The 70,002-nt window shown below is 55.7% G+C and overlaps 4 protein-coding genes across 11 annotated transcripts; 2 read left to right on the plus strand and 2 right to left on the minus strand.

The window, feature by feature from the left end:
- Positions 1-842: 842 nt before the first annotated feature.
- Positions 843-17,860, minus strand: TSPAN33 (tetraspanin 33). 2 transcript variants are annotated; one of them, XM_078609469.1, is made up of 8 exons: positions 17,469-17,860; positions 14,986-15,043; positions 12,395-12,522; positions 11,424-11,498; positions 10,644-10,739; positions 8,142-8,270; positions 2,565-2,726; positions 843-1,043 (listed from the first exon to the last, which is right to left on the minus strand). In XM_078609469.1, the coding sequence occupies exons 1-8, from the start codon at positions 17,553-17,555 to the stop codon at positions 939-941; spliced, it is 840 nt and encodes a 279-aa protein (XP_078465595.1). In that variant the 5' UTR covers positions 17,556-17,860; the 3' UTR covers positions 843-938. The 2 variants fall into 2 exon arrangements, with proteins under 2 accessions (XP_078465595.1, XP_078465596.1); XM_078609470.1 differs by lacking the exons at positions 14,986-15,043; positions 17,469-17,860 and adding an exon at positions 14,876-14,979.
- A 3,264-nt stretch (positions 17,861-21,124) lies between these two features.
- On the plus strand, positions 21,125-35,343 carry QRICH1 (glutamine rich 1). Of its 4 annotated transcripts, none has more exons than XM_078609463.1 (9): positions 21,125-21,297; positions 22,189-23,468; positions 24,517-24,703; positions 25,256-25,410; positions 25,704-25,818; positions 27,310-27,418; positions 28,096-28,247; positions 30,524-30,614; positions 33,244-35,343. In XM_078609463.1, exons 2-9 carry the CDS (start codon positions 22,203-22,205, stop codon positions 33,425-33,427), a joined length of 2,259 nt encoding a protein of 752 aa, XP_078465589.1. In that variant the 5' UTR covers positions 21,125-21,297; positions 22,189-22,202; the 3' UTR covers positions 33,428-35,343. The 4 variants fall into 4 exon arrangements, with proteins under 4 accessions (XP_078465589.1, XP_078465586.1, XP_078465587.1 ...); XM_078609460.1 differs by having other exon boundaries at positions 21,125-21,293; XM_078609461.1 differs by having other exon boundaries at positions 21,125-21,286.
- A 2,683-nt stretch (positions 35,344-38,026) lies between these two features.
- LOC144729306 (CXXC-type zinc finger protein 1-like) lies at positions 38,027-60,435 on the minus strand. 4 transcript variants are annotated; one of them, XM_078609468.1, is made up of 15 exons: positions 60,315-60,435; positions 59,082-59,191; positions 58,417-58,634; positions 57,674-57,774; positions 57,446-57,564; positions 56,585-56,734; positions 54,100-54,234; positions 53,343-53,450; positions 52,855-53,039; positions 51,911-52,118; positions 46,206-46,316; positions 45,197-45,246; positions 44,517-44,613; positions 42,712-42,864; positions 38,027-38,623 (listed from the first exon to the last, which is right to left on the minus strand). In XM_078609468.1, the coding sequence occupies exons 2-15, from the start codon at positions 59,136-59,138 to the stop codon at positions 38,474-38,476; spliced, it is 1,842 nt and encodes a 613-aa protein (XP_078465594.1). In that variant the 5' UTR covers positions 59,139-59,191; positions 60,315-60,435; the 3' UTR covers positions 38,027-38,473. The 4 variants fall into 4 exon arrangements, with proteins under 4 accessions (XP_078465594.1, XP_078465591.1, XP_078465592.1 ...); XM_078609465.1 differs by having other exon boundaries at positions 56,585-56,743; XM_078609466.1 differs by having other exon boundaries at positions 56,585-56,743; positions 60,306-60,400.
- Positions 60,436-65,360: 4,925 nt separating this feature from the next.
- On the plus strand, positions 65,361-66,166 carry LOC144729247 (tetraspanin-7-like). Its single transcript, XM_078609360.1, has one exon. The coding sequence runs from the start codon at positions 65,361-65,363 to the stop codon at positions 66,099-66,101; it is 741 nt and encodes a 246-aa protein (XP_078465486.1). The 3' UTR covers positions 66,102-66,166.
- The last annotated feature ends 3,836 nt before the right edge of the window (positions 66,167-70,002 follow it).

Raw genomic sequence — 70,002 nt, forward strand, 5'->3', positions numbered from 1 at the left:
TGGGTGAGTGTGGTGGGGGTGAGTGTAGAGTGGGTGAGTGTAGAGTGGGTGAGTGTAGAGTGGGTAAGTGTGGTGGGGGTGAGTGTGGTGGGGGTGAGTGTAGAGTGGGTGAGTGTGGTGGGGTGAGTGTAGAGTGGGTGAGTGTAGTGGGGTGAGTGTAGAGTGGGTGAGTGTAGAGTGGCTAAGTGTGGTGGGGGTGAGTGTGGTGGGGGTGAGTGTAGAGTGGGTGAGTGTAGAGTGGGTGAGTGTAGAGTGGATGAGTGTAGAGTGGGTGAGTGTGGTGGGGTGAGTGTAGAGTGGGTGAGTGTAGAGTGGATGAGTGTAGAGTGGGTGAGTGTGGTGGGGTGAGTGTAGAGTGGGTGAGTGTGGTGGGGTGAGTGTAGAGTGGGTGAGTGTAGAGTGGGTGAGTGTAGAGTGGGTGAGTGTAGAGTGGGTGAGTGTAGAGTGGGTGAGTGTAGAGTGGGTGAGTGTAAAGTGGGTGAGTGTAGAGTGGGTGAGTGTGGTGGGGGTGAGTGTAGAGTGGGTGAGTGTAGAGTGGGTGAGTGTAGAGTGGGTGAGTGTAGAGTGGGTGAGTGTAGTGGGGTGAGTGTGGTGGGGGTGAGTGTAGTGGGGTGAGTGTAGAGTGGGTGAGTGTAGAGTGGGTGAGTGTGGTGGGGGTGAGTGTGGTGAGGGTGAGTGTAGAGTGGGTGAGTGTAGAGTGGATGAGTGTAGAGTGGGTGAGTGTGGTGGGGGTGAGTGTAGTGGGGTGAGTGTAGAGTGGGTGAGTGTAGAGTGGGTGAGTGTGGTGGGGGTGAGTGTGGTGAGGGTGAGTGTAGAGTGGGCGAGTGTAGAGTGGATGAGTGTAGAGTGGGTGAGTGTGGTGTGGGTGAGTGTGGTGGGGGTGAGTGTGCTGGGGGTGACTGCGGTGTGCGAGGAGCCGTGTGGTGGCGCTGTGGCCGCTAAGAGCGCCACTGGTCGGCGCGGTGCAGCTGGTTGTAGCGCTGCAGCTCGATCTGGTCCTTGATCTGGTTGATCAGGAGCTGCGCCAGCATGATCCCCACCAGCTGGCACGGGAGGGAGACACAGGGGGAGAGACGCACAGGGGAGGGAGACACGCACGGGTGTCGTGACCTGCGGTACGGTGGTGGACGAACGTGGTACGGAATAGCTGATAAGGTCAGTCAGAGAGCCTGGGTGCTTCTCGCGGGTGGAGTAATCTAAAATTAAAATATATATCTTTTACCAGGTAAGGCCCACTGAGCTACATCTTTTTTTCAGAAGCGACCTGGCCACAAATGATAGCTCAACGAAGTGGCTTATCACGTGGAAATTTAAATCGGCCAAATACTCGAAGCGCATGTTTCTAAATGTGGAGGGAAAAAACGGAGGACCCGGAGGAAAATCCACACGACCACGGGGAGAACATGCAAAATCCAAATATGCAAGCATCAGGGTTTGGATCGAACCCACGACCTCCTGCAAACCAGGCAAAAGAGTTAACATCTCGCCACTGTTACGCCCCAAATCAATGAGCGAAGTTCACGGGGACGGTGACGCAATCAGAGTTCTGAACGACGTAGGAGTCTGCACGACTGGGAATTGAGCCAGGCTCTGGATGACGAAGAGCTGGGGTCAGAGGAGAGACGGTGGTGATGGGAGGGAGGGAATTCCCCAGCGGAGCGGTGGCTGACCCTTGACGACGGCTCGTCGTGAAGCGGCCCAGCGGTCGCGCGCTCCCCCAGCTTGTTGCTGAGGTCCACGGTCCGAATTGGACAGGCCGCCCCAGTTATTACCGCGGCGAGTATTGACCGTAAACTGATGTAGTGACTGTGAATGTCACTGTGTGCTGCCGGGCCTGCGAGGCCACGGCGGATAGTGTGTTGTCATTATGTGCAGCCCGCTTACTGGGCGGAGTACCACCAGCCCTAGCGGGGCTTGGGTGAACGCTGGTCTGCGCGGAGGCACCACATATAGTGTGCAGTGCGGGCTCCCGGTGAGGGAGCGAGAGGGAGTGTCGACCAGCCAGGGTTACGTTGGGGCATGATACGCCGGTTGACCTGGCAACACGTGACCGGACGATATTGGAGGGGGGCCACCAGTGGACGGGGGCCGCTGGGTGGTCACGTGGTATAGAAGAGTTTTCGGGAGCCTTTGGGAAAGAGCTCGAGAGATCTAGAAGGTGGGCAGGGCGAGAGGCAGAGCCAGCCCCAGCCGGGGCCGATATAACGGGGCCCAGTGAGGGGCTCGGGGTTCTTCTGGTTCTTGGTGAAGAAGATCCACGTCGGGTGGAAGAAGCCTCGAGCCACGAGGTACAGGACCCAGCTCATGGTCCGTAACGGGATAGCGGGACCGTGTCTCGTTCTGCCATCGCGTGGTTAGACGGGCGTTCAACATCCGTATATACATTACATTATGTTGTGTGAATAAAAGTGTTGCTCCCAAGATAACGTCTGCGACTCAGTTGGACTCACGACACTACTAGTCGGGCGGGGAGGCGAGGGGGGGCTCTGGGGGGAGGGGTGGGCGGCGGGGGGAGGGGTAGTCGGGAGCGAGTGGTGGTGGGGGGTCGGGGGGGGGGGGGTCACCTGCGGCACGGCGAGGCCCAGGGCGACGCCGCCCAGCAGGTAGAGGTGGCCGTGGGCCCAGGCCACCAGCTTGTCGATGCAGCCGCTCGTGTGGACCCAGCGCGCCGCCTCCAGCTGCTCCTGCTGCTGGACCCCGTAGCCGCACATGGAGTTGAGCACGGCCTGCGGCGCGCGGGCGGGTGGCAGCGTGGCACACGTCAACCTCACCGGCCTCGCCGGCCACACCAGTCTCAACATCATTAGCCACCTAACCATCATCAACATCATTAGCCACCTCACCAGCCTCAACATCACCAGCCTCAACATCATTAGCCACCTCACCAGCCTCAACATCATTAGCCACCTCACCGGCCTCAACATCACCAGCCTCAACATCATTAGCCACCTCACCAGCCTCAACATCACCAGTCTCACCAGTCTCAACATCACCAGCCTCACCGGCCTCAACATCATTAGCCATCTCACCAGCCTCAACATCACCAGCCTCACCGTCCTCAACTTCATTAGCCACCTCACCAGCCTCAACATCACCAGCCTCAACATCATTAGCCATCTCACCAGCCTCAACATCATTAGCCATCTCACCAGCCTCAACATCACCAGCCTCACCGTCCTCAACATCATTAGCCACCTCACCAGCCTCAACATCACCAGCCTCAACATCATTAGCCACCTCACCAGCCTCAACATCATTAGCCATCTCACCAGCCTCAACATCACCAGCCTCACCGTCCTCAACTTCATTAGCCACCTCACCAGCCTCAACATCACCAGCCTCACCGTCCTCAACTTCATTAGCCACCTCACCAGCCTCAACATCATTAGCCATCTCACCAGCCTCAACATCATTAGCCATCTCACCAGCCTCAACATCACCAGCCTCACCGTCCTCAACTTCATTAGCCACCTCACCAGCCTCAACATCACCAGCCTCAACATCATTAGCCATCTCACCAGCCTCAACATCATTAGCCATCTCACCAGCCTCAACATCACCAGCCTCACCGTCCTCAACATCACCAGCCTCAACATCATTAGCCACCTCACCAGCCTCAACATCACCAGCCTCACCGTCCTCAACATCACCAGCCTCAACTTCATTAGCCACCTCACCAGCCTCAACATCACCAGCCTCAACATCATTAGCCACCTCACCAGCCTCAACATCACCAGCCTCACCGTCCTCAACTTCATTAGCCACCTCACCAGCCTCAACATCACCAGCCTCACCGTCCTCAACATCATTAGCCACCTCACCAGCCTCAACATCACCAGCCTCACCGTCCTCAACATCATTAGCCACCTCACCAGCCTCAACATCACCAGCCTCACCGTCCTCAACATCATTAGCCACCTCACCAGCCTCAACATCACCAGCCTCACCGGCCTCAACATCATTAGCCACCTCACCAGCCTCAACATCACCAGCCTCACCGTCCTCAACATCATTAGCCACCTCACCGTCCTCAACATCACCAGCCTCACCGTCCTCAACTTCATTAGCCACCTCACCGTCCTCAACATCACCAGCCTCACCGTCCTCAACATCATTAGCCACCTCACCAGCCTCATCATCACCAGCCTCACCGGCCTCAACTTCATTAGCCACCTCACCAGCCTCAACATCACCAGCCTCACCGGCCTCAACTTCATTAGCCCCCTCACCAGCCTCAACATCACCAGCCTCACCGGCCTCAACTTCATTAGCCACCTCACCAGCCTCAACATCACCAGCCTCACCGGCCTCAACATCATTAGCCACCTCACCGTCCTCAACATCACCAGCCTCACCGTCCTCAACATCATTAGCCACCTCACCAGTCTCAACATCACCAGCCTCATCGTCCTCAACATCATTAGCCACCTCACCAGTCTCAACATCACCAGCCTCATCGTCCTCAACATCGTTAGCCACCTCACCAGCCTCAACATCACCAGCCTCACCGTCCTCAACATCATTAGCCACCTCACCAGTCTCAACATCACCAGCCTCACCGTCCTCAACATCATTAGCCACCTCACCAGCCTCAACATCACCAGCCTCACCGTCCTCAACATCATTAGCCACCTCACCAGCCTCAACATCACCAGCCTCACCGTCCTCAACATCATTAGCCACCTCACCAGTCTCAACATCACCAGCCTCACCGTCCTCAACATCATTAGCCACCTCACCAGCCTCAACATCACCAGCCTCACCGTCCTCAACATCATTAGCCACCTCACCAGTCTCAACATGACCAGCCTCATCGTCCTCAACATCATTAGCCACCTCACCAGTCTCAACATCACCAGCCTCACCGTCCTCAACATCATTAGCCACCTCACCAGCCTCAACATCACCAGCCTCACCGGCCTCAACATCATTAGCCACCTCACCAGCCTCAACATCACCAGCCTCACCGGCCTCAACTTCATTAGCCACCTCACCAGGCTCAACATCACCAGCCTCACCGTCCTCAACATCATTAGCCACCTCACCAGTCTCAACATCACCAGCCTCACCGGCCTCAACTTCATTAGCCCCCTCACCAGTCTCAACATCACCAGCCTCACCGTCCTCAACTTCATTAGCCACCTCACCAGCCTCAACATCACCAGCCTCACCGGCCTCAACATCATTAGCCACCTCACCAGCCTCAACATCACCAGCCTCACCGGCCTCAACATCATTAGCCCCCTCACCAGTCTCAACATCACCAGCCTCACCGTCCTCAACTTCATTAGCCACCTCACCAGCCTCAACATCACCAGCCTCACCGGCCTCAACATCATTAGCCACCTCACCAGCCTCAACATCACCAGCCTCACCGGCCTCAACATCATTAGCCACCTCACCAGCCTCAACATCACCAGCCTCACCGTCCTCAACATCATTAGCCACCTCACCAGCCTCAACATCACCAGCCTCACCGTCCTCAACATCATTAGCCACCTCACCAGCCTCAACATCACCAGCCTCACCGTCCTCAACATCACCAGCCTCACCGTCCTCAACATCATTAGCCACCTCACCAGCCTCAACATCACCAGCCTCACCGTCCTCAACATCACCAGCCTCACCGTCCTCAACATCACCAGCCTCACCGTCCTCAACATCACCAGCCTCACCGTCCTCAACATCACCAGCCTCACCGTCCTCAACATCATTAGCCACCTCACCAGCCTCAACATCACCAGCCTCACCGGCCTCAACATCATTAGCCACCTCACCGTCCTCAACATCATTAGCCACCTCACCAGCCTCAACATCACCAGCCTCACCGTCCTCAACATCATTAGCCACCTCACCAGCCTCAACATCACCAGCCTCACCGTCCTCAACATCACCAGCCTCACCAGCCTCAACATCACCAGCCTCACCGTCCTCAACATCACCAGCCTCACCGTCCTCAACATCATTAGCCACCTCACCAGCCTCAACATCACCAGCCTCACCGTCCTCAACATCATTAGCCACCTCACCAGCCTCAACATCACCAGCCTCACCGTCCTCAACATCACCAGCCTCACCGTCCTCAACTTCATTAGCCACCTCACCAGCCTCAACATCACCAGCCTCACCGTCCTCAACATCACCAGCCTCACCGTCCTCAACTTCATTAGCCACCTCACCAGCCTCAACATCACCAGCCTCACCGTCCTCAACATCACCAGCCTCACCGTCCTCAACTTCATTAGCCACCTCACCAGCCTCAACATCACCAGCCTCACCGTCCTCAACATCACCAGCCTCACCGTCCTCAACTTCATTAGCCACCTCACCAGCCTCAACATCACCAGCCTCACCGTCCTCAACATCACCAGCCTCACCGTCCCCAACTTCATTAGCCACCTCACCAGCCTCAACATCACCAGCCTCACCGTCCTCAACTTCATTAGCCACCTCACCAGCCTCAACATCACCAGCCTCACCGTCCTCAACTTCATTAGCCACCTCACCGTCCTCAACATCACCAGCCTCACCGTCCTCAACATCACCAGCCTCACCGTCCTCAACTTCATTAGCCACCTCACCGTCCTCAACATCACCAGCCTCACCGGCCTCAACATCACCAGCCTCACCGTCCTCAACATCACCAGCCTCACCGTCCTCAACTTCATTAGCCACCTCACCGTCCTCAACATCACCAGCCTCACCGTCCTCAACTTCATTAGCCACCTCACCAGCCTCAACATCACCAGCCTCACCGTCCTCAACTTCATTAGCCACCTCACCAGTCTCAACATCACCAGCCTCACCGTCCTCAACTTCATTAGCCACCTCACCAGCCTCACGAGCAACATTAGCCTCACCAGCATTTCCAGCCTCAACCTCACCAACCCCCCCCACCCACTGACTCACCCAGTGACTCACCCAGTGACTCACCCAGTGACTCACCCAGTGACTCACCCAGTGACTCACCCAGTGACCCACCCACCCACCAACTTGTCCAGAATAATCAGGAAAAGACCCAAGCAATTATTGTCTTTTGGCTGGACCACAGTCTGAAGTGAAGCGTCACGTATCCGCTCTTTAAGTCGCCGGGTGGGCGAGCTGAGACAATTGTGATTGCCACCTTAAGCGCGCGCAATAATAACGATCTAAACCTATACCCCACGCAGGATCAGCTCGCTCTCAAAGAGAGAGGACGACTCGAGGCGCGAGGAGAAACCACAGACGGAGGGAAGGCAGCAAGCTCAGCAGTGAGCCGGCCCTACCAACAATTGTCCAGGCTCTGCGGTCCTCTACATATGGAGGTGTTATCGGGCAATTAGTGTTCATTTATGTGGGAGAATACTGGAGCGCAAAGAGAAAGCCCACACTCAATCCTACACAGACGGAACATTCTTGATTTGAAGCTTTCGTGACTGCAGGACTCCATACTCTCGGCTCTTTCGGTAAAGTCAGCTGTAGTTGTCCCACCTGATGACGATTGCTCGTGTTGCGATCGAAACGTCGCGATCTATTATTTTTCTACCTACGAACCAACGAGACGGAACAAGTCGAATCCATCTTCTTGGTTCTTTCGGTAAAGTCACGTAGAAGGGAAGTAATAAAATAATAAAAATAAAACATAATAAAATAATTCTCACGACGTTTCGGCCACAACGCAAGCAGCCGTCCTCAGGTGAAGACCAGGTCTGTCGGGGAGACAGCGTCTGACAGTGAATGATTATTTAATTATGTTTTATTTTTATTATTTTATTACTTCCCTTCTACGTGACTTTACCGAAAGAACCAAGAAGATGAATCCCTGCAGTCACGAAAGCTTTAAATCGAAAGTCGAATCCACATTTTCGGTTTACCGCCTTCTCCTCTGCGAGCCAGGGTTACGGCTCCTCCCTGGGGCCCAAGAGAAGGGGAGTTTCACAGCGACACGTGTGTGTCATCCACCAGCCCTCGCTGCCGCCTCCACAGCGCGGGATCACAGGCAACCACGTGCAGCAGCGTGGCCGCCACCGCCCGCGACGGCAACCCGAGCTGTGTCACCGCCACCACGGCTAGACAATTGCCCCCCACTCCCCCCGTGCGCCTCTCCTATTGCTACCACGGTCGACCGCGGCGTAGCGGCCGTGGGAGTGGGCGGCAGGCACCTCGTCGCGCTGGGCGAGGCAGCAGGAGAAGGGCACCCCGCAGCGCTCGGGGCTCGGGTTCTCCAGCGAGCAGTTGAAGTACATGTTCCGGCTCCAGTCCTTGTACGTCGCACCGCCGCAACACTCGAACTGCAACGGCAGGCACAGCCGCCCGGCGGCGGAGTGACCACCACGGCTTGCCGTTATTGTGAGTATTGGTGGGTTGTCAGAATACTGCGCCCGGTTACCCGGGAAAGCCTCCCTGAATCTCGAGGCTCTAATCGAGGGGGGGTCCAGTTATGTTTGTCGCAGTAGGGGGTGATGTTGCTACTTTCTGCTGCTGTGTGTGATCCCAAATGAGTGTTTGGTAGGTGATTCGAGTGGGTGAGTGGGTGGGTGAGTGAGTGAGCAAGTGGGTGGGTGGGCGAGTGAATAGTGGTGTGAGTGAGTGATTGGGTGAGTGGGCGAGTGTGTGGGTGATTTGGTGAGTGAATGAGTGAGTGGGTGAGTGAGTGAGTAAGTAAATGAGTGAGTGGGTGAGTGCTTTGGTGAGTGAATGAGTAAGTGTGAGTGAGTGAGTGAGTGAGTGAGTGAATGAGTAAGTGGGTGAGTGAGTGAGTAAGTAAATGAGTGAGTGGGTGAGTGCTTTGGTGAGTGAATGAGTGGGTGAGTGCTTTGGTGAGTGAATGAGTGAGTGGATGGGTGGGTGAGTGAGTGAATGAGTGAGTGGGTGAGTGCTTTGGTGAGTGAATGAGTAAGTGGGTGGGTGAGTGAGTGAATGAGTGAGTGGGTGAGTGCTTTGGTGAGTGAATGAGTGAGTGGGTGAGTGAGTGAGTGAGTGGGTGAGTGAGTGAATGAGTGGGTGAGTGAATGAGTGGGTGAGTGCTTTGGTGAGTGAATGAGTAAGTGGGTGAGTGAGTGAGTGAGTAAATGAGTGGGTGAGTGCTTTGGTGAGTGAGTGGGTGGGTGAGTGAGTGAATAGTGGTGTGAGTGAGTGATTGGGTGAGTGGGCGAGTGTGTGGGTGATTTGGTGAGTGAATGAGTGGGTGAGTGCTTTGCTGAGTGAATGAGCATGTGGGTGGGTGAGTGAGTGAATGAGTGAGTGGGTGAGTGCTTTGGTGAGTGAATGAGTGGGTGAGTGCTTTGGTGAGTGAATGAGTGGGTGGGTGGGTGAGTGAATGAGTGAGTGGGTGGGTGAGTGCTTTGGTGAGTGAATGAGTGATTGGGTGGGTGAGTGAGTGAATGAGTGAGTGGGTGGGTGAATGAGTGAGTGGGTGGGTGAGTGAGTGAATGAGTGAGTGGGTGGGTGAATGAGTGAGTGGGTGGGTGGGTGAGTGAGTGAATGAGTGAGTAGGTGGGTGAGTGAATGAGTGAGTGGGTGGGTGAGTGAATGAGTGAGTGGGTGAGTGAGTGAGTGCTTTGGTGAGTGAATGAGTGAGTGGGTGGGTGAGTGAGTGAATGAGTGAGTGGGTGGGTGAGTGAATGAGTGGGTGGGTGAGTGAATGAGTGAGTGAGTGGGTGAGTGGGTGAGTGCTTTGGTGAGTGAATGAGTGAGTGGGTGGGTGAGTGAATGAGTGGGTGGGTGAGTGAATGAGTGAGTGAGTGGGTGAGTGGGTGAGTGCTTTGGTGAGTGAATGAGTGAGTGGGTGGGTGAGTAAATGAGTGAGTGGGTGAGTGAGTGAGTGCTTTGGTGAGTGAATGAGTGAGTGAGTGGGTGAGTGGGTGAGTGCTTTGGTGAGTGAATGAGTGAGTGGGTGAGTGAGTGAGTGAGTGAATGAGTGAGTGGGTGAGTGAGTGCATGAGTGGGTGAGTGCTTTGGTGAGTGAATGAGTGAGTGGGTGGGTGAGTGAATGAGTGAGTGGGTGGGTGAGTGGGTGAGTGAGTGAGTGCTTTGGTGAGTGAATGAGTGAGTGAGTGGGTGAGTGGGTGAGTGCTTTGGTGAGTAAATGAGTGAGTGGGTGAGTGAGTGAGTGAGTGAGTGAATGAGTGAGTGGGTGAGTGAGTGCATGAGTGAGTGCATGAGTGGGTGAGTGCTTTGGTGAGTGAATGAGTGAGTGGGTGGGTGAGTGAATGAGTGAGTGGGTGGGTGAGTGAATGAGTGAGTGGGTGAGTGAGTGAGTGAGTGAATGAGTGAGTGGGTGGGTGAGTGAATGAGTGGGTGGGTGAGTGAATGAGTGAGTGGGTGAGTGGGTGAGTGCTTTGGTGAGTGAATGAGTGAGTGGGTGAGTGAGTGAGTGAGTGAGTGAATGAGTGAGTGGGTGAGTGAGTGAATGAGTGGGTGAGTGCTTTGGTGAGTGAATGAGTGAGTGGGTGGGTGAGTGAATGAGTGAGTGAGTGGGTGGGTGAGTGAATGAGTGAGTGGGTGAGTGAGTGAGTGCTTTGGTGAGTGAATGAGTGAGTGGGTGAGTGAGTGAATGAGTGAGTGGGTGAGTGAGTGAATGAGTGGGTGAGTGCTTTGGTGAGTGAATGAGTGAGTGGGTGAGTGAGTGAATGAGTGAGTGGGTGGGTGAGTGAATGTGCAACCTCCTGCTGGCCGTAGTCGATGGCGTTCTGCAGGTCGATGTCTTCACGGTAATAGACGATGCCTTTGTTGATCAGTTTACTAATCCGGACACGTGCCTACAAAGACAAAGATCACCTGTATAGCCTTAACTGACTGTAGGGGCAAGTGCTGTTAACGAGCACCTATAAAGGCCGGCACGGCACACGGGGGGGTGGGTGTCCAGCACCACGCCCGACCGTGTTGGTCTCCCGAGTAGCATCGTTTTACACACTGTACCAGGTACTCATTTGATGCTGAGTTAACCTAGGGCAGGCCCAAGATGAGGTCAGACATTCGTCACTATTATTGGTTATGAGCAGAAATCGCTGGGTTCGTAGCGCAGTGCGCTAATCACTGCACTACGGCTCATACGTGCACACACACGCATATGCCCACCCATACACCCGCATACACACATATCTCTATTAATCAGAAATCATAGCAAAAATCGATAGAAATCAAAGCAAAAACACCGCTTGACAGTTTGCTGGTGAGTGTCGCGTCGTCACAGGAAACCGTGAAGCGCCACGTACCCAATCACCGCTTAATCTGACAGTGAAGATTGTCCTTCAGCCCACCGGGTGAGCGAGCTGAGACAATACGGGCCGTGAGGATGGCTCTCTAGCTCACCGGGTGAGCGAGCCGAGGCAATACGAGCCAGCGCGTCGTAACGACGCGTGTGTGCGTGTCTGGCCGTGTTGGGTGGTGGAGGGCCCGATGGAGATGACCGTCGCGACGCTGTCCCTCGACGGCGCCGTCACCTTGTCGGAGAAGACGAAGCCCAGGACCCCGGCCGCGAGCTGGAGCAGGAACACCACCGCGAGGCACACGGAGAACTGTGGGGGGCAGGGGCGGTGTGGGGGGCAGGGGGGGGGAGGGGGGTCAGAGAAGGAAATGGCGTGGCGCTGGCCACACACCCTTCCCTCACATGCCGGCCTTCGTATGTGCTCGCTAACAACTCTTGCCCCAACAGCTTGCTGGAGGCTACATGTGAGATTTTGCGTGTGCGAGTAAGTTTTAAGATTCATGTTGTGTGTGAGAGTGTTGTGTGTGTGATGTGCGTCGGTGACATTGTCAGTTGTAATGCATAATCTGAGCTCCATTACACAGACACACATGCACGTGTAGCACACAAGCACGCACGCGTGTGCGTCTGTGTTGCAACACAAGCACACACACGTGTAGGTCTGCGTCAAAGCGGTTTTATATTCGAATGAGCATCGAGGTGGCGCTCATCTCCGGTTTACAGCCCTGACAATGCGACTTTCCACGTTCCTATGACGGGGGGCGAATTCATCCTCAGGACCACTCGGGTCGATACGAACCATGCGTGTTAGATGGGGCCACCCTCATTCACGTCCGGCGTGTCGCTTCACACGCGATCAGCGACTCTCATAGCGTCTCTCCACACACATGAACGGGCACCCCCAGCGGCAGTTGTCTCTGTGCAGCCTGCGAGCAGGCATTGGTGTGCGACGACCACTGCTGCGTGATCTGATCCCTATCGGGCAGCTTGCTGTGTCATGTCACCAATTTGGACCGTGGCACCCATGGCAGGCGATGACCCAGTAGTTTCAAACGACATCACGGGATCTTTAACGTCCGCCGTGAGAGAAGACGACGGTGGACGTGGTAGTGGTAATTTTTTTTGGGCTTTTACAGTTAATACCCCAACGGGATTTGAACCGCGAACCCCTTGCAACGAGCAACGGGCTGCAGCGCTGCGTCCTACCATCTGCAGCAGCACGATGTTCTCGCGCAGCGCGCCAATGCAGCCGCAGAACGTGATGAGGAACATGAGGCCTCCGCCCACAATCAGCAGCACGGCCGGGTCGGCGATGAGCGTCGCCACCGCAGCGTCTGCACAACGCACACAACGCACGCACACAACGCACGGTGACTTGAGTGTTCAGCCACGAAGGCCTCGCTGAGTCTCGCTCATGTCGCGGGGGGGGGGGGGGGGGCGATGTTGCGGCTTCTGCTGTTGCTGCAGGTGACCCAGATTTAGTGATCTGCAGGTGATTTCTCAACATTAGGGATGCTTCTTTGGCCAATTCCAGCTACACCAAGCTGTTTTGTTTTAGCCGTGGGAGGAATCTGCAGAACCCGGAGGAAACCCAAGCAAAAACAGGGGGAGAACACACAAGCTCCACTCGCACACTCTCACACACTCTCACACACTCACACACACTCACACACTCTCACACACTCTCACACTCTCACAAACTCTGCAGAACTCCACACAGAGAGGCACCAGAGTCGAGAATTGAACCCAGGCACTCCTTGAACCGCCAGCATCAGCACTGTGCCACCGCCACCCACGCGTTACCCCCCCCCCCCCCCGCACGCAAGGGTTTCCTCCAAATTCCCCGGTTTATTCCCGTTGATGAAACAAAACCACAGTATCATTGGTATTGGCCAAAAAAACATTCCCAATGCCGAGAAATTACCTGCGAATCAACCCAGCGCCATCCACGGAGAACAAAGACACGGGAAGCAAAGCTTCCTTCCCTTCCTGCGCACATGGGTGTGGAGGCACGCCGCCTCTCGGTCCGCGCCCTCCCCAGCCCTGGCGTGCGTCTCCTCTGCCTTCCTCACATCCTGCGATAGGCCCCCGTATCTGGTGTCACGACGTCGCTCGTCGTGCTACGATCGGTCAAGAGGCAATTGGCCGGAGCTGACGCCAGAGGTCGCAACCGGGTACCCGATACCCGTACCCTACCCGATACCTGGCTACCCGTACCCGGCCGGGTACGGGTACCCGTTTACGACCCTGGTGCAGCCGGGTACGGGTACGGGTAGGCCGTGAGTCACTGGTGAGTAAGTGTTTGTCACTCATTTCCCAACGTCTCGTCTCTTCTCACAATTCAAGTTCCTAAAATCAACCCACCCGCGCCTGCAACATGGCTTCATCCCAGAGGTCGCAATCAGGTACCCGATACCCGTACCCTACCCGTACCCAGCTGGGTATGGGTAGGGTACAGGTACGGCCGGGTACGGGTACCCGTTTGCGACCCTGGTGCGGCCGGGTACGGGTAAGGAATCAAAACCCGTTTGCGACCTCTGGCTGACGCACGCTGCACTGAGTTCAGCGTTGCTTTTGTGCAACGTTTTCAACGTCTCATGCGATGTGACGCAGTGATTTTTTGTGCTCGTTTCTATTTGCTGCTCCACTTGCTGTGCTCTATTTGTTTTTTTTTTGTCATTTTGGTGACCAAGTCCCTCTTGGTTTCTCGAATTTTTACCCAGTTAAATTAAAAAAATTTCGATTTAAAGCTTTCGTGACTGCAGGGATTCATATTCACGCAGAAGGGAAATAATAAAATAATAAAAATAAAACATAATAAAATTCTCACGACGTTTCGGCCACAACACAAGCAGCCGTCCTCAGGTGAAGAACAGAGCTGTCGGAAAGACAGCGTCCCAATGACCACCGCTAAGCTTGGCAGCGTATTTTTAAGCTGCAGCGTGGACAAAATTCCCTGCCACGTGTCGTGACGGGCACTGCGAGATCCTACCACGTCTGTCTAGTGCTCGCCAAGCTGCATTGGCTTCCGATTACCGAACGAATACGTTACAGGGTTGCACTCATTACACACACAAAGTGCTTGCCACCAATTAACCAGAATACCTCGCTGATCTCGTCCAGGAGCATACACCATCACACTAACTCCAGTCATCCTCGCAGTGGCTTTTGGCGAGCTATTGAACAAAGATGGTCACCATATTGTGTGCTTTCACATGCGCTTTTGCAGCCGTCTGGAAAGCTCTTAGCCACTGGCGCTTTGCACTTTTAAATCTAGATTTAAAACACATTTCTTTAGCACTGCTTTTTGTGTTTACTTTGTTGTCCTTCCCCATACCCCCGATTAGTAAGTTTGGCTACGTACCTGTGTGAAAGAATATCAACATAGGTAAGTATAGTTTCACGGGTTCACGTTTAGAATCCAGCAGGCCACCCCGGTTAACACCGCAGGTTAAAGTTTCCCGCGACGTCGTTCGAAAAGAGTGGGCCACGTGTACCGGCGTCACAGTCCACGTTAAAATAAAACGCAATCCACTGAAAATTAATCTATGGGGGTGATTGCGCACACAGGAGCAACATCGTCCCCCGCCCTGCTGTGAAACTCGTGCAACCTGTCTCCGTGAAAACACAACGGCGCCTTCCTCCGTGGTGATCGCCCCGTGCCACCGGGACCGTCAGCGCCCATACCACACATGCACTCAATGGCTGCCGCTGTTCTTGCTGGCGGTTGTCCTTGCCGACTGTGGCCCGCACTGCACGCTGGCGCCGTAGCACCTGAGCCAGGCTTCGGGCATCACCTGCAATCTTCTCCACCTTGGCATAGACCCCGACCGCCAGCACCACCACTGATATCACCTACAAAGACAAAGGCAAAGATCACCAACTAGAAACCTATTTTTTTTTTATCATCTAATCTCTTTGCAAAATCAGTTTTAAACCGCACTTGGAATTCGCCTCTCCTCAGCGTGCCAGCCAAGGTGATGTTGAATAATCCTTGGAGAGGTGCAGTCCCCCTCCTTGAAACCGGGGACCGCCAGGGCATCCTTTCAATACTACGGCCAACCCGTTGTGGGAGCAAAATCGTAGAACCTGGAGGAAACTCATGCAGGACAGGGGGAGAAGATGCATACACCGATCCAGAAAGGCGCTTGACTTGGCAACATAATCCAGGCTTCTCCGTCCTTGCTGTGAGGCATCTACTGGGGCTATGCACTTTTACATCTAAATTGAAAACTCACCTCTTAATAACTGATTTGTGTTTAGTTTGTTGTCCTTCCCCCGCACCTCCGATATATAATTAGCGGGGGAGGGGGGGGGGGTTTGGGTACGTGCGGTGCGCACGAAGTACAACGTACACATATCCTGTACATAGGTTGTGTGGACCGGACGGCTGCAATGATCTCACACAGGGCATCATCATCATCATCCTGCACACCAACGCCGCCCTGCCGGCCCTCTACCTGGCCTCTAAGCTCTGGATCGCCCCACCACACACACACCACCACGCACACACCACACACCACCACACACACCACCACGCACACACCACACACCACCACACACACACCACCACACACACACCACCACACACACCACACACACACACCACCACGCACACACCACACACCACACACACACACCACCACGCACACCACCACACACACACCACACACTCACACCACACACACAACCCACACACATCACACACACACACACCACCACGCACACACCACACACCACCACACACACACCACCACACACACACCACACAAACTACCCACACCACGCACACACCACACACACACCACCACACACACCACACACACACCACCACACACACCACACACACACCACCACACACACCACCACACACACCACCACACACGCCACACACACGCCACCACACACACCACCACACACGCCACCACACACACCACACACACACCACCACACACACCACACACACACCACCACACACACCACCACACACACCACACACACACCACACACACCACACACACACCACACACACACCACCACACACACCACACACACACCACCACACACACCACCACACACACCACACACACACACACCACACACACACCACACACACACCACCACACACACCACACACACACCACCACACACACCACCACACACACACCACCACACACACCACCACACACACCCACCACACACACCACCACGCACACACACCCACCACCACACACACCCACCACACACACCACCACGCACACACCACACACACCACACACACACCACGCACACACCACCACACACACACCACCACACACACACCACCACACACACCACCAAACACACACCACACACACCACACCCACACCACACATCACACACATACCACACACACCATACACACACCACGCACACACCACCACACACACACCACACACACACACCACGCACACACCACGCACACACCACACACACCACCACACACACCACCACACCATGCACACACACCACCACACACCACACAACACACACAAACCACGCACACACACTCACCACACGTCTCAACAGATACGGCAACATCATCAGCCAGCCGCTCGCATGGGGCAGCTCATTCACACACACACACGTGTATATATACATACACAAGCACAGAAGTACACAATAACAACAACAACAACAACCACCGTTTGCCAGGTGCTCCACCACACACATCACCAGCAGCAGCAGCAGCAACAACGGATTTTGGAGAAAGAGGAACCTCGGGTCAGAGAGACCTGGGGACAGGAGCACAGGGGGACAGGGGGACAGAGAACAGGGGGACATGAGACAGGGAGACAGAGAACAGGGGGACAGGAGACAGGGGACAGAGGAGACAGAGGGGGCAGGGGGGCCAGTGGAACGTGGGACAGGGAGCAGGGGGACAGGAGACAGTGGACAGAGAGCAGGTGACAAGAACAGGGGGACAGAGAGACAGGGGGACAGAGCGACAGGGGGACAGCGGGGAGACATGGGACAGGGAGACGCAGAGGGGACAGGGAGACACAGAGGGGAGACATGAGACAGGGAGAGACACAGGGAGACACAGGGGGAGACATGACACAGGGAGAGACACAGAGGGGACATGGGGGAGACGGACATCGCCAGGTGCGGGGGGGTAACGCCCTGGCAGACCGCTCGGCCTCGGGCCCCGCGTAGCCCTCTCACGCTCCGACTCGCGACCTTCACCCCCCCAACTCTCTCTCTCTCTCTGCCTCCTTCTCTAGCCCTGACGCTCACTCACCCAGAAGACGAAGTTGAAGAAGAAGAGGAGGTATTTGATCAAGGGGCTCACGAAGCTGAAGTCCTGCTCCCCTGCGGCGCCCGCCATGCCCGAGTCGGGTCCGGCCACACCACGACCACGATGACGATGATGCACCCCTCTCCTCTCTCTCTCTCTCCTCTTCCTCCTGTCGTCTCCTCTCTCCTCTCCTCTGCTTCCCGATCTCTCAAATCACCTCCCGGCGGCTCTGTCTGCCTCTCGCTCGCTCGCTCGCTCCTCCCGTATCGTGCAGTTCGATGTCGTCGCGACCGGGAGCAGAGGGAGAGGAGGAGGGAGCGCCCCCTAGGCACGGGTCATCGACACATCACATCACCACCATCATCATCATCAACACCATCATCATACTCACCAACATCATCATCAGCACCAACATCATCATTATCAGCACCAACATCATCAACACCATCATCATCAACACCAACATCATCAGCATCAACACCATCAACACCATCAACACCAACATCATCATCATACTCGCCAACATCACCATCATCATAATCACCAACATCACCATCATCATCAACACCAACATCACATCCCCACCATCATCATCATCATACTCACCAACATCATCATAATCACCAACATCACCATCCCCACCACCATCATCATCAACACCAACATCACATCCTCACCATCATCATCAACACCAACATCACATCCCCACCATCATCATCATCAACACCAACATCACATCATCACCATCAACACCAACATCACATCACCCTGAGCATCATCACATCATCACCAAAATCACATCCTCACCACATCACCCTCACTATCACCACATCACGCTCACTATCACCGCACCCTTACCATCACCACCATTACCAACATCAGCAACATCACATCCTCACCACCTCATCATCACCAACATCACCCTCACTCATCACCGCACCCTCACCGTCACATCATCATCACCACATCCTCCTCACTATCACTGCACCCTTACCATCATATTCATCACCACATCCCCACCATTACCACATCACCCTCACTATTCACCACATCCCCACCATCATCATAATCACCAAACATCACATCATCACCGTAACATCATCCTCACCACCATCACTACTACACATCCTCGCCATCACCAACATCACCAACATCACCGCCAACACCACCACATAAACACATTCCTGCGGAGGGAGCTGGTAGGAACGTTGGGTTGCTCGGTCAATGGCCAGGGTCAACGGCGGCGTGGTGTATTCCGCAAATATGCCCGACTGTGAGGGCGGGCACAAGCCGGCGTGAGTAGGTTAAACGTTGAGTTTTATAAGGGCACCACGGGGTGACCAGCCCCTCAACACCCAGCCCCACCCCTCCCACCCCCACCCTGCCCACCCAGCCCCTCCCTACCCAGCCCCACCCTCCCCACCCAGCCCCTCTCCACCCTCCCCACCCAGCCCCTCCCCATCCTCCCCTCCCCACCATCCCCTCCCCACCCAGCCCCTCGTTAACGCGTCAATTCGAGACGTCCCTGCCTAGAGCACTCAGCAGGGACATCTCGAATTGACGTAATGGTATGAAGAGAACATTGAGGAATTGGTGCTCAACTCCCGTTCACCATTCTCGGCCAGTGGTGGGATTTCCACGTTTCTGTGGCGGAGCCGAGTCTATCTAGAGGGCACGTACACACGCACAATCCTTTTCTCCTGATTACTGATCAGCGCGATGGATTTGCGGGGGGGGGGGGGTGACTCGACTCATCATCCTTCCGTCCGGGGTGGCTAAAACGAGTACCACTTTGTATTGTTGTGCCAACAGTGGTTGTCCTCTCCACCACTGGCGAGGCAGCTCTGTGTGCAGGAGATGAGCATCGACGGCTCAGTGACCGATTTAGCAGTAGCACCTCGCTCTGATGAGGTCGGCGTTGTGTTTGGTGGTGGTTGTTGGTGGTGGTGGTTGTTGGTGGTTGTTGTGTTGGTGGTGGTTGTTGTTGGTGGTGGTTGTTGTTGGTGGTTGTTGTGTTGGTGGTGGTTGTTGTTGGTGGTTGTTGTGTTGGTGGTGGTTGTTGTTGGTGGTGGTTGTTGTGTTGGTGATTGTTGGTGGTGGTTGTTGTTGGTGGTTGTTGTTGGTGGTTGGTGTGTTGGTGGTGGTTGTTGTTGGTGATTGTTGTGTTGGTGGTGGTTGTTGTTGGTGGTGATTGTTGTGTTGGTGGTGGTTGTTGTTGGTGGTGGTTGTTGTGTTTTTGGTGGTTGTTGTTGGTGGTGGTTGTTGTGTTGGTGGTGGTTGTTGTTGGTGGCGGTTATTGTGTTGGTGGTGGTTGTTGTTGGTGGTTGTTGTGTTGGTTGTTGTTGGTGATGGTGGTTGTTGTGTTGGTGGTTGTGTCGGTGGTGTCACCACGTGTGACTTGTGTACACACGCGCGCTCGTGGCCATGCACTGTGTGTATGTTTAACTTATTTCGCACCGTACGTAGTCAACCGTGATAATCGGAGGAAGGACAACAGACGAAACACACAAAGCAGTTCTCAAGAAATCAGTTTTCAGTCTGGATTATTAACAAGTATAACCCGTAAAAACAAAGTTTTTCACTATAGATCCTTTATATGCGTGGCGGCTAGAGTCCTCTCGTCCTCTGGCTTGAGATGGCTGCCACCTATGGGTCAGATGATTGCATTGCACCATTAAGCAATTGGTAATTAAATATAATAGTTTTGTCCTAAAAAGTGTAAAATTTTTGAAAAAAAATTTCACGAACATTAATTGTCACGCACAACGAGTCTGTGTGGAAAATGTCAGCTCGATTGGATCACGGGAAGTGGGTTAAAAAACGACCGAAAGATTTGCACGGTCGTAAGCAAGCAAACGAACTTAATATAAAGGATTTAAAAAGTGCATCGCTCCAGTGGCTTCCTAACATCGGAAGGAAGAGCGTTCCAGACGGCCGCAGAAGCTCATCTGCAAGCGCGCGATGCAGTGACCGTCTTTGTCTCCCCAGTGCTAGTGTTTACACACCGCACCAGGTACTCATTTGAGGCTGAGTCTACCTAGCGGAGATCCAGGGCTGATTCGGATATATTCGCTGCCACATGTTGGCAGTGAATGGAGATCGAACTCGTCTTGTTTGGTTCGTCGCGCTCCGCAGGCGCTAACCGCGGCACCACCGCTCCCCATGACAACAATCACAACAAAGATTAAGAGCCCCCGTAAAGCCTTTAATAGACTATTGGGGCAAGTGCTATGAAGGCCGACACGGCGCACGAGGTGGGTCACCACGCCTGGCCGCCTTTGTCTTCCCAGTGACGATGTTTAAACACCGCACCAGGTGCTCATTTTAGGCTGAGTCGACCTAGGGGAGGCCCAGCACGGGTTAGAATGTTCGCCACCGGTGTTGGCAGTGAGCGGGAATCGAAACCCGGGCGGCCGGAGTTCGTGGCGCAGCGCGCTAACCGATGCACCACCGCTCCCCATGACAACAATCGCGACGCACGCTCCTCGACCCACGTGACCACTCGCCCCCGGGGGGGCGGGGCCACGAGAAAGGGGAGGGGCCGTACGGAGGAGGGGCGGTAGGAGAGGGGCGGGGCCGCGATGGGGGGGGGAGCCACGAAGGGACGGGACCGCGAGGGGGCGGGGCCGTGAGGGGGGGAAGTCTCGCGCGCGGATCTCGCGCCACCTCTCGCGAGATTTCGCCTGGAGGAGACTACAAGATGGCGCCGCGTCGGCAGCTGTAAGAGTCGAGGCGACTCGGGCCCGGCACCAGCAACAACAACAACAGCAGCAGCAGCGGCGGCGGGCGGAGGGCGGCGCGTTGAGTGGGACGCGAGCGAGGTGCGCGGTAGGTGCGCGAACGCTCCCCGGTCGCGGGGCTCTTCACCCGCGAGCGCGCGTAGCGCTGAGGCGACTAGGCCCGAGATGCGGCCTGAGGACTCAACTGGGCGAGAGTCGAGGCCGCTCCGAGCTCGGGCGGGAGGCCGCTCGCAGCGTTCCCCTCTCGCCCTCACTCCTCACGCCCTCACCCCTCGGCCTCTCCACTCACCCTCCACTCACCATCTCCACTCACCCTCTGCGCCCCCATTCACACTCCAAGCTCCAATTGCTCTCCCAACGCTCCCTTCGCGCCCCTCATCTCCCTTTGCCCCCCCCCATCTCCCTTTGCCCACACCTCTCCCTTGTCCTCTTCACTCTCACTGCCTTATCCACTCTGCGTGCTCGCCTCCCTCTCTCCCTTCCCGCAATCCCCTACATCTCCCCTCCTCTCCGTTCTCAAATTTCCTTTTTGACCCACACGCTCTGCAATCTCCCATCTTCCCCTCTGTTCTGTTTACCCTCCCCGCTGTCCTAGCTGTTGTCACTCTACCTCACTTCGCTCTCACGTGTGCCCGTCCCGTCTCTCTCGTGTCACTAAACTCTCCCGTCTCCCCTCTCCTGTCCAGCTCCTGCCTCTTCTCATCTCTCGCCCCCCCCCCTTCCATCTACAATCACTCTCCCCTCCTGTTACTGTCCACTCTCGTCCCTCCCTCTCTCCAATGTCCCCTCTCCCCGGCCCCTCTACCCCATCCCTCTGCGTGCCATGCACCCCCCCCCACCACCACGGTTCCTTGCCCGTGCTGCGCGACTCGTCAGTCGAGAAGGATCACCTCGAGTGTGACCACGGGAGTATTTGTGCCTCGTCACCTCGGGGGAAACGTCGTCACCCCTCGCGAGTCACATCTCCGTGCCTCTCGTTTCAGGTCCTTCAAAAAGAATGAATCATTCGCTTGACAACGCCGTTTCCTATGAAGAGCTGGTGCGACTCAAGGCGCGCGCCATCCCGCAGAACCGCATGAAGGAGTTCCTGGACTCGCTGAGCGGCAAGAGCCCCGAGGCACTGCAGCAGTTCACGTCTCCGCAGATGTACCAGGCTCCGGGGCACTGCATCTACTCCGAGAACGCCGACGTGGCCGGCTCCTTGCTCGAGCTGGCCCGGCCCATCAGCTCCCCGCTGCAGCAGGACGGGCAGCCGGGCGGCCAGTCGCCGCAGATGCAGCTGCAGATGAAGCAGCAGCAGATGCAGTGTCCGATCAGCGGCCTGCAGGCAGAGTCACCTCAGAGCCAGACCAAGCAGGCGCACCAGATACAGTTGCAGCAAATCCGAGAAGTGCAGCTCTCGCAGCAGCTGACGGTGCAGCAAGTTCAGCAGCTGCAGCAGGGTCAGGCCGTGCATGCACAGCAGCAGCAGCAGCAGATGCAGCAGAGCCACGGTTCCCCTCCCCAGGGCGGCTCACCGCCTCACGAACAGACAGTGGCCAAGGTGGGCGAGCGGAGGCCCAGCTCTTCGGGCGTTCCCCAGCCCGTCAAGAAGCGCAAGGTGGACATGCAGGCGAGCGTGTCGTACACCATCGCGCATCACCACCAACAACAACAGCAGCAGCAGCAGCAGCCCATGCACAACGCCGTGGCGACAGTGCTGACGCTGCCCTCGCAAAACCAACAACAGCAGCAGCAGAATTACATCCCTGTGCATCAGGAACTACTGACGGTGGACAGCAGCCAGCTGTACGCCTCCAACGCAATCTCGCCCTCGCAGACAGAAACGTGGGCCATTTACACGCCGCACGCGGGCGCTTGTGGGGACGCACAGGGCCACACCAGCCTGCCACAGGAGGCCTACAGCATCGTGCAGGTCACCCCCGGGCAGGCCACCGTGCTGGGCCTCAGGGGCCCCGGGGTCGGTGCCGATGACAAAGCCAACCAGTCGGTCGTCTCGAAAACGACGCAGGAGGTCATCCACGCCATCGGCACGCCGGTGTTTGCCTCGCAGTTCGTCAACGGTAGCATCCAGCTGCCCGTGGCCGTGCAGGCCGGCGGGAACATGTACACCTCGCAGGCCACCCAGTACTGGGAGCCCCACCAGCAGCTGCAGGTGAGGGGTGGTGGGTGGGGGGGGGCCGCGGTCCATTGGGCCACGCACTCGACGCTCCCGTCGCGAGCGAGCGCGGTGTGGAGTGGCGTCGAACGAGAGACCGCATTGGTAAGGCTGATGGCACAAATGTGTAATGTCACGTACATCGTCGCGAAATAACGATACAGAAAATAGTCCATCGCATCACAGCTGCTTCTGCACTCAATTTGGCCGAATTTCCAGTTCGGAGATGGAGAATATTGGTTGAGCTTTTGTGGAGAAAACATGACTTGTATTGTATTGTCATATGCAGTGTGGCAAGTGCTGCCATCTGCTGTGCTCCCCTCGGAAATCGAAAACAAGCACTTAAGCACATATATATTCTCTTTAATATGAAATTGTCTGTGCAACGTTTTCGACTTTCGTAACGCGGTTGATTATGCTTTGATTTCTGTTTGGTTATTTTGGCTCTGGTTGTTTTTTAATTTATATTTGTTTCATTTTGCTGTACTTTGTTTTTATGTTATTGTTTTAGTCATTTTGATGACCCAGGTTACTCTTGCAAATTAGACTCCTCCTGGTCTCTTGAATTCTCGCCTGGTTACATAAAATATACCTCTCGGTGCACACTAGGATTTATTTATTTTTCTAGTTTCCTCCCAAATTTAACCGATCGCGATATCAGCACAAGACGAAGAATCTGTTCGGGACTCAAACTGAAGAGTGAAACCCTTCGTGTTAGAGTGGCACACGGAAGTTCAAATAAGAGCTACGCTTAAGATCCCTTTAAATTACCTCTGGTGAAGACAGTCGAGGGCAGTTCTTCCCACTGCTTATAAGAGCAATGTGTTTTGTCGCACCTAAGTCTTAACTGATATTTTAATCCTCTAGAGCCGCAGAACCTAATTTTATTTGCTTGTTCAGCCAAATATGTGGAATTGTAAAAGGAAATGTTGGTGCGGATGAAGATGGTTTATGTTAATGCTGCGGTGCATGGAGTGCGGTGAAGGCGGTGCCTCGACACCGTACGAGTGGTGGACGTAACCATGCAGTGCTTGCAATAAGGGAGGGTGCCTGGTGTTGTCGTGATGGTCCGGTCACGTGCGGGAGGATGGGGGTTGCGGGTTTGCGTGACGCGTGGGGATGGTGATGACCCTTGCGTGCTCACGGCCGGCAGCCCCAGGCCCCCTCGGAGCAGCCGGCGCCCCCCGCCGTGGAGCTGGGACAGCCAGAGCCGGCGGCCCCCCCGGATATGATCCTGGATGATTCCCTGAAGCCGGAGGAGGGGATGGCCTTCTGGAGGCAGTGGGCACAGAACAAAAACGCCGAGATCACCAAGGAGGCCAGCAGCAAGCCCCCCACCAGTACGCAGCCTGCACAGTCTACAGCCCTCACCACTCCACACTCTCATCTACAGTGCTCACTATCTACAACCCTCGCTGTCTGCACCGTCTACAGCCCTTACCACTCCCCACTCTCATCTACAGTGCTCACCATCTACAACCCTCGCTGCCTGCACCGTCCACAGCCCTCACCATTCCACAGTCATCTACAGTGCTCACTACCCACACCGTCTCATCCACAACCCTCAGTACCTTTACACTTTGAACACGTGTAGACGCTCACGTGTCCGTGGCGCGCGTAGGCGCTGGTGAATCCTTGGCACGCGTACGCACCCGTGGCGGGCACAGATACCCGCGCGTCTGTGGCGCGCACAGACGCTCGCACAGACGCTCGCATAGACGCTTGCGCAGGCGCTCGCGCGTCCGTGGTGCTCGCACATCCGTGGCACGCGTATACGCCCGCTTAGACGCCGGTACGTCTGTGGCTCGCGCGGCCGTGGCGCGTGCAGACGTCCCCACGTCCGTGGCCCGCGTAGACGCCCGCATAGACGCCCGCGTATCCGTGTCGTGCAGGGAGGCCGCCGTTGAAGTTCAAGGAGGATCTGCTATCGGCCGCGGTGGCCGAGCTCAACTACGGCCTCTGCCTGATCGCGCGCGAGTCTCGTCGCGCTGACGGCACGCCCTACCCCTCCGATGCGCTCTACCTGCTTTTCCTCAACATCCAAAAGGTGGCCCTCTCCCTGTGCCCACTCCCCGCACCCTCTCCATGCGCCCACTCGCTGTGCCCCCTCCTGCGCCCTCTACCTGCGCCCATTCTCTAGCTTCTCCCTGCACGCCCTCCGCTCGCCCTGCGCCCTATCCCCTCGCCCTGCAATCTCCTGTCCATGCTCCCCGCGCTCTCTTCCTGCATGTGTGGGGCCCCCACCTGCGCTGTGCTCGCGGTGGTTAGTGGTGGTTAGTGGTGGTCAGTGGTGGTGAGCGGTGGTGTGAGCCGCATCTTGTGGAATCCCTCCCCCCACAGTTCATGTTCGACAATGGCCGCGTGGACAATATCTTCACCGACCTCTACTACATGAAGTTCACCGAGCAGCTGCACGAAGTGCTCAGGGACTGGCAGCCCAAAGTGAGCCCGCTCGGTAAGACAGCCGCCGACTCTCCTCTCCCACCCCTCGCCGTGCCGTACATACCCGCACCTCGTTTACCTAGGAAATCCTCATCCAGCCTCGGAATGTTTTATTCAGGAGGGTCCTGTCGAGTTTTTTCAGTAGGGGGCAATGTTGTTCCTGTGTGTATGTGTGTGGGTCATGTAGCCCGCATGCCCAGCCACCGCATGCCTAAACAGCTTTTGTTCGGCCGGATAGAGGGGGCTAAACGGGTGCAGCACAGGCTAGAGAAGAGATGGAGTGACGTGGTACAGGAGGACGTGGAGCTGAGTGGCCTTGCCGATGACTGGTACCAGCGGTGTCAAGATCGGCCTCTGTGGAGGAGGCTCATGAAGGACGCTACTGGGCAGTTGGAGGCAGTCGCCCTCCAACAACAACAATGAAGGGTGGAGGAGCGACGCTCACAACAACGAGCGGAGCGCCAGGTGGCTAAAGCACAGCAAGTTGGCACAGTAGGGGGCACAGGTGGTGCATCAGCCAGTCATCTCAGTCGTCTCAGTCAGTCGAACCGTGCACCTGGGTCTGCCCCGTGACCTGCCAGCGGGCATTCGACACGTCACGTGGCCTCAAGGTGCACATGGCCTGGCACAAGCGTCGTGGTGACGTCACCGCCACTTAGTGGCGAATGGCGGTTGTTGTTGTGTAATTCTGCTTGCATAATTTACAAGTAATGTTTGTGATATGAAAAATAAGAATAGGTTTTTACCCTTTCTGGCAATAAAACAGGTTTTAACACCAAATGGATACTTTTCGCAAGGTATCAAATCTGCATTAACCACACGGTACTTGTGGCAAAAAACAAACAAACATGCTGTGATAATATATGGCATTGTCTTTGAAACTGATTGGCCTAAACCAGAGACAGCCTTCTTTATGGCCTCGTCTCGCCAGTGTCACACCAGAGAACGCCAAAAGCCGAACAGCACAAAGTCAATGCAAGTATCAGTGCAGTTATCGCTTGTGTTGAGCACATCTTAATACCTCTTCTTGGTTCTTTCGGTAAAGTAACGTAGAAGGGAAAAAATAATAAAAATAAAACAATAAAATACAATTCTCACGACGTTTCGGCCACAACGCAAGCAGCCGTTCTCAGGTGAAGAACAGGTCTGTCGGAAAGACAGCGTCTCATTCTTTACGACAGACCTGTTCTTCACCTGAGGACGGCTGCTTGCGTTGTGGCCGAAACGTCGTGAGAATTGTATTTTATTGTTTTATTTTTATTATTTTATTATCTCCCTTCTTCGTGACTTTACCGAAAGAACCAAGAAGATGAATCCCTGCAGTCACGAGAGCTTTAAATCGAAATCTTAATACAGTACCCGTTTTATTGCCAGAAAGGGTACAACCTATTCTTATGTTTTATACTTTGATATTGGCAAAAATGTCCCGTAAGTAATGTTTGTGATCTTGGCGGATGCTGGTTATGCTCTGTGTGTTCATCGTGGGCGTGTGTCTACGCCGCAGGGTTTATCATTCCGAGCCAGATCACGGAGGAGATGCTGTGGGAATGCAAGCAGCTGGGAGCTCATTCCCCAGCCACGCTGCTCAACACTCTCATGTACTTCAACACAAAGTGAGTCTGACGCTGCCTCTCGGCAGATGCCAGGCACGAAAAGTGTCTCTGCCAGCCATCGCAATGTGGAATCCATAGCAGCCACCACACTTCCTAACGCCCATCGCACTCCCGAGTCCCTGGCAATCATCATAACGCATATTCTTGGTTCTTTTGGTAAAGTCACGTAGAAGGGAAATAATAAAATAATAAAAATCAAACTTAATAAAATACAATTCTCGCGACGTTTCGGCCACAACGCAAGCAGCCGTCCTCAGGTGAAGAACAGGTCTGTCGAGAAGACAGAGTCTGAATGACAACCCCAGGCTTGGCAGTGTATATTTAAGCTGAGTTAGAGGAGGAAGGGCGCCTTTATTTTTATTATTTCCCTTCTACGTGACTTTACCGAAAGAACCAAGAAGATGAATCCCTGCAGTCACGAAAGCTTTAAATCGAAATCATAACGCGTAGTCCATAGTACCCGTCACACTGCCTAGCAACCTTGACCTTCCCGATCCCCTAGCAACCATGATAACCTACTCCCGAGTGCCCATTGTGCTTCCCAGCGCCCATCACACACCCGAGCACCCATCGTGACACCTTGTTTTTAGCATCTATTACGCAACCCGCCGTAGCATGACCAGGCGTGAACGTTGAATGTGTTCTGAGACCGTTACTCCGTGCGTGTACCCACGCAGGTACTTCATGCTGAAGACGGTGGAGCAGCACGCCAAGTTGGCGTTCTCGCGCGTGCTCAAGCAGACCAAGAAGAACCCGAACAGCGTGAAGGACCGCACGGCCAGCATCCGCTACCTGCGCAACTACGGGCAGATCCAGGCCGGGCAGAAAAGTACCGAATGCGCACACCGGGACCACGGTCGCACCTGGCGACCTTGCGCACACACACGGTGGCCGCTGGAGAGACGAGAGCGTACACAAACACAGAGACAAGGACACGCAACAACTGCACTGCCAACATTCAATACGAAGTGGCAGTGATGTCAGCACACTGCTTGTGCCAGGCTAAATGCACTTCGAGGTCATGTGAAGCGTCGAAGGCTTGCTGACAGGAGGTCACGGGTCAGACCCAGGTGTGATGGTTTGACTGACTGCTTCCTACTGTGCAAACTTTCAGCGTTTTAGCCGCCCGACGCTCCGCTCATTGTTGTGAGCATCACTCATCTGCCCTACGTTGTTGTTGGAGGGTGCCTGCCTCTAACTTCCCACAAACCTTCAATACAGAGGCCGATCTTTATTCAGCTGACACCATCGGCAACTCCACTCAGCTGCACATCGTCCTGTACCACATCAGCTCATTTATTATCTAGCCCGTGCCACACCCATTAAGGCCCCCTCTATGGCCAAACCGAAGCTGTTTGAGCATGTGGTGGCTGGGCATGCTGGCTATAAAACCCAACCAATGCCTGTTGGAGATGCTCGCCGATGGGAATGTGTTCAGATCTTTGAAGAACATATGAGCTCATACAATCCAGCCTGGTTAAACCCAGGATGGGTCATAGGCAGGCCAGTCTGAAAGTTTCGAACTGGCACAGATGTTCTTTTAGAGGGGTCTATGTTTCGCAAGCATAGAGGGAGGGAGGGCATGACTGTGGCCGAGAAGACCCGAAGCTTCATATGAAGCGACATCCTAGGTGGCTTCCACACAGCCGTTACACAGCTGATGGAAAAAATGTCGCTCATGATTCAGAGTAAGACCTCTGCTGCCAAAACGGAACTAGTCACAATAAAACGTTTTATATCTCGATAAAAGGTATTACTCTAGTCCATGCCACCACCCACTGGTCTTATGTGATTCTGAACATTTAGCAATAATGCCAAAGCTGGTACCTGGAGGAGAGATAGGCCACTCCTTAAACATCGTTAGAACTGCTCTCCCAACGGAGGCATTGCACTACGATACCTTGCAAATGACTTCCAACCAGCACATTGGATGTCCAGGCCCATGATGTCACCACTGCTCTCATGGAATGAGCCCTCAGCCATTCTGGGGGGGTCCTTCTGGACCATCCTGTCTTCCCGTTTCGTGTTTGGGTTAATGTAGGGTAGCATAGAGCAAAAGGAGAGGGGATATCGTATTACGCACCATGAATCAAACCCTAGTTTCCCCATATGCCTTTGAGTTCGGGAATTACGGATTTGCAGATTACTGCTATTTTCAAGAATGTAAAACCCCCTTCGATGGGAAAAGTTTGGGTGTATCTGGTAACCCGCATGACAGGTGGTCCTGATCCACCTTGATGCACCAACAGGAGAACGCCCTCCAGTGGCTGGCATTGACCCAGCCCTTTGAGGCTGTCCACGTTCTTTGCCTGATCTGAAAAGGCCAGGGTCACGAGCCCCATCCTTTCAATGTCCAGACATTCAACGGAAAACGCTGGACATGTGGACACCATATCGCGCCGTGGCACAGTAGATCCACTGTAACTGGGAGTGACTACAAGGAGCCCCGTTCTCAGTTCCAGAAGATCTGAGAACACGCACGCAGAGGCAGGCACGCACGCAGAGGCAGGCAGGCACACACGCAGAGGCAGGCAGGCACGCACGCAGAGGCACGCACGCAGAGGCACGCACAACCATTCCCCCATATTGCCTTAACAGACACTGGCAAACATATGAAGGTCGCGTTTGTCTCGGAAGCGCGTGGAGGAACCACAGATGAGTAGCAAGGCAGCTAGCTAGCATTTTTTATTGTGTTTTCATCCAATTAACGAGAGTTCATACTTGTGGGAGGTACCTGGGGTACCTGAAGAAAACCCACGCATGCGAGGAGGCAACGCGATGCCACACAGACGGAACCGGTGGCGTCCACATTTTTGCCATACCGCATTCACCTGGCGAGCCAGGGTACAGCTCCTTCTCGACGTCCAATGGAAGGGATTTTCAAAACGAGTGTGAGATCCGCCAACTCTCGCTGCCTCCACAGTGCTGGATTACAGGCCATGTGCATAGCCACCACGTCTACCTGGCTGTTGATCTGTTTTGATGAGCAACTCCAGTGATGGGCGCTGTGTGTGCGCGTGCGCGTGCAGCCTTGGTGCTCGCCCACAGCTCTTGCCCCAACAGTCGTGTTAAGGCTACACGGGGGATTTTTGTCTTTGTTTGCAGTCACGGATGACATGTACGCCGAGCAGCCCGAGAACGTCGAGAACCCGCTCCGCTGCCCCATCAAACTCTACGACTTCTACCTCTTCAAGTGGTGAGCATCTCGCACTGGTCGCTCTCTCTCGTGGGGTCCTGTCTCTGGGTCACTCTCACGGTGTCCTGTCTCTGGTTCACTCTGGCGGGGTCCTGTCTCTGGTTCACTCTGGCGGGGTCCTGTCTCTGGTTCGCTCTCGCGGGGTCCTGTCTCTGGTTCACTCTCGCGGGGTCCTGTCTCTGGTTCGCTCTCGTGGGGTCCTGTCTCTGGGTCACTCTCGCGGGGTCCTGTCTCTGGGTCACTCTCACGGGGTCCTGTCTCTGGTTCGCTCTCGCGGGGTCCTGTCTCTGGTTCGCTCTCGTGGGGTCCTGTCTCTGGGTCACACTCGCGGGGTCCTGTCTCTGGGTCACTCTCGCGGGGTCCTGTCTCTGGTTCGTTCTCGTGGGGTCCTGTCTCTGGGTCACTCTCACGGGGTCCTGTCTCTGGTTCACTCTCGCGGGGTCCTGTCTCTGGTTCGCTCTCGTGGGGTCCTGTCTCTGGGTCACTCTCGCGGGGTCCTGTCTCTGGGTCACTCTCACGGGGTCCTGTCTCTGGGTCACTCTCACGGGGTCCTGTCTCTGGGTCACTCTCACGGGGTCCTGTCTCTGGTTCACTCTCGCGGGGTCCTGTCTCTGGTTCACTCTGGCGGGGTCCTGTCTCTGGTTCGCTCTCATGGGGTCCTGTCTCTGGTTCTCTCTGGCGGGGTCCTGTCTCTGGGTCACTCTCACGGGGTCCTGTCTCTGGTTCACTCTGGCGGGGTCCACTCTCGCGGGGTCCTGTCTCTGGTTCGCTCTCATGGGGTCCTGTCTCTGGTTCTCTCTCGCGGGGTCCTGTCTCTGGTTCACTCTGGCGGGGTCCACTCTCGCGGGGTCCTGTCTCTGGTTCGCTCTCATGGGGTCCTGTCTCTGGTTCTCTCTCGCGGGGTCCTGTCTCTGGGTCACTCTCACGGGGTCCTGTCTCTGGGTCACTCTCACGGGGTCCTGTCTCTGGGTCACTCTCGCGGGGTCCTGTCTCTGGGTCACTCTCGCGGGGTCCTGTCTCTGGGTCACTCTCGCGGGGTCCTGTCTCTGGGTCACTCTCGCGGGGTCCTGTCTCTGGGTCACTCTCGCGGGGTCCTGTCTCTGGGTCACTCTCACGGGGTCCTGTCTCTGGGTCACTCTCACGCGGTCCTGTCTCTGGGTCACTCTCGCGGGGTCCTGTCTCTGGGTCACTCTCACGGGGTCCTGTCTCTGGGTCACTCTCGCGGGGTCCTGTCTCTGGGTCACTCTCGCGGGGTCCTGTCTCTGGTTCACTCTCGCGGGGTCCTGTCTCTGGGTCACTCTCGCGGGGTCCTGTCTCTGGGTCACTCTCGCGGGGTCCTGTCTCTGGGTCACTCTCGCGGGGTCCTGTCTCTGGGTCACTCTCGCGGGGTCCTGTCTCTGGGTCACTCTCGCGGGGTCCTGTCTCTGGGTCACTCTCGCGGGGTCCTGTCTCTGGGTCACTCTCGCGGGGTCCTGTCTCTGGGTCACTCTCGCGGGGTCCTGTCTCTGGGTCACTCTCGCGGGGTCCTGTCTCTGGGTCACTCTCACGGGGTCCTGTCTCTGGGTCACTCTCACGGGGTCCTGTCTCTGGGTCACTTTCGCGGGGTCCTGTCTCTGGGTCACTCTCGCGGGGTCCTGTCTCTGGGTCACTCTCACGGGGTCCTGTCTCTGGGTCACTCTCGCGGGGTCCTGTCTCTGGGTCACTCTCGCGGGGTCCTGTCTCTGGGTCACTCTCGCGGGGTCCTGTCTCTGGGTCACTCTCACGGGGTCCTGTCTCTGGGTCACTCTCGCGGGGTCCTGTCTCTGGTTCTCTCTCACGGGGTCCTGTCTCTGGGTCACTCTCACGGGGTCCTGTCTCTGGGTCACTCTCGCGGGGTCCTGTCTCTGGGTCACTCTCACGGGGTCCTGTCTCTGGTTCGCTCTCGTGGGGTCCTGTCTCTGGTTCTCTCTCACGGGGTCCTGTCTCTGGTTCACTCTCACGGGGTCCTGTCTCTGGTTCGCTCTCACGGGGTCCTGTCTCTGGGTCACTCTCACGGGGTCCTGTCTCTGGTTCACTCTCACGGGGTCCTGTCTCTGGGTCACTCTCACGGGGTCCTGTCTCTGGGTCACTCTCACGGGGTCCTGTCTCTGGTTCACTCTGGTCCTGTCTCTGGTTCACTCTCACGGGGTCCTGTCTCTGGTTCACTTTCACGGGGTCCTGTCTCTGGTTCACTCTCACGGGGTCCTGTCTCTGGTTCGCTCTCACGGGGTCCTGTCTCTGGTTCACTCTGGTCCTGTCTCTGGTTCGCTCTCACGGGGTCCTGTCTCTGGTTCGCTCTCACGGGGTCCTGTCTCTGGTTCACTCTCACGGGGTCCTGTCTCTGGTTCACTCTGGTCCTGTCTCTGGTTCACTCTCACGGGGTCCTGTCTCTGGTTCACTCTGGTCCTGTCTCTGGTTCACTCTCGCGGGGTCCTGTCTCTGGTTCACTCTGGTCCTGTCTCTGGTTCACTCTGGTCCTGTCTCTGGTTCACTCTCGCGGGGTCCTGTCTCTGGTTCACTCTCACGGGGTCCTGTCTCTGGTTCGCTCTCCGTGCGTCGAGAGTGGGACTCACGCTGCGCACTGCTGCTTTGCGTCGCCGCTGCTTCTCAGCCCCCAGAGCGTCAAGGGCAAGAGCGACATCTTCTACCTGACGCCGGAGCCCGTGGTTGCGCCCAACAGCCCCATCTGGTACTCGGCGCAGCCCGTGGGCGCCAGCGGAATGGAGCAGATGCTGGCGCGCATTCTGCTGGTGCGGGAGGTGCAGGACGCTCACTCTAGCGCCGGCCTGCACTGAGGCGGCGGCGGCAGCAGCAGAGGAGGCTGCGCGCTCGGCCTTGCATGCGGCCCGCGGCCGGTCCCGCCGCGACGGCACGCGACGGCACGTGACGGCACGCGGCCTCCGTCGCTGTGCGGACAGGACGACGCCTCGCGCCGACGCGGCCGTGGCCGCCCGTGGCGGTGGGGGCCCGGTGAACCGCCGCGGCCACCCGCACTGCCGCCAAGCCACCCCCCACCCCCCTGCCCGTCCTCCGCCGTCTCGCACCAGGCGCGGTGCGGCCGTCGACGGGCACGGGCGTTTGTCGAACGGTCCCGGACACGGTTAGGGGTCCCTTGGCGACGCTCTCTCGGTCGCGTGTGCGGCGCCCGACGCCGTGCTGCCCAGCGAATCGATACGCTCCCCCATGTCGGCGCGCGGGGACCCGGCTGCTTCCGACGGGGATCGGCGCGCACGCGCGGCCGTCGCGCAGGAAGAGTCGGCGCCGCTTGTATATAACCGCGCGGTGCCGACGGCCCCCCACGCCACCCCACCCTACCCACCGCCCGTGCCGCCAGGAGCAGGTGAGTATTGGGCACGGAGCGTGGCCCTGATGCATGCATTTTACCGGTGGCGTCAAGAGGTCGGCCCCACTCAGCCGTGTGCCGTCGGCTCTGCTCTTAAGTGTTTTCTGAATCGGCTGCCTTGCTAACCGCTTCTCTTCTCCCCCGTGCTTCTGCCGCTGGTGGGTTTGTAACGAACCCTTGCACCTTAGTCCGCCGTGGGCGGGTGGGGGGGCCCCGAGTCCCCCCTTCCCTCCGCGGATTCACATCTAGATCCGCGTGTGGGTTCTGTACTCCCGCGCCCCTCTATTTTTTTTACACTTGCTGAGCACAGACCCCAACGGCCAGCAGCAGCAGCAGACATCGCTCCAATAAGAATCGACGTGTTTCTTGATTTGAGCAATGTTACCGATATTAGAGCTTGGGATAAGAGACGGTGGGGAGGGAATTCCAAATTGGAGCAGTGCGAGGAAAAGCAGCAATAAGAAGTGTTGTGACCTGCAGGAGTAGTTTGGTGGCTGGGTCAATGGGTCGGTGGGTTGGCTGGGCGAGTGGGTGGGTGGCTGGGTGAGTGACCTACGGTGTGGATGAGGTGAAGCTGTCCCTGTGGAGTGTTTTCTGTGGGAGAACCTGGGAGGGGTGTGAGGGTAGCCCCCATCTCCCGGCGTCTGGGCTGTTCCTGCTCCCCCACCATGCTCACCCCACACCACCCTCTGCCTCGTGTTCATCCCCACCGTGATCACGCAACCCCCAATCACAGCACCGCAGACACAGGGTCCGAGTGGAAGCCATTCATCCAGTGAGACACCACGCTCGTTAACACTACAGTGTGCCGCTAGCCGGGCGATCGTGTCGCAGCACGGGTTATGCTTTCAGTGGCTGTTCTTGACAGCTGGTGTCCTCGCTCCCCCACCCCCCCCCCAAAATTCCCTCATCTGCAGGGTGTCCCCTCGCCGTACATCTGGGGCCCGGGTGGCTGACTTGTACAATAAACTTGTGGCTTGACTAAATCTGATGGTAAAGGCCACTGCTTCTTAGTAAATCTACTCGAACAACTGCCTCCGCACGGGGCGAGCGGGCGGGTGGCCAACGTGGGGGGCCCGATGCTTCGTGCGCTCACATTGGTTGGCGGCCGACATAGGTGACATTCCTATCGTGGCACGAGAGCCGTGTTTCTAATACATGTATGAAAATATTTTTATAAAGTTATTTTGTAACCGTTGAGTAGCTCGCAAGGCAAGGGTGTCCTTCCTGCTGTAGGCCTCCTGGTGGTGTGTTTTCCGTGTAATCGGTTTAGACGCATACATGTAATCCTAATTAGTTTATCTTGTGTAAGTTTCAAGGTAATAAAAGTTCGCCGAGTTTGCAAATTAAAGTGATTTCCCAAGCGCAGTCGCCTCCGGCGTGAACCGCACACGGGCGCGAAAGGGTGGCCCTGCTGGGCCCTGTGGCATCCAGGGGGGAGATCAAGATGTCCTCGCGGCCAAGGCCATTGTCATGCCACCACTGCACCTCCCTGCCAATGCTGTTGGAGCACAGCAGACATGGCGACCCCATCTTCCCACCTCCATCAGGCCTTGGGTCTATCCCTAGGTCACACTCCTAAAACCGAACGTTTCCCCCACTCTCCTTAATGACTCGCAAAACACTCCCACTTATTTTAAACCCAGCTTCTGCAAATGATGAGCCACAACAAGGAGACTGCGTGGAGGCTGGCACCAAAAGTGAGTGAGCGAGTAAGTGGGTGTTTGAGTAGATTTAACAAGCAAAGGTGCGCGCTGCTCATAACCAGCGGGAGGGCTCCACTCCCATCAATGTGCCTTGTATGCCTGGCACAAGACAACCACTTGTCGTGTAGAATGCCCTCTGCCTTGTCCAGACCACGAACTCAAGAGTTCAACGTGCGACTGGTTTAAGACCCAGATACAGAACACAGGGACTCCCTTGACACGATGCACGTGCGCCGCACCCTCCGAGCTTGTGACTTCCTAAGCAGCAGTGCGTCGTGCACTGTGCACTGCTGGTGTACGAGTGGGCTGGATCCACACAGTGGCCGTGTGCACTGACCCAACCAAGCTTGTCGCTGCTGTGTGCGATCCCAATTTGAGTGCAAGCACTTTCTCAGATATGTAATGTGGTTTTGGCCAATACCAGTTCGACTGTATTTAGCTATGGGAGGAAACCTCAAAACCCATAGGAAAAAATCCTGACAAAGCTTTCGTGACTGCAGGAATCCATATTCTTTGCGTCATTCGATAGGTTCAAAGAAAATAAAAAACTACGACCGCTGATGACGACCGCTTGCGTTGCGATCGGAAACGGAGTTTTTTGTTATTTTCTTTGAACCTATCTACGCGACTACCGACAGACCCAAAGAATAGGCACAGGAAACTCGTGCAGAGCAAGGAGAGAAGATGATAAAAACTCTCGCAGAAAAGTCAAGAATGGAACCCAGGTACTCCTTACCGTGAGACAAAAGTGTTGCCACCCATCACCGGTAAACATGATTCATCATCAGCCATGGCAAAACCATGACTGGATGAAGGCCACCTCAACAACCATGCGATACTGCACACCAATGGATCATCATCGCTCCATCTGCTCCTCAGTGGACGTCCGCTGGGTCGCCTTCCATTGCGTGGCTGCCACTGTTCAGTCTCGACCAGCAGCTATCAGTGTCCCTTCTGACCCCTACGCGTCCTGCCCAAGCCTCGCAGTGATGTTGTGCACATGTTTGTCTCTCGTCATGTGGTCCTCTGTCCCACACATCACTCCATGCTCCCATGTGCATGTGTCAAGGAAGGGTGATGGGATTTGCTGCCATGCGATAGCACCACACGGGGGAATTTGCTGTAGAAAATGAAACTGAGCGGTGAGAGCAGAGACGCAGGTTTGGGGAAAGGGGATGCAGTGCCTGTGCCTCAGGACATCGTGCCTCTCACCCACACAGCTCCAATATATATTTTTGTAAACTGATGAAAACACCTGGTCTCTGTGCACGTGCCCGTTGGTTGGTGTCGATACTGCAGAGGTTCACAGCGAACTTTCCGGAGAGCATACTCACGGTTGCTTGAGTGTTGATCCTGCAGCAGCAGCAGCAGCAGCCTCACGCATTTGTAGATTTAACAATGGTGAAACGGTCTTTTTTGCGATTTCTATCCTGGAAAGTAACGCACGTTTGTGACCGAGTGTTGACCCTGTAGCAGCAGTATCCTCATGCACGATTAGTTTTTGCGATTTAGTCATTCATGATTTTCTGCAATGTTGAACATTTTTCTATTGTTCTTTCGGTAAAGTCACGTAGATAGAAATAATAATAATAAAATGAAAATTTAGTTAATAAAAAAAAATATCACGACGTTTCAATCGCAACACAAGCAATGATGACGATTGCTTGTTGCGATCGAAACGAAATATTTTTTTTATTTTGTATTCACTTTATTTTTATTATTATTCCTGCAGTCACAACATTTTAAGTCAAAATTTAACGTTGAACATTGCTGTTGAATATTCATGCAACTCTTCTAAATAGTAAAAAAAATTAAAACCACTGCATATGTTTTCATTCCAATCTCGTAGCGAAAGTCGATGTTAACATTGGGAATACCGCACGTTCCAGACATCGTTGATTTTACTTGGGTTCCATCTCAATTTGGAACTCAGGCCAAGAGCAGAGACGTGGCCTGCAAGGGAATCACAACGTGTGAGTGGCACTCATTCGGATTTCATCAATCCGCTGGTGGACGAGCAGGCTGAACGCCACCGATGTTAGCCAGGGTCTGGGGAGGTCTGGGCTGCGTACCAAATGCAGCTGTACGAGTCAGTCCTGAACCTCTCCCATTTCCTCTCTGCATCGGGATGGCGGGGGGATGTTGCCAACCCCACATGGGATGACGACTTTTATTTGTAACCTTAATCAGCTGGCTGAGACCAGGCTCCTGTGGGTTTGAATGGGGTCTTTTCCGCAGTGGGAGATGGAACTTATAGATGACAAGCAGACCAGGTCCCACAGTAGGTCCTGGTGTCACCAGCGCCGCACACGCACACCACCAAGCACACACCCCGATGCGACACATTCAGTGTCAACGTCTTTATTGGAAGACCCCTTGAGGCCCCAATGCCTCTCGGTACAAAGTAAAACAGAAACGCAGAGATTTCACCTCCAGAAATAACGAGTTTAGAAAGCGATTTGTACACGCGGCGAGTAAAATGTTCTGTCTGGGAGAAGGGACCAACAGGTGAGCGAGTTACAGGTGAGTTAGGAAGAGTGCAGTTCCAGCTCACCCTGTGACTCGCACATTCACGGTGCAAACGTGATACCTGCATTTCCCCTTGAGACGAAAGGGAACGGGAACGAGATGAGATATGCGACGAGACGGGATTCTTCTCATGTCTCCTTGGATCTGCGCAGGTCTCCTTGAAGGAGCTCACCAGGTCTCCTTGGTGGACCTTCCCAGGTCTCCTTGGTGGACCTTCCCAGGTCTCCTTGGTGGACCTTCCCAGGTCTCCTTGTGGGACCTGCTCAGGTGTCCTTGGTGGAGCTACGCAGGTCGGTGGTGTGCGGTTCATGCTGGATCGTCTGGTGCAGCATGAGTGCCAGCAGGCCGGCGCGGTTTGCCATTGCCGTGCGCACGTTCCGTTCCTGCTCAAACAGCTCGTCCAACTTGTACCACTGAGGCACCACGGAGACACACACAAGACACACAGAGACACACAGAGACACGCAGACAACCAAGGAGACGCAGTCATTAAAAGTCACGGACAATTGTGGACATGCACAGAGACGCGCAGTCGTATACATACACACACGTAGACATGGAAACAGGGACACACACCATGACGGAGGGTTGCAGTAGCCCTGCGAGGCTTCGACGGATTCCTAGTTTTAGGACGCCGAGAGCGCGATCGGGACATCGTGGCCCCGTGGGAGTGCGGGAGCTCTCTTTTTTTTTAAAGGTTCGTGGTTGTAATCCGGCAGGCTGCACTGGTTAATACTGAGGTGTGTATTGACCGTAAAAATACTCCGTGCCGTCTGCTACGCAGTGGATGAAGATCCGGTGACGTCATTTCAATAAAAGTAGTCCATTGCGCACGGGCTTTTTGGTTGAAAGTTGGAAAATTTACACAACAAATTACTCAATTTGGATGCCACACTTTCGCGATCGTCTCCTCCCTACTGGCAGACGAATCCCCACTTGCAAGTGGGTGCCGAGTCCCTATGTGCCTCAGCCGCCACTGGAGGTGTCCTTAGAATGCTTGAGATTGAGATGCAAGGCTCTGAGATTCCAGGACACTTAAGTGAGCCCCATAGAAATGCAAAATATTCAACATTTTGGGTGGCAGGGGCGGGGGATGTTTTTGTTTAAAGGGCTCGTGCAGTGACGCGTGGTTGACGTTGGCCCACCGGGGGCGTGCGCACGTGACAACTCTAACGCAAAGCTGGGCCCCCCCGAGTTCTGCTGCTGCCTCCTCCCACTCCTCACGGAATGCAAATTACATCTTTATATAATTGAGCACAAGGATTGATTGTGGTGTGGAGGAGGGGGCTGGGGGGAGGTGCGTGCACGAGAAATAAACGTGATTAACGTGCGTGGCTGGGCCCGGTGCCAAAAAGGGGGGGGCAGGAGGAGGAGAGATTTGTGCGACTCCACTGTCCCTGGACGCTCGTTCATCACGCGTTGACCCGAGCTGCGGCTCAAAGAGACGGGGAGAGCCAAGGTCACACGGCCTCCAGGCATGCAACAATGCACACAACGCGTGTGCAACAACAACACACGCAACACGCACAATATGTGCATGCAACACGCGCAATACGTACACAGATGCAATACGTACACACAACACATGCACCCCATACACAAGAGATGTGCACCACACAGCCTCCAAGCAGCACAACAAAGATCCCCGTATACCCTTAACAGACTGACACGGCACACGAGGGGGTGGGTGGCCAGCACCACGCCCGGCCGCCTTTGTCTCCCATGTTCCGATGTTTAGAGATCTCACCAAGTCTTCATTTGAGGCTGAGTCGACCTAGGGGATGCCCAGGACCGATTCAGATGATCCTCACTGGTGTTGGCCGTGAGCGGGAGTTGAACTCGTGTCGCCGGGTTTGTAGCGCAGCGCGCTAACGTCGCACTAACGCTCCCCACGCAGCACTCCACACGCAGCACTCCACACGCACACAGCCAGGCACACAGCCGGGCACACAGCCGGGCACACAGCCGGGCACACAGCCGGGCACACAGCCGGGCACACAGCCGGGCACACGCGGCCTCCCCATGCTACGGGACACACAGACGAGCCCGCCAACACTCCCGTCTCAATCTCCGCGGTCCGCCAAACAGGTGGCTCAGCGGCAGAGTCAGAGGGCTCTCGCAAGCGGAAGGGTTGCCAGGTAAAATCCTGCTATTGAGTTGACTCGCCCCATCATCTCTCCCTCGGGGCGGGGGTCGATAAAAATAAGTACCAATTTGCGATTAAATCAACAGTGGTCATCTTATGAAAAGACTCGCCCCTGCCATAGTAATGTAGAATTTCCAACACTGCAGGGCTGTACCCAGGGAGGTGAGCACCCTCACAAAGGAGGCCAAAGGCTTGACGCTTGCTCTTCCTCACAGCTCCACCCCAGCACTCCCTCTGACCCACCCACCCCTGACCCCACCCGCCTCCCCAGCCCGTGAGAGGCATGTTGGCCAAATCGCTGACTGTGTTTTTCTTTCTCCGCTCGTATCGACCGCTTGTGTTCGCCAACAGCTGTTCAATAGGCGCGCCAGTCGTGTGTGCGATGGCACGCGACCTCGCGTCAGCGCGTGCGACGATTAACGAGCCAACACATCACGATATAGGGCCACAGAGCTTTGGAAGTTACTACAGATTGAGTGTATCTCCTCCCCCCACCGCCCCCAGACACCTACGTGTGGGTTTTATCCCAGTACTCCGGTTTCCTCCCACATGGTATACACACACTCGTTCTTGTAACGGAGTGGCCAAACATAGCAACATAGGACCACAGAGCAAGGGGAATGACTTGTTGACACAACCGGTTCTGGTCGCTTTCCCGCTCGTCCGTAGTTTCCCGCACTTCCGAACGAAAACGGTGCGCGTTACAAATTCTACAAGCAGCAGCAGCGTTTAAATCTGCAGCCTGCACGAAGATGCTGCAGATCCGGACACTGACAACGATTCGCGTTACAAATCCTAAACCCTGCGTGACAAGACAGCATGGAGAGACGGTGATGCTGCTGCCCTCTGGCTGAACGCTCGAATGAGTGTTGTGGCATTGGTGCTCAATCTCCTGGGCACAGCCCCGCACACCCAGTCAGGGGGGGGGGGGGTGAATAGGGAAATGAGGGTGGCGACACCTTCCACAGCACAGACCAAACCCAGGCACACATCAGTCAGCCCAGGTCTATCGACACTGTGCAGTCTACTGGAACACAGTTCAGCACAGCAATGTCGAAACGAGATCTCGGTACAGATGATAAAGCCCAGACAAGGCGGCAATCTAGGTGGAAATTAAACATTGCTATGGCAGGGGCGAGTCTCAGTCAACCACTGTTGGTCATCCCTCCCCCCATAAATTGCTACTCATATCCTCCCCGGCGGGAAAGATGGGCTGAGTCAACCAGCAAAGCAAGATTTGAAAGCACAACGTTCCCACTCGCTCTGCTGCTGAGTTACCTGGCGCGCAACACAGCGATCGTTCATAATCAGTCGCCAGTGAGGAGTGAATCTGATTAAGAGGCAAATGCAACGAGACGGCTTCTCAGCTGGCGTGCAGTGTGACTTCTAATGAGAAAGGGCCCAGCCCGACGATTGTGTGTGTGTGTGTGACGCAGGGCACTTGTGATGAAGTGAGGCTGCGTTGGCTGGGTCACGTAGCCCTCATGCCCAGCCACCGCATACCCAAGCAGCTTCTGTTTGGCCAGATAGAGGGGGCTAAATATGGACGGCATGGGCCGGAGAAGAGATGGAGCTGATGTGGTACAGAAGGCTGTGGAGCTTAATGGCTCTTGCCGATAACTGGTACCAATGTTAAAATTGGCCTCTGGAGGCTCGTGAAGTATTCTACTGGGTAGTGCCAGGCTAGGTGCACTGTGAGGCTACTGGGCAGTTGGAGGTAGTCGCCCTCCAACAATAGCGGAGGGCAGAGCGACGCTTACCATAACGAGCAAAGCGTCGGGTGGCTAAAATGCAGGAAATTTGCACAGTAGGGAGCACAGGTGATGCATCTGCCAGTTATCTCAGCCAACCCACGGCACCTGCCTATGTCTTGTGACCTCTTGCCAGCAGCAAAAGCCTTCCACCCTTTCCACAACAGCCTCAAAGTTCACCTAGTGTGGCACGAAGGCCGCGGCGATATCGACGGCACTTGGTGGCGGACGGTGGCTCATAAATGATGACGTCACCCTGAGGCTGTTCTATTTAAGAACGGAAGCAACAGGAGAGCTTCACCATTCTTGTCCGATGAAGCTGATTGTAATTATCAGCGAAACGTCGTACTACTCACATTTTAAAATGCTGGTGATCCTCTTCAGCACACCGGTGGGCTAAAGAAGTGAATAATTTTGTCCTTTGAAAACGCGACACATTTTTTACTGTTTGGCCGTGTCAGGTGGTGGAGGGTTACGACACATTTATAAATAACGCGATCTGACCCAAAAACCTATATTGTGAATAATATTGGACGGTGGCTGCTGTTGTTGTTGTTGTTGATGTTGTGCGATGAGGCCCGTGGGGGGGGCGTGTGCAAGGTACCACGCGTACGCGCTCCAGGTCGACCTCTGCGCGCCGCAGCTTCTCCCAGCAGTAGTGTTTGTTGCAGCGGCGCTTGGGCAGGCGGCAGAAGTCGCCGGTGGGCGAGAACACGTCACGCACCAGCGGGCAGCCGCACACCTCGTCCACGGAGACCTGCAGTCCGTGAGCACACACACCACACACACACACGGGGGGGCGGGGGGGGGGGGGAAGCGACGCACACATGGAGGGCGACTCACACGCACACACACACATGGGGGGGGGGGGGGCGGGGGTGTGGCAACACACCGAGCAGCAGTGAGACTTCATCTGCAGCCGAACAGCGCGATATGATGGTGGAAGCATTCCTTACAAAAAAGCAAAGCTGTAACGTTTCATAATGGCCACCTCCCGCTGTGAGGATCCCATGAATATCTCCAGACCGTCAGTCTCCTCCCTCACTTTAATACGACATGAAACACGGCCGCCCATCAATCCCGCCCGGCCGTGGCACCTGCTGCTGGATGTGCGCGTTTCGTTACTGCGGCGGTTTGCGTGCCCCCCCCCTCTACCGCACGCCTCAGACACACAGAGGCAAAGCCCATAAATCAGCAGGGACATGGCACCAACCCCAGCAGCCTCCGCCAGGCCGGCCGAGCGGCACATCTGAGCTGCGCCGATAAGACGACCGGCGCCGTTACAGCGAATCGACACTCACACATGACAAAACACGCACACACACCTACACACACACAAAGGCACATGCCGTACACATGCACTGATGCATACACACTAGCACACGCCCATTTATATACGTGATTATACTTACACGCGCACACCTGTACACAGTATACAAAAATCCCCCTTATAGTCTATTTAATAGACTGTTTGGGCAATTGCTGTTAGTAGCACCTATGAAGGCCGGAATGGCACACAAGGGGGTGGGTGACCAGCACCACGCCCGGCCACCTTTGTCTCCCCAGTGGCGATGTTTACACACCGCACCAGGTACTCATTTGAGGCTGAGTCAACTTAGGGGAGGCCCAGGATTGATTCAGATCATCGTCACGGGTGTTGACCGTGAGCGGGAATCGAACTCGGGTCGCTGAGTTCGTAGCACAACGCACTCACCGTTGCACTACCGCTCCCCACACACAGCATACAACAACTGGCATTTGCCACTAAGTGGCGGTGACGTCACCACGGCGCTTGTGCCACTCACTCGCTCTCACCACAATAATTATCTTTCTGCTTCTTCCCTCGCACTGCTCCACTGTGGAATTCCCTCCTCTCAGAATCACCACCGTTTCTTTTCCCACCAGGTTATTACAACAACCTGGCTCAAGGCAAGAAACGTGTTAACCCTTGGGGCTATTTCGCAAATTTGAGAGCGCCGTCTGTTGCTGGCAGCTTGACCTTCTGGAACTTTGGGCCTGTGCGCAGAAACCATGATAATAAAAAAAGGTCGCTCAGGTCAATGCCGGCTAACCCGGGGGCCAAGGGGCTATGGGCACAATTGTCCACCTTGAGCTCCCGATAATTGGTATTTATTCTTAGTTACTAGAGACAGAACGCATTGCGTGCATGTCCATTCATGTCGGGGGGGGCCATGTTTGAAAAGGCCGACATGTCAGGACCGCCCAACCGCCCCCCCCCCACCACAGATTGAGTGTTACTCCTCGCCCCACCGCCCCCCACACACGCATCTTCATAGACCGGCCCCTGAGCGTAAGGGGGGAGGGGACCCCACGAAGGACCAACCCCCTTTTGGTGTTTCTGGCTGTGGGGAGGGAGGGTCGGAGGGGGTGTAAGGGGGTACCACCAACCTTTGGGTCCCGGGAGTGCTCTGGGCACAGGACCTGGAGCCGCTTGCAGTAGGTCTTGCTCTGCGTGTTGTAGACATCGCAGAACAGGCGCGTCGCCCTGCATACACGCGCACACACCCCCCACACAATAGCCTTTAGCAGGATGTTGGGGCAAGCGCTGATAGCAAGCACCTCTTAAGGTCGGTCACGGCACACGAGAGGCGCGCAATCGTGCACATGCGCACACACATGCGTTCATGTGTGCGCCTACACGTAAGGGTCTGGACTCATAAAATGGCGTACGAACTCCCTAAGCTCGTATTCATTGGCGAAATGTCTTCTTAATTATTTTGTTACTTATATTTGTGTCGTGTGTTCCACACACAACACAAGGATCCTTGCCAATAAATATCTGGCATCTCACCAGCGTTGGTTCAAGCAAGCCCGACTCAGCTGATTAGATACTTAATGTCAAAGCCGGTCCAGAGTTTTACCCGTTTTGAACCAATGCTGCTAAGATTATGCTCTCCCAGAAGGCTGATGGGATGTAAAAAAAAAAACTTTTTTATGTATATGGAGAGGTGGATATGGAAAGGAAGTGAATTATTGTCTGCTTAGTTATTTTGGGGTGGGGGGGGGGGTGGCGGTTGCAGGGGGCCTTGGTCTCGCGACTCAGGGCGGCTTCGCGTGCTCATCCTCACCCCTCGATCTTGGTTGGGTACATGGATCCAAACGACGTCTGGCTCTCGTACTGCGGGGAAGACAAAGGCGGTCGGGAGCAAGGGTTAGAAACGAGCACAGAAATACGCGCGTCAGGTCGCGCGCTCCGGCTGCTCCCGCGAGCGTCTCCACGCCTCGCCACTCGTCCCCTGCTCACTGCCGCGTAGTGACGGTGGCCATCGAGATCGACTTGGCGTTACTCCATCACGCGTTACTCCATCACGCGTTACGTCATCACGCGTTACTCCATCACGCGTTACTCCATCACGCGTTACTCCATCACGCGTTACTCCATCACGCGTTACGTCATCACGCGTTACTCCATCACGCGTTACTCCATCACGCGTTACGTCATTACGCGTTACTCCATCACGGGTTACTCCATCACGCGTTACTCCATCACGCGTTACTCCATCACGCGTTACTCCATCACGCGTTACTCCATCACGCGTTACTCCATCACGCGTTACTCCATCACGCGTTACTCCATCACGCGTTACTCCATCACGCGTTACGTCATCACGCGTTGTCATCACGCGTTACGCCATCACGTGCCGGTCACAATCACCGCAATGGGGCGCCATGGTGGCTAGATGTTAACTACCTCACCTGGTATTCAGGAGGTCGTGAGTTCGATCCAGGTTTTTCCCTCCACAGTTATAATCCTTCCTTTTCGCACTCTCTCCTCCGTCTCTCTCTGTCTCTCCATCCTTTACTCTCTCTCTCTCTCTCCCTCTATGTTTGTCTTACTCTTTTACAAGCTTTCCTCTCCTCTCTCTCCATATCCCTCCGCTCACTCTCTTCATCTCCCCTCCGTCTTTGGCTGCAATATATTTCCACGTGGTAAACTGCTTCGTTGAGCTATCATTTGTGGCCAGGTGGCTTCAGAAAAAGAGCTACATAACTCAGTGGGCCTTACCTGGTAAAATAAAATTAGGTGAAAAAAAGTAGTTAACAGTAGTATCGCCGTCGCGCGTGTCTTGGGCGCACCTTGGCGTAGCAGCGCTCCATATGTTTCAGAGCTGTCTTGGGGTTGATGGGGTGGCCACACGACACGCAGAAGATCTGCAGATCCGCCTCCTCGTTGTCCCCATCTGTGACCTGGGACATGCGGGCAGACACAGGGACACGAGATGAGACGGAGAGGCACGGGGAGGCACGGGGAGACAGGGACACATGGAAAGACACCGGAGACAAGGTGAGATATGGAGGCACGGGAAGACCATCCCACATGCCACGTGTGAGCGAGTGATGAGTGAGCATGAATGTGCATCCAATAGAGCGCGTGCATGCGTCCGAGCGAGTATGCGTGCAAGTGAGTGAGCTAATGAGTGAGTGTTAGAACTGGAGCGACGTGGTGTGGTATGGTGGCAGAGTGGCGGTATGGCACGGTGGTGATGTGGCGGTGGCATTGTGTGGCGGTGTGGTGTGGCGCCGTGGCATGGTGTTCCGGCGGTGTGGCAGATGTGGCGTGGTGTTCTGGCAGCGTGAAATGGCAGTGTGATGGCAGCATGTGGCAGTGTGTGGTGGCATGGTGCCACGGCGTGGCAGCGTGGTAGGAGTGTGACGCCCTGGCATGGCGGTGGTGTGGTGGTGTGGCGGCCGTGCGGTGTGGTGGTGTGGTGGTGTGATGGTGTGATGGTGTGATGGTGTGGTGGTGTGATGGTGTGATGGTGTGGCGGTGTGGCGGTGTGGCGGTGTGATGGTGTGATGGTGTGATGGTGTGATGGTGTGGCGGCGTGATGGTGTGATGGTGTGGTGGTGTGATGGTGTGATGGTGTGGTGGTGTGGTGGTGTGATGGTGTGATGGTGTGGTGGTGTGATGGTGTGATGGTGTGGCGGTGTGGCGGTGTGATGGTGTGGTGGTGTGATGGTGTGGTGGTGTGATGGTGTGATGGTGTGATGGTGTGGTGTGATGGTGTGGTGGTGTGGTGGTGTGATGGTGTGGTGGTGTGATGGTGTGATGGTGTGATGGTGTGGTGGTGTGGCGGTGTGATGGTGTGGTGGTGTGATGGTGTGGTGGTGTGGTGGTGTTGTTGTATCCTAGCCTTCTTCCATCATTGAGATATAATGAATGAAAACACACCAAAAAGCAGCAAACTGCAAAACACCAGGTGTTGTTAAGTAATGAACTGGAGGAGGGCTAGGATGGCAGAATTGCAACCTTGCTTCAAGGAAAGATAAAGGCCTGATAAACGGGCACATGTCACCCGTGCAGGCGGCAGAGACAGTGGGAGAGTCAGCCAGACATAGTTAAGGCAAAAAGCCCAACCATCTATGACCTCAGCACATGGGCGAATAATGGGGCAGTGTCAACTCGAAGGCAATGAAAGGAAGCAGAGGCGCCTTTGTCTAAATCACAACCACAGAAAGCCAGGAATCATCACTGATTGTGTGTTTAGGGATTCCGAGCTAATTGGAACACGTGCACACAGGGAGGAGAAATACGCCTTGTTCTCCTGCAGCTGAGGGAGCAAACCCAAAAAGGCCAAGGAATTAAATTATTAAATAAGTGGGTCAGCTCAAGGCTGTGTACACAGGGGGGGAGCTGATTTAAACAACCCTGCACGTCTGAACGTGAGGGGGCCTTTGACCTGAAATTAAGAATAACACTCCCAGAGCAGAAGGTTGGATGGCCACAGTGAGACGAATAAGAGCGTTGTATATCTCAAGGATGCAGACTCAGCTGAATAACAAGGCTGCGGGGGTCACCAGAAGTTCGCGTTCGCCTAGTTAAGACGAAAAGCTCAATTATTCTGTATTGCTATTAAAGTAACGTTAAAGTCGGAATTTAACAACAGGATAGGCTAAAGTTATTGATATTCACACCCACTCCAATTAAACCAGGCCACAAGTTACGCCTACTGAACCATCACCATCATTAAGTCAATATGAAATGTTATTTCCATCTATACAACTCAACCCGAAGCATATGACAATCAGAACCTTCCTAAGTCAAAATTGAATCGCACCCAGACAGGAGCGAATAGTCGATATAAGGTTGAAGAGGGAAGGAAATTAAGAGCACGGCGAACTGCAAACGTAAGCAAAAAAGCCGGGAACGACACCAACCCAGCGACCCACCAGCCCAACAACAGCGAGTCGGGCTTCGACAGGCCATAAAAGTAGAAATAATAACTCCCGGGGTCAGGGGACATCAGGAGAAGCAGGCAGACAAAAACCAGAACTGACTCCAAGGTTCAACCGCCCTCACCTACAAGGAGTGACGGAAATTAATGAGGCCTTGAGTTAACGGCGTCAGCTGGACAGCAACAACAACGGCGAGCAGAGACAGGGTGAGGCAAAGACTGCGAGGCTATGAAATGCAACTTCATGTCAGTAAAGCCCTGACCAACAAGTTAAGTTAAAGACATCACAATACATAATATCTTACATAACATCAATGTTAACGCTATTCACCGTAAACTATATTCCGCTTATATAACCATGCAGACACCAAGGAATACGAATTCCTAGGATCAAGAAACTTACCCCTTAACCTAAGATATCGGAAATAAATTAATAATAATAAGCCTATGCATGAAAAGACAAAAGTAAAACTTATGAAAAGCCAGGATAACGGGATGAATCACCACCAGGTCGAATATAAAATACATAATAAAAGAGCGATGTTAAACCCAGGGTCGGAGAGAAAGGGAGATCCCGGCCGTCTTTGTATCCCCGCAGCGCGGGATAAGAGTGTGTATATACGCTCGGGGAGGCACCTCCACTTGGGTCAAGCACCACGATGGGAAACGGCAGACCTTAGGTTACATACAGAATCATAACTGTGAAATGGTAAGGGACAAATGTTAAAACTTTTAACCATTTCTTTGTGCATCGGTGAGGGTCGGAGGGAGTGTTGCCCTCCCTCCAGGTCGTGCAACACGGACAGAGACGCCTGTGAGACGATTTGTAACGTCTGTGTTTTGGTTCATGAAGAAGGCCAGACAAGAGATAATATTGCACCCAGACAGAGAGACGACTTCGAGGCAATTTGTAACATCTGATTGTTTGCTCGTGGATTTTATGGAGGGAGTATGACAACGGAATATACCGTGGGTGATGCACACAAGGACAAGGACATACGGACACACACATGGACACACCTACCTACGGACAGATCCTGACACAGCAAAAATCGAAAGAAACCCCGCCTTGTGGGCAGGACCCAAAAGGGATTTTTCGGCATAAAAGAAAGGACCCTGAGCATTGGAAACCAGCTCGACCGGGAGGGTCGACTCAGGAGCGAGCTGCGACCAGCGGGTCGGCTCGACTCATCTTCAGCTCGACCGGGAGGGTCGACTCAGGAGCGAGCTGCGACCAGCGGGTCGGCTCGACTCATCTTCAGCTCGACCGGGAGGGTCGACTCAGGAGCGAGCTGCGACCAGCGGGTCGGCTCGACTCTTCAGCTCGTCTGGGACTCAGCCGAGTTCGATCAGCTCACCGGAGCCGGCTCTCGGGGCTCGACTCAAGCGGCTCCCCATCTCCTCTGCAGGCGGGCAAGACCCGCTTGACAGCTCAACTCGGCCTGCGTGGGTCAACCTCTGCCGAGTCGGAGGTCTCTGCTGCCGCCGGAGGTCGCGGTTTGGCGACGAGGCTCTGTGCTTCCCCTGGTTGACGACCCAACACTGCACGCTGCGAGCGAGCTGTGGGCGCCACCTACCGACCGGGCATCCAAACCAATTCACCACGGTGACAGGGGAGCGACTGATACGTATGACGCGCACCGCCCCCTCACCACACGACCACCAGGCGTCTGTTTGACATAAAGAACCGACTCCGAACACTGACTATTCAAGACAACTCTTACCACTCAAAAACACTCGAGACCGAGTGATGGCCATCCGTCGTTTATAAGAGTATTCGTAATTTTTATCTTTAATATTTAGTGGGCTGTACTCTTAATCGCATAAATTCCCAACAGATCCATCAATACGAATTGATTCTTGGCACCTCCTTCCGCCAAGCCACGCTCACGTGGGGAGTGGTGGCCCACCAGATCCTTATCAGGTGATCTGGTCCCCAATTAGTAAACTTGATAAGATAACGATCTTCGGAAAAGGAGCACCGTCGCAGGCCCTTACTCCGAGCCATTCTGTTGTCAGATAACCTGCCGATGTATCTGTTGAGATTGGTGCCTTTAAGAATAATAACTGTTTTTGATTGTGTTTTTCATCACCGTATAATCTTTCAAGTATCTTTCAGTCATAATCGCCGCACGTACTCGCATCCTCTACAGAATATTCAACTGTCCCGTGACCCAAGGTGCTAACAACGTGATAAGGGTTGCATATGATCAATAAGGAGTGCGGTACGGCGTGAACAATATTGAGTAATCATTCATTAACGTTAAGGTTTTTCTTAGCATAGTATTTGCATGTTTTAACGACTCTCTCTCACTAACAACCATCGCGTTATGCGGGATCCATGTGCCGTTGTCAAAGTGAAATCAGACAATCGTTGATGATACTGTATTGATGCTGTGTTGACGTTCCGGGATTGAGAGTTCGCATACTATATCATAGTTGAGGTTGAATTAGTAATAAATTGATTAATACAGAAGTGGTTGTGTGATTCTTTCCTGAAATCAATGCATAAGATCTGCTTCTGCGTTGAGATCTGAACTTGGTGACCTTAATAAACACACTAATACATACTCAGTAAATGTTAAAGCGATAACGGGGTGAACCGGGGACCTAAAAATAAGCGAGAATGAGACGAACCTAGACAACGATGCCGAGTTAATCTAAATTAATCTTGCATACTTACACCACACCTGCATAACTGCATACGATTAATTGCCTTATTCCGATCGATAACCCACCCTCGTCACCGAGGCGGGGTCTGGTTATCATAACGACTTGCATTATCATAATTACACCCACTCGCATAATTACTACGATTACCTCTCGAATTGGCATAATTAAATGTGCATAATTACATACATTAACATATTTCCAGATAATTACACATTTGGCCAAATTTCATTTGATTATTATTATTTTCACTGAATATTCAGAACCCACATATACAACATAATAATTTCACCCACGCACGCATACAACATATCAAAATTTTGATAACCAACATATACAACAGTGTGATGGTGTGGTGGTGTGATGGTGTGATGGTGTGGTGGTGTGATGGTGTGGTGGTGTGATGGTTTGGCGGTGTGGTGGTGTGATGGTGTGATGGTGTGGTGGTGTGGCGGTGTGATGGTGTGGTGGTGTGGCGGTGTGATGGTGTGGTGGTGTGGTGGTGTGGCGGTGTGGTGGTGTGGCGGTGTGATGGTGTGGCGGTGTGATGGTGTGATGGTGTGATGGTGTGATGGTGTGATGGTGTGGTGGTGTGATGGTGTGGTGGTGTGATGGTGTGGCGGTGTGATGGTGTGATGGTGTGGTGGTGTGGTGGTTTGGCGGTGTGATGGTGTGATGGTGTGGTGGTGTGATCGTGTGGTGGTGTGGTGGTGTGGTGGTGTGGTGGTGTGATGGTGTGGTGGTGTGGTGGTGTTGTGGTGTGATGGTGTGGTGGTGTGATGGTGTGGTGGTGTGATGGTGTGGTGGTGTGGTGGTGTGATGGTGTGATGGTGTGATGGTGTGATGGTGTGGCGGTGTGGCGGTGTGGCGGTGTGATGGTGTGATGGTGTGGTGGTGTGGTGGTGTGGTGGTGGTGCGGTGGTGGCGCCGCTGCACCTCCTCGTCCTCGCACACGCTCTGCTGCTTGGCCTGCGTGATCACGGCCTCCAGCTCGAGGAAGCGGCGGTCCATGTGGGCGAGGCGCAGGCGCGCGGTGTGCTGCTCGCGGCGCACGCCCTCCAGCAGCCGCTTGCCCAGCTCCTCGGCCACGCACGGGCTCGCCTGCCACTCCTGGATCCGCTGCGGCAGGATCTCGTAGATACGGCTGGGAGGGAAACATTTTGATTAATTGAAACCAAATGAGCACAGACAGTGATGTGGAGGCGGGAAATGGGACAGGAGGTGACGCTCAGGGAGACGGGGAGATGCAGGGAGACACAGGGTGGGGGATGCAGGGAGACGCAGGGTGGGAGATGCAGGGAGACACAGGGTGGGGGATGCAGGGAGACACAGGGTGGGAGATGCAGGGAGACACAGGGTGGGGGATGCAGGGAGACACAGGGTGGGAGATGCAGGGAGACACAGGGTGGGGGATGCAGGGAGAACTGTTAGGAGGGGGCCGGTGTCACTCTTTTTGCCAGAGTCGGCTGGTAACCGTCGACACTGGTGTAGTGATTGGAAGGTAAAGGTCAGTACAGGTGGTAAGGGTGGACGTGTTTAGGGAGTGGTAGTGTAGCGGTTAGCGTGCTGCGCTACGAACCCGGCGACCCGAGTTCGATTTCCGCTCACATCAGTGACGATTATTTGAACCGGTCCTGGGCCTCCCCTAGGTCGAATCAGCCTCAAATGAGTACCTGGTGTGGTGTGTAAAAATGTCCACACTGGCCACCCACCCCATTGTGTGCCGTGTTGGCCTTCATAGGTGCTTGCTAACAGCACTTGCCCCAACAGTCTGTTAAGGATATATGGGGGATCTTTGTGTTAGTGTCACCCACTTGGTATCGAGTACCTTGTTAGCGAGGCTCTGGGTGGCTCTGAGAGGCTGATATTGCATCACTCACTTGGCGGCGAGCTTCATGCCGCACTCGTGGCTGCAGTACTTGGAGGTGGGCCTCACGGCCTGCGTGCAGCCGGGGCCCAGGCACTGGCGCTGGCGCGGGGTCTCGCGCGCCTCGGGGCCGCCGCGCTCGCTGTGCCGCACGCGCAGCCTGTGCCGGGCCTTGTCCCGGTGGCGCTCCGAGCGGTTCTACGGTGCCACGCCACAGCACAGCCGTGAGACGTGGGGGCCCGTGGGGGGGCCGCACGCGGGGACACGTGGAGACACGCGCAGACAAGTTCGGACGTGTCGAGAGACGCCGGAATGCGGGGACAAGCGGGGGGACGCAGCAACACCTCGGGGAACCCCGGAGACACGCAGGGACACCCAGGCAAAAACACGGGGAAACACAGAAACGCCCAGAAACACGAGGACTCCCAGGGTCACACGCAGGGACACACGGGGATCCGGGGGGACGCAGAGTTGCACGAGCGAGCGGTCTCTGGCAAGCACCTGCTTCTCGTAGCGGCGCTCGCGCTTCTGCACGTGCTTGAGCTTAACGGCGCGCTTACGGAACAAGCTGTGATCCTGCGAGTCCTCCTTCCCACTGCTCCACGGGAACTGCACGCACACAAGCACACGCACGTGTACACAAAAACAAAGATCCCCCGGATAGCCTTAAACAAGACTGTAGGGGCAAGTGCTGTTAGCGAGCACCTATGAAGGCCGGTACGGCACACAAGGGGGTGGGTGGCCAGCACCACGCCCGGACAAGTTCGTGGTGCAGCACACTAACCACTGCGCCACTGCTCTCCACGCACACACAGACACGCATACATACATAGGCACCCGTGCACGTACGCAAACATGCGCAGCACACATGTACCATGAAAACGAAATCTGTGTTATCTACCATAACTTAACAAATCATACTTTTTTGTACTATACTTTAGAAAAATTATACTGTGCCACAAGAATCGATATCCTATGCACACACACTCATCATTAACGGAGTTTGCCAAACATCCCAAAATAGGACCAGAGCTTCGGCAAATGTTGGTAGCGCTGGTTCTGGCTGGCTTCCCCCTCACCTTTGTGTTTAACGTGCCTACCAATCAGTCTCTGTCTCGCTCTCTCCGGGAGTGAGCCGAGTCTGTGCGGCACGGTACGGATGTGACGCTAAGACGAGCGTTACACCCCCGCCCCCCTTCCAACCGCTTCCCCCCAACAGCCCGCCGCAGCCCCCCACCCCCACCCCCCCGGCACGGACCTGGTCGCCGCGGGGCGAGGCGGCGTAGTCGTGGTAGGAGAGCAGCGCGTCCGAATCGGAGGAGCCGAGGCCGGCGCCGCGTGGCGCCCCCTCGCGGCTCGAGCCGCCGTGGTCGTCGCGCACGCGCAGCAGCTTCTGCACGAGGGGGGCGGGGCAGAGCACACGACACGTGGGGGACACGACAGAGCACACGACACGTGGGGGACACGATAGAGCACACGACACGTGGGGGACACGACAGAGTACACGACACGTGGGGGACACGATAGAGCACACGACACGTGGGGGACACGATAGAGCACACGACACGTGGGGGACACGACAGAGTACACGACACGTGGAGGACACGACAGAGTACACGTCACGTGGGGGACACGACAGAGTACACGTCACGTGGGGGACACGACAGAGTACACGTCACGTGGGGGACACGACAGAGTACACGTCACGTGGGGGACACGACAGAGTACACGTCACGTGGAGGACACGACAGAGTACACGTCACGTGGAGGACACGACAAAGTACACGTCACGTGGGGGACACGACAGAGTACACGTCACGTGGGGGACACGACAGAGTACACGTCACGTGGGGGACACGACAGAGTACACGTCACGTGGAGGACACGACAGAGTACACGTCACGTGGAGGACACGACAAAGTACACGTCACGTGGGGGACACGACAGAGTACACGTCACGTGGGGGACACGACAGAGTACACGTCACGTGGAGGACACGACAAAGTACACGTCACGTGGGGGACACAACAGAGCACACGACACGTGGAGGACACAACAGAGCACACGTCACGTGGGGGACAGGGCAGAGTACACGACACGTGGAGGACACAACAGAGCACACGTCACGTGGGGGACACAACAGAGCACACGTCACGTGGGGGACACAACAGAGTACACGTCACGTGGGGGACAGGGCAGAGTACACGACACGTGGAGGACACGACAGAGTACACGTCACGTGGGGGACACAACAGAGCACACAACACGTGGAGGACACGACAGAGTACACGTCACGTGGGGGACAGGGCAGAGTACACGACACGTGGAGGACACGACAGAGTACACGTCACGTGGGGGACACAACAGAGCACACAACACGTGGAGGACACAACAGAGCACACGTCACGTGGGGGACAGGGCAGAGTACACGACACGTGGAGGACACGACAGAGTACACGTCACGTGGGGGACACAACAGAGCACACGACACGTGGAGGACACAACAGAGCACACGTCACGTGGGGGACAGGGCAGAGCACACGACACGTGGAGGACACAACAGAGCACACGTCACGTGGGGGACAGGGCAGAGTACACGTCACGTGGGGGACACAACAGAGCACACAACACGTGGAGGACACAACAGAGCACACAACACGTGGAGGACACAACAGAGCACACGTCACGTGGGGGACACAACAGAGCACACGTCACGTGGGGGACAGGGCAGAGTACACGACACGTGGAGGACACGACAGAGCACACGTCACGTGGGGGACAGGGCAGAGTACACGACACGTGGAGGACAGGACAGAGTACACGTCACGTGGGGGACACAACAGAGCACACAACACGTGGAGGACACAACAGAGCACACAACACGTGGAGGACACAACAGAGCACACAACACGTGGAGGACACAACAGAGCACACAACACGTGGAGGACACAACAGAGCACACGTCACGTGGGGGACACAACAGAGCACACAACACGTGGAGGACACAACAGAGCACACAACACGTGGAGGACACAACAGAGCACACAACACGTGGAGGACACAACAGAGCACACAACACGTGGAGGACACAACAGAGCACACGACACGTGGAGGACACAACAGAGCACACAACACGTGGAGGACACAACAGAGCACACGTCACGTGGAGGACACAACAGAGCACACGTCACGTGGAGGACAGGGCAGAGTACACGACACGTGGAGGACACAACAGAGCACACAACACGTGGAGGACACAACAGAGCACACAACACGTGGAGGACACGACAGAGCACACGTCACGTGGAGGACAGGGCAGAGTACACGACACGTGGAGGACACGACAGAGTACACGGCACGTGGGGGACACGACATGATACAAGGCACGCATCTGAAGTACAAGCCATGAACGGAGTACACAACACGACATGCAGAGAGGACACAACACACGGAGGACACGAAGCGTGTGGAGAACACGACGCACCATGTACACGATCCGCGGAGACCACAACACACAGAAAGAACATGACACACGTGGAGAACACGACACACAGAGTACGCGAGAAACACGAGAGTACACGGCACACATGGGACAGTACATGACAAATGAAGTACACCACACAGTACATATGGTACACACACGCAGGGCACATATGGGACACATACGCAGGGCACACGCAGCACACACACTGGGTACAAATGCTGTCAGCTGTCGGGCGACCGCCAACCGTAACGGAACGGACCCTGGAGCGCACGATGCACTGCCGGAGCCGGCACTTTTGCCGGATCTTGTTGGGGCCACCAAACTTCTTCATGTCCCGGCAAAAGTCGCAGTGGCCACAGTCGTCGGTGCGGCAGCACGCCTCGCATTCGCCGCACATGCGCACCGAGCGCTTCAGTTGCTGCGGCAATGAGAACAATAACGACAGCACGAGCAGTCAACAGCAGCAACAGCAGCAGCAACAGCAGCAGCAACCACAACAGGAACACAAGCAGAATCAACTGCAGCAGAAAACAACAGCAGGAGCACGAGCAGAGTCAACAGTAGAGTGTCTTAGCAGTTGCCGAGCACGGGACCAAAGGCCCAAAAAGCTGAGCGCCTGCAACAAACATCACGATCAAAGTCGTAAGAGATAAATACGAGTGCGACACGTTTCTTGAATTAAGTAAGGTTATGATTGTAAGAGCCTGTGCAAAGATACGACGATGATGGGAGGAAATTCCACAGTGCAACGGTATGAGGGTAGAAGCAGAAAGAGAAGTGTTGTGCGACCTGCGGTGTGGTGAGTGGGTGAGAGTGTGAGTAAATGAGAGCGTGAGCAAGCGACTGTATGAGTTGTGGGCTTTTTATGTTCTCCCCCTCACTAAAAACAAATAGACAATGTAACTGGTATCGCCCAAAACATCCCAATGCTGAAAATTTCGCGAAAGAATTACTCAATTGGCATCACACATGGCAGAAACAATATCGCCCCCATTCTAGGGAAAATTTGGCAGGGCCCTCCTGTAAGTCTTTCCTGGGTAAACAAGAAAAAGCATAGCAATAAAATTAATCTGAGGTGCTGCACAGGCCTCCCGTGAACCGTGCCTACCCCCACACGTACCTTCCGTCTCTCCGAGCTGCAGTTGCCGTCGTATTCGGCCGAATAGTCACGCGCTGCATCCCGGCTCTTGTCCTTGATCTTCTTCTGGCGGTAGCGGATGGCAAGCGACGGGTCCTTGGCTGCAGCAGAAGCAGAGCAACAAACGGAAAGAACAAGTCAGCTACGCAGCCCGTGTGCGCTTGATGATGGGTACGTGTGACGGGGGGGGGGGGGGTGGGGCCCACGTACCGCGGCACATGTCGCAGTACCACTGCTTGATGGCCTTGGCGATCTTCTGCGTGATGTCGATGCAGTCGCCGTGGAACCACTCGTTGCACTTGTCACAGCCTCTGTGCAGCGAGCCAGAGCAGCGCAGACCCGACTCATTATCCGCCGCGCACAACGCGATCTCCGCGGCTTGGCAGAAAACGGCGCACCTCATACAACATACTCGGTTACATCGCACCACAAGCTGCAAGCGAGAGACATTTAGCTACTGCCCGACGCCACGCAGATACTCCACCATCGGTCACCACCAACTTGAAAACTTGAGATTCGGGTGACACAGAGGTATTAGGAATTTCCACCACTGGCTCAGAGGGCTGTAAACGGGACATGAGCACCGCCTTCATGCTCATGTGAGCAGGAACGCGCTTTGCCTCGGCTATGGGTTGGGTGAATAGTGTTTTCCACAGTGGTTGAAATGTACAGGGATATGATAGTCCACCACAGTGGCATTTCTCACAACACCAGACACGTGTGTCAAGTGTGTGGGTGAGTGGGTGGGTAAGTGCGTGGATGTGCGAGTGGGTGGATGGGTGAGCGGGTGGCCTGGTTTGGCACAAGCGCGGGGGTGATGTCACTTCCACTTAGTTGCGAATGGCGGCTGGTTTTTTTTGGTGGGTGGGTGAATGGTGTCGTGAGTGGGTCGATGAGCGACTGAGGAGCTGAATGGACGAGTGGGTGTGCGAGTGGGTGATACCGGCACGTACATCATGAAGCGGTTCGTGTCTGGCTTGCGGCACACGCAGTATACAGCCGGCTCCGTCTCAAGGGCGGTCCGCCCCCCCACCGGAGCAACCCTTCCATTGGGTGGGGCCCTGCCACCCCCTGCCCCGCCACCCCCACCGCTCGGCCGGGACCCCCGGACCTCGTGGTCTCCCACCCCGTCTCCTCGCCGTCGACTGGCGTCACCTGGCCCAGCACCATCCTGTGCCAGCGAGAACGGACACACAGGAGAAAGTGCTGGGGGTGAGTGGGTGACTGAGTGGGTAAGAGTGCTGGGAGAGAGAGCGCTGGAATAGTGTGATGACAGAGGTTAAGGGTGACAGGCGTGTGAGTGGTGTTTGTGGTGTACAATTTAGCACAGTCGGGGGCACAGCTGGTGCATCTGCAAGTCATCTCAGTCAATCAACCCACGGCACCTGCTGCATCGGTCCCGTGACCTCCTGTCAGCGAGCCTTCGACACTTCACGTGGTCTAAAAGTTCACCTGGCCTGACACAGGCACCGTGGTGAGGTCACCGCCACTTAGTGACGAATGGCAGTTGTTGTTGTTGTATAAGTACAGCATATGGATTTCATTGTCTGTGGTGTTTGTGTGAGAGTCTGTAGTGTGCACGCGAGTTCCTGAGTGACGGCGAGTCGCGGCGAGTGACCTTGTTGTTGGCGCCACTCATCGGCTCCACATCGCTCTCCGTGCTGTTGCTCTCCATGCTGGGAGGGGGGCAGCTGCTCCCACGGACACGTGACCCCACCTCACCTCCACCTGGCCCCCACAGCCAAACAGAAACACGGGCGACAACGTGGAGGAGGGGTGAGCCGCGACAGGTGAGAGGGTTCACAACCTGTGCCTGGGTGTAGAGCTGAGGGATGGGCGAGGGTTATGGGTGAGAGGGGTGACAGGGGTGATAGGCGAGAGAAGTAGGGGGCGAATGAGGTGAGGAGTGAGCTGTGAGAGTTTAGAACCTGTGTGAGATACAGGTGTGAGGTGTTCGAGGGTTGACGGGCGAGGTGCAGGGGTGAGAGGTGTGTGACGGGTGAGAGGGTTAGAGCATGGAGAGCTGAGTGACGAGCGAGGTGAGGGTTGAAGGGTTGGGTGAGGTTCTGCACGGAGTTGAGCTGCCAGACGTGACCCCCTGACCCAACCAGACGTGCACTGGCGAGATGTCAACTACCTCGCCTGGTATGCGGGAGGTCGTGGATTCGATCCCCGACGCCTGCTGTGTGTCTGGCGTTTGCGCGTCTCTCTTCAGGTGGTCCTCCGGATTCACGCCTCCACGTTTAGAATCAACATCACGCGTCTCGAGTATTCGGCTGCTAGGCGCCTTAAAACGTTAGTGGAAAAGCGCCATATAAATAATAAATGTATATTATAAATGTCCACATGATAAGCCACTTAGCCCAGCTATCATTTGTGGCCAAGTCGCTTCTGCAACCGAACTCTAGAGCGCCGTGGGCTTTAACTGTTAAATACAAAATAAATGTTTTAACAGTTTTAGTTTACGCGACCACTAACCCCTTGCAACTGCCTCAGCTGGTGAACCAAACCAACTTTAGCCCTCACCACTCACAGCCCTCACCCTGTGCCCCAGTCTCAAGGGCAAAGCTCCTACTCAAGCGACCACTGTGAGGGCACACGACTCGTGCGCCAGCGCCTCCGCAGAGCTGGAGCAGCGGCGCATTCCACGCTCCTGCGACAGGGCCCAGTCTGTCCAGAGTCGACCCACCACCGCTGCCACCGCCGCCGCGCCGAATGTCTGGCTGTGGAATGTCAGCGCGAACCGCGACAGCGAGAGATGGAGGAGGTCGAGAGGGATGACGAGGGGGGTGATGATGAGGGACGCCGTGGGGATGATGATGAGGGGGTCGTGGGGGGGTACCCCGGTCACCTCCTCGCCGTCTTCACAGCGCCGATGGGGAGCGAGCCCACACTGGGCCTCACTTCGTCGCCCTCAGTGCGCACGCGCAGAGTGACGTCACGCGGGACCCACGAGTTGGTGGGGTGGGGGTGCTGTGTGCCCCTCGCCTCCACTCCCTCCTCCATCCTTCCATTCCCCCCTCCGCCTCCTCCATTCCCCCCGCCTCCACCCCCCGCCTCCATTCCCCCCACCTCCTCCATCCCCCCCGCCTCCATCCCCCCCCGCCTCCATCCCCCCCACCTCCTCCATTCCCCCCACCTCCTCCATCCCCCCCGCCTCCATCCCCCCCCGCCTCCATCCCCCCCACCTCCTCCATTCCCCCCACCTCCTCCATCCCCCCCGCCTCCATCCCCCCCACCTCCTCCATTCCCCCCACCTCCTCCATCCCCCCCGCCTCCATCCCCCCCGCCTCCATCCCCCCCCCGCCTCCATCCCCCCCCCGCCTCCATCCCCCCCACCTCCTCCATCCCCCCCGCCTCCATCCCCCCCGCCTCCATCCCCCCCCCGCCTCCATCCCCCCCCCGCCTCCATCCCCCCCCCCGCCTCCATCCCCCCCCGCCTCCATCCCCCCCACCTCCTCCATCCCCCCCGCCTCCATCCCCCCCCCGCCTCCATCCCCCCCCGCCTCCATCGCCCCCCCGCCTCCATCGCCCCCCCGCCTCCATCGCCCCCCCCCGCCTCCACCCCCCGCCTCCATCCCCCGCCTCTACCCCCACCTTCATCCCCCCCACCTCCACCCCCCGCCTCTACCCCCCGCCTCCACCCCCCCCACCTCCACCCCCCACCTCCACCCCCCGCATCCACCCCCCACCTCCACCCTCCCTGTGGAGGTGATCCGATCCCTTGACCCATTCCGTCAGCCGCACGGGGCGGGGCTTGCCTCTCAGCCAGAGGTTCTCCACCTTTACTGCAGCATTGCAACCCCTTTAGTTCTCAACAGTAACACGTGTTTTTATATTTCTATAATGTTAATTGCTACAGAGGTTTGGCGAAGCAAAGTAGTTGTACTGACGTGCCCGTGCTGGATTTGTGTTCCCATTATTTGCTTTATAAAACAATCTGTCCATGTCTCTCGCACCCCCAGGAAGGGCATCTCGCAGCCCCAGGGGGTGCGGGATGCCTCCCAGGTTTACGAACCGCTGCTCTCAGGAGTGCAGCATTCCCAGCAGTGTTCATTGTTGGTTCTACATTCAGCGTCTCATCATCAGCAGCAGCAGCAGCCGTCGCTTTAAACCGATGCTGGTGACCTGGCCCAGATGTGTATCGATGCGGGTCCTAGTTCTATCTGTAATGCACAGCATTATGATGCGATACGGTTCAAAATAATTCAACATCGAGCACGCATAGAGTCAATTGCCTAATTGGACGTCCGAACAAAAACTCGTCATTTGAGACCCAAACATCGCACACCTCCTGGCTTTGACAACCCTCCTCCTCCTCGAAGACTCTGGTGGTGGAACCATCAGCGGCCCCGGGGGCGCCACGGTGGCTAGGAGATGTTAACTAACTCGCCTGGTGTACAGGAGGTCGTGGGTTCGATCCCGACCCTGACGATGCCTGCTGCTGCTGCTGTATATTTGGAGTTTGCGTGTCTCTCTCTGTGGCCGCGTGGATTTTCCCCTCCACATTTAGAATCAACGTGCGTTTACAGTATTTGGCCGCTATGAATCTCTGCGGCTAAGCCACGTGGGCAACGCCGCACCTCGTCACCTCGTCACCTCGTCAACCGCGTTAAGTGCGCGGCGCTCACGACGAGGTTGAGGAGGTCACTCCCATGTTTAACTTGTTGTTCAACTGCACCGATGCCGATCTACGGTCCCAAATAAAGCTCTTAACGAAACACAATATTCCAATCCAAGTCTCATTTACACCCCTCTATCCGTGTTCTTCATTGCAAGGCCCGCGGGCCACTGGAGTAACCCTTGGGGCCTTTAGTGCGGCCCCGGACAATGTCAAGATGCACCCATCCCCCTCCCCCATCATCATCATCATCGTGCTGTCAACCCCCAATGGTTGCAAATGTGTGTCGGCCCTCACACTGATATCTTATCGGCGAAAGTGCCATCCACCCCCCCACCCACCACTCTAAAAATGAGTGAAGATCACCGCTCTATTCATTTCGATTGAAGTCGGAGCGGGGATGAGCATCGTTGACTGGAGACGAGTGGGAGGGAGGGAGGAAGGAGAGAGGAGAGAGGGGGAGGGAGGGTGGCAATCTCTGCCAGGTTTCATTCTCCCGTCAACACCAACGCGTCATCCATAATACAGGTATTTTGGGGGGGGGGGGGGTTAGATCGTGTAAATATATAAATGTGTCATTAAACCCGCCACCACCCGACACAGCCAACTCGTAAGGGTTGTGTCACGTGAACAGAACGTGGCCAGTTCGTGACTGGTCCAGCACTAACCGGTGTGTTGGAGAGCCAAGCCGCAACATTTACAATCTGAGTCGATTGTAAATGTTGTGGCTTTGCTCTCAAATTGGCACGTTCTGTTTACGTGACACAGCCCTTACCCATTGGCTGTGTCGGGTGGTGGCGGGGTTTAACGACACATGTATATATTTACGCGATCTAACCGCAAAGAAAACTCTATCATGGATGATATAGCTGGCGAAAGCCGACTACGATTACTACGTGTTAAACTGACCAACATGTCAGCAATGTCTCTTTCTCTCTCTCTGCAATTCCTCGTCTCCCGCCCAGGAGGCCGCGTAGCTGACGGGATGAGTCAAACAATCAATGCCGCTATTTGTTCTATTCGAAGAGACAAATACAGGGAGGAGACATCGTGTCATCCGCCTGGTTATTGTATTAATTGGAGTGGGGGGGGGGGGTTCTATGGTTGGCCCCCAAATCTTCCTGAAGTCTGCACGGGTTTGGGGGGCACAGCCCCCCCCCCAACCCCTCATCCACGTGGAGCCGCTCATGCCTCCATCTGTCCGCTTCGCTCCGATCCGCTCCGTCTCCCTTGAGATGGACCCCGGGGAGCGGCCGGGAGGAGGGAGGCTGACGATTTACGCTCCGCGCAGCGCGTAAATCACGGAGCCGGTGGGGGGATCAGGGCGGCTCCGCGTCTCCCTCCTCCTGCCCCCCCCCTACCCCCCTCTACTATCCTCCTCCACCTCCCGTCCTCCTCGTCGTCGCCGCCGCCATCCCTGCAGCCAGAACCCCGGGGAGCGACGCCCGGAGCCAGAGGAGCAGCGGCCGCGATGCGCGGGGCCGGAGGCGGCCGCTGCTAACGCCGCTTCAACCCCCCCCTCCCTCCCTCCCTCCACCGCGTCTCCCTCCTCTTCTCCCCTCGTATCCACTCAAGTGTCCCCGCGTCTCCCTGCGTCTCCATCGCGTCTTCTCCCCTCGTCCACTCAGGTCTTGTACCACGTCTCCGATTCTCTTCCCCACGTCTACTGCGTCTTCTTCCCCCTTTGCGCTTCGCCGTGCGCTGCTTACGTCTCACCGCGTCTCCCCTCACCTCCCTCGTCTCCCCCCCCCCCCTCACGTTCCTCTTTCTCTTCCTCATCACTCCCCTCGCCTCCCTCTGCTCGTCTCCGTCACCTTTCCTCCTCATAACCTCACTACCCCCTTCGTCGGTCCCTCGCTTCTCGCCTCATCTCCCCTCTCACGTGCCCTTACCTCCCTCTCATCTCCCCTCTCATCTCCCCTCTCACGTGCCCTGACCTCCCTCTCATCTCCCCTCTCACGTGCCCTTACCTCCCTCCCATCTCCCCTCTCATCTCCCCTCTCACGTGCCCTGACCTCCCTCTCATCTCCCTTCTCACGTGCCCTTACCTCCCTCCCATCTCCCCTCTCATCTCCCCTCTCACGTGCCCTTACCTCCCTCCCATCTCCCCTCTCATCTCCCCTCTCACGTGCCCTGACCTCCCTCCCATCTCCCCTCTCATCTCCCCTCTCACGTGCCCTGACCTCCCTCTCATCTCCCCTCTCATCTCCCCTCTCACGTGCCCTGACCTCCCTCTCATCTCCCCTCTCACGTGCCCTTACCTCCCTCCCATCTCCCCTCTCATCTCCCCTCTCACGTGCCCTGACCTCCCTCTCATCTCCCTTCTCACGTGCCCTTACCTCCCTCCCATCTCCCCTCTCATCTCCCCTCTCACGTGCCCTTACCTCCCTCCCATCTCCCCTCTCATCTCCCCTCTCACGTGCCCTGACCTCCCTCCCATCTCCCCTCTCATCTCCCCTCTCACGTGCCCTGACCTCCCTCTCATCTCCCCTCTCATCTCCCCTCTCACGTGCCCTTACCTCCCTCCCATCTCCCCTCTCATCTCCCCTCTCACGTGCCCTGACCTCCCTCTCATCTCCCCTCTCATCTCCCCTCTCATCTCCCCTCTCACGTGCCTCTCGTTGGCTCTCTCACGTCTCGGCTCCCTGGTATTTGCCTCAAGTCCCCTCAATCTCCTCGTCTCCCCTCACCTCTCCCGTCCTCTCATTACACCCCCAACCCCCCACCCCTCCTTATCATCCTCCCATCTCCCTCACTTCTCACCTCCCTCATTTACACCTCACCTTCTCTGGCGTCTCCCCTCACCCACCCCTCACCTCCCTAATTTCTTCCCTCCCTCCCCTAATTTCCTTCATCTTCCTTCACCTCTCTCGTTCTCTTCACTTTCACTCACCTCTCTCATTCCCTTCATCTTCCCTCAACTATCTCATTCCCCTCACCTTCACTCACCTCTCATTCTCATCATCTTCCCTCAACTCCCTCATTCCCCTCTTCTTCCCTCACCTCTTTCATTCCCTTCATCTTCCCTCAACTCCCTCATTCCCTTCATCTTCCCTCACTTCTCCCTCAAATCATCTCCCTCACAAATCCCCTCACTTCTCACATCTCCCTCTCATTCCCATCACCTCCCTTCATCCACCCCTCACCTCCCTCACTTCTCACAGAATCATCTCCCTCAGATTCCCCACCAAGGCCCTCACCTCCCGCCGTCATCAACCTCGTCATCTCCCCCTTCCCACCACCGCCGCCGCCATCACCATCGTCACCACCTTCGCCATGGACGTGGTGAAGGCCTCGCTCGTGTGCTTCAGCCTGCTCTTCTGGCTGGCCGGCCTGGCCACGCTCTCGCTGGGCCTGTGGGCCCGCCTCGCCCTGTCCCTCTACCTGGAGGAGCTCACCACGGGCGACTACAGCAGCGCGCCCTACGTGCTGCTCGCGGCCGGGGCCGCCGTCACCGCCTGGGGCTTCCTCGGCTGCTTCAGCGCGGCCACCGGCAACCCCCGCCTGCTGCGGGTCTACGGCCTCTTTCAGGTCGCCGTGCTCGTGGCCGGCCTCGCCGCGGGCCTCTCGGGCCTCTTCTACCGCCGCGACATCGCCGAGGGCTTCCGCCACGGCCTCGCCCGCGCCCTGCGGCTCTACGGGGACGACGACGCCAAGAGCGCGGCCATGGACGGCCTGCAGAGGGCCCTGGACTGCTGCGGGGTGGACGGCTTCCAGGACTGGCTGCCGGCGCCCTGGTCCCGGGGCCGCCTCAACAACGGCTCGGTGCCCGAGAGCTGCTGCGTGCGCCGCCGCGGGTGCCGCAGCGACCCCGTGGGCCCAGCGGGCGAGGGCATCTTCCCCGACGGCTGTTTCACCAAACTCGTGGACCTCGTGAGCGACAACCTCTTCTACATCGCGTGCGGCGCCCTCGGCCTCGCCTTCACGCAGGTCATCGGCATCGCGCTCGCCTGCGTGCTCGCGGCGCGCATCGAGGCCGGCCCGGGGCCCGAGGGCGACCGCGACACCCTGTCCTAGGAGGGGGTGGCCCTCCCCTCCCCGCCCTGCCACTCCACCCCGAGCATCGGGACGCGTCTCTACCAAAGGGGCCCCAGGCCACGGGCCCGAGGGGACCCGGAGGGGCTCCAGAGAGACTTGCAAAGGGACCGGGGCTGGGGTGGGGGTACCGCCATACCACGCCATCCCAATGGGAGCCCAGAGACCCAAAGGGGCCAGAGGGGCCCAGCGGTGGGGGGGGTCCTCGGAGGAGACACAGAAGACGCCGACGGCGAGGGGGACAACCCCTGCTGACGGGACCCAGAGGACCAAGGAGGTCCAGTGAGTAACCGCGTGGGGATCGCCACGAGATCTCCTACGGGGTCCCGGGGGAGACTCAGGGAGGGTCAAGACGAACGTCTGCTGAGAGGCCAAGGGGGTCCGAGGGGGCTGAAGGGGGCCCGTGGGGACGCGTGAATCGCGAACACAGCGCGTGTGGGTGCAGCGAGTCGCGCACCCCGGGGTGCGGGTATCGCGTGCCAGGGGTGCGTGTGTCACGTGCTTGAGGTACGTGTGTCGCGTACCCGAAGTACCTGTGTCGCGCACCTGGGGTACCTGTGTCGCGTACCCGGGGTGCGTGTGTTGTGTACCCGGGATACACGTGTCGCGGCACCCGGGGTACCTGTGTCACATACCTGGGCTACGCGTGTCGCGTCGCGTACACCATGTGGAGGCAGCGTTGACTCTCCACCCAGAGGCCGGGAGGGGGTACCCAAACCAGGCCCCCCACCAGTCGCCGGCCCTGGGGGCCCCGCGTGGACGGGATAAGAAGGGGGGGGTGGCGGTCGTGTAATCTGTTGTCTGTCACGTGACCTCGCCCGGTGAATGGGGGGCACGTGGGAGGGTGGAGGGGGTGGACACTGCCCCCCGCACCTTGTCCGAACTTAAAACCGCAACTGGCCATGTGTGGCCTTGAACCCCGTCCGCCCGTGCCCCCCCCCCCCCACCGTGACTTGTTCATCTTGATCGGAAAATAAAACGCGGCAACTGCTCACAGAATGGGCAGCTCGTGGTGAGTGTGATGAGCGTAAGTTATGTGTGGTGTGAGTGTGGTATGTGTGGTGTGAGTGTGGTATGTGTGGTGTGAGTGTGGTATGTGTGGTGTGAGTGTGGTATGTGTGGTGTGAGTGTGGTATGTGTGGTGTGAGTGTGGTATGTGTGGTGTGAGTGTGGTATGTGTGGTGTGAGTGTGGTATGTGTGGTGTGAGTGTAGCATGTGTGGTGTGAGTGTGGTATGTGTGGTGTGAGTGTGGTATGTGTGGTGTGAGTGTAGCGTGTGTGGTGTGAGTGTGGTATGTGTGGTGTGAGTGTGGTATGTGTGGTGTGGTGAGTGTAGTACGAGTGGGAAGTGTAGCATGTGTGGTGTGAGTGTGGTATGTGTGGTGTGAGTGTGGTATGTGTGGTGTGGTGAGTGTAGTACGAGTGGGGAGTGTAGCATGTGTGGTGTGAGTGTGGTATGTGTGGTGTGAGTGTGGTATGTGTGGTGTGGTGAGTGTAGTACGAGTGGGGAGTGTAGCATGTGTGGTGTGGTGAGTGTGAGTGAGCGTGGTATGTGTGGTGTGAGTGTGGTATGTGTGGTGTGAGTGTGGTATGTGTGGTGTGGTGAGTGTAGTACGAGTGGGGAGTGTAGCATGTGTGGTGTGGTGAGTGTGAGTGAGCGTGGTATGTGTGGTGTGAGTTTAGTATGTGTGGTGTGGTCCGGGTAATATGCGTGGGGAGCATGCTGTGAGTGTGGTGAGTGGTAGGTGTGGTGAGTGTGGTGTAAGTGTGGTATGTGTGCTGTGAGCGTAGTGAGTGTGCTGAGTGGTAGGTGTGGTGAGTGTGGTGTGTGCATGTGGTGTGAGCGTGGTCAGTGTGATGACAGCGTGGTGGACGTAGGGTGTGTAGTGAGTGCGATGTGGTGAGTGAGCGGTGGCGTAGTGGTTAGGGTGCTGCGTTCCAAACCCGGCCACTCGAATTAGATTCCCGCTCACGACCAATATATTCATATGAATACAGTGAGGGAAAAAAGTATTTGATCCCCTGCTGATTTTGTACGTTTGCCCACTGACAAAGAAATGATCAGTCTATAATTTTAATGGTAGGTTTATTTGAACAGTGAGAGACAAAATAACAACAACAAAATCCAGAAAAACGCATGTCAAAAATGTTATAAATTGATTTGCATTTTAATGAGGGAAATAAGTATTTGACCCCTCTGCAAAACATGACTTAGTACTTGGTGGCAAAATCCTTGTTGGCAATCACAGAGGTCAGACGTTTCTTGTAGTTGGCCACCAGGTTTGCACACATCCCAGGAGGGTTGTTGTCCCACTCCTCTTTGCAGATATTCTCCAAGTCATTAATGTTTCGAGGCTGACGTTTGGCAACTCAAACCTTCAGCTCCCTCCACAGATTTTCTATGGGATTAAGGTTTGGAGACTGGCTAGGCCAGTCCAGGACCTTAATGTGCATCTTCTTGAGCCACTCCTTTGTTGCCTTGGCCGTGTGTTTTGGGTCATTGTCATGCTGGAATACCCATCCACGACCCATTTTCAATGCCCTGGCTGAGGGAAGGAGGTTCTCACCAAAGATTTGACGGCACATGGCCCCGTTCATCGTCCCTTTGATGCGGTGAAGTCGTCCTGTCCCCTTAGCAGAAAAACACCCCCAAAGCATAATGTTTCCACCTCCATGTTTGACGGTGGGGATGGTGTTCTTGGGGTCATAGGCAGCATTCCTCCTCTTCCAAACAGCGAGTTGAGTTGATGCCAAAGAGCTCCATTTTCATCTCATCTGACCACAACACTTTCACCAGTTGTCCTCTGAATCATTCAGATGTTCATTGGCAAACTTCAGACGGGCATGTATATGTGCTTTCTTGAGCAGGGGAACCTTGCGGGCGCTGCATGATTTCAGTCCTTCACGGCGTAGTGTATTACCAACTGTTTTCTTGGTGACTATGGTCCCAGCTGCCTTGAGATCATTGCCAAGATCCTCCCGTGTAGTTCTGGGCTGATTCTTCACCGTTCTCATGATCATTGCAACTCCACGAGGTGAGATCTTGCATGGAGCCCCAGGCCGAGGGAGATTGACAGTTCTTTTGTGTTTATTCCATTTGTGAATAATCGCACCAACTGTTGTCACCTTCTCACCAAGCTGCTTGGCGATGGTCTTGTAGCCCATTCCAGCCTTGTGTAGGTCTACAATCTTGTCCCTGACATCCTTGGAGAGCTCTTTGGTCTTGGCCATGGTGCAGAGTTTGGAATCTGATTGATTGCTTATGTGAACAGGTGTCTTTTATACAGGTAACAAGCTGAGATTAGGAGCACTCCCTTTAAGAATGTGCTCCTAATCTCAGCTCGTTACCTGTATAAAAGACACCTGGGAGCCAGAAATCTTTCTTATTGAGATGGGGTCAAATACTTATTACCCTCATTAAAATGCAAATCAATTTATAACATTTTTGACATGCGTTTTTCTGGATTTTGTTGTTGTTATTCTGTCTCTCACTGTTCAAATAAACCTACCTTTAAAATTATAGACTGATCATTTCTTCGTCAGTGGGCAAACGTACAAAATCAGCAGGGGATCAAATACTTTTTACCCTCTCTGTATATGAACCGGTCCTGGGCTTCCCCCTAGGTCGACTCAGCTTTAAATGAGTAGCTGGTACGGCGCTAAACATCGCACCGCCGTGCAGGCCCGCATAGGTGCTCGCTAACAGCACTTGCCCCAAAAACCTATATGGGTGCTCTTTGGTGTGTGAAGTAATTGGTGGTGTGGGAAGTGTGGTGAATGTGGTGGGAGTTATGGGAAAGATTATGGGTAGGGGTCAGATGCGTAAGCAGTTCGTGGCGGTGTGTACTCTTCCCCCCCCTTCTCTCTCGCTGCCATCTCCCTT

This window comes from Lampetra planeri, chromosome 32 (genome assembly GCF_965212315.1).
Source record: "Lampetra planeri chromosome 32, kcLamPlan1.2.h2, whole genome shotgun sequence".
In the NCBI taxonomy this organism is placed as follows: domain Eukaryota; kingdom Metazoa; phylum Chordata; class Hyperoartia; order Petromyzontiformes; family Petromyzontidae; genus Lampetra; species Lampetra planeri.

Excerpts from the sequence above, each read along its gene's own strand:
- TSPAN33 (XM_078609469.1), bottom strand. The coding sequence starts at position 17,555 with ATGGCGGGCGCCGCAGGGGAGCAGGACTTCAGCTTCGTGAGCCCCTTG. Across the intron at positions 15,044-17,468 it reads TCTTCAACTTCGTCTTCTGG|GTGATATCAGTGGTGGTGCT; the intron begins GTGAGTGAGCGT and ends TTGTCTTTGTAG. Across the intron at positions 8,271-10,643 it reads TCGACTACGGCCAGCAGGAG|TTCGAGTGTTGCGGCGGTGC; the intron begins GTTGCACATTCA and ends CTGCCGTTGCAG.
- QRICH1 (XM_078609463.1), top strand. The coding sequence starts at position 22,203 with ATGAATCATTCGCTTGACAACGCCGTTTCCTATGAAGAGCTGGTGCGA. Across the intron at positions 25,819-27,309 it reads GCCCAAAGTGAGCCCGCTCG|GGTTTATCATTCCGAGCCAG; the intron begins GTAAGACAGCCG and ends TCTACGCCGCAG. Across the intron at positions 30,615-33,243 it reads GACTTCTACCTCTTCAAGTG|CCCCCAGAGCGTCAAGGGCA; the intron begins GTGAGCATCTCG and ends GCTGCTTCTCAG.
- LOC144729306 (XM_078609465.1), bottom strand. The coding sequence starts at position 59,138 with ATGGAGAGCAACAGCACGGAGAGCGATGTGGAGCCGATGAGTGGCGCC. Across the intron at positions 53,451-54,099 it reads CCTCGCCCCGCGGCGACCAG|TTCCCGTGGAGCAGTGGGAA; the intron begins GTCCGTGCCGGG and ends GTGTGCGTGCAG. Across the intron at positions 46,317-51,910 it reads GCGTGTGCGAGGACGAGGAG|GTCACAGATGGGGACAACGA; the intron begins GTGCAGCGGCGC and ends CGCATGTCCCAG.
- LOC144729247 (XM_078609360.1), top strand. The coding sequence starts at position 65,361 with ATGGACGTGGTGAAGGCCTCGCTCGTGTGCTTCAGCCTGCTCTTCTGG.